The sequence below is a fragment of the Rhea pennata genome, chromosome 12, assembly GCF_028389875.1.
Source record: "Rhea pennata isolate bPtePen1 chromosome 12, bPtePen1.pri, whole genome shotgun sequence".
NCBI classification, from domain to species: Eukaryota; Metazoa; Chordata; class Aves; order Rheiformes; family Rheidae; genus Rhea; species Rhea pennata.
Window position 1 is genome coordinate 13,865,555 of NC_084674.1, and position 58,491 is coordinate 13,924,045.

The window sequence follows — 58,491 nt, forward strand, 5'->3', positions numbered from 1 at the left end:
CTGGCCAGGCGGTGCTCTGCACCCCCGGGTCCTGCTCCACCATGTGCCATGCGCCCACCCCGACGTCCGCATGAGGCAGCTGCGGAGCCCCCGGCGCCAGCCCGACGCCTTGGCCGGGCTCCCCGAGCGGCTCCGCGCGGCGGCGCCGGGGCCGGCAGCCGCCCCGGGGAGGAGCGGGCGCCTCAGCGGCTCGACCGGGGCCCGGCGTTGAACAGCCCCAGCGGGCTCACGGCCGCGCCGGCGGGGCGGCAGCGCCCGGGGTGGCCCCGGAGCAGCTCCCGGAGCCGCGGGGAAGTTTCCTGTTTGCTGGCCCGGCGGAGGCGTCGGGTCCTCAACCGCTGCCAGGCGGCCGCTTCCGGCAGAGGCTCCAGCCCGGAGCCCCCCTGCACTATCAGCTTGCCAGATGCCTTTTTCAGGATACTGTGGTAAAACCGTGCAGGGCAGGCGCTGTCATCTGGGGTTTTCGCCGGTGTCAGCCTCAAAGACAAATTGGACGAGGGGAGAGAGAGAGGGAGGAATAAGAAGGCGGGCTGCCCGCCGCCGGCCTTCGGTGGGGCCGGCCTGCGCGGCGGCGCGGCGATGGGTCCCCCAAGCGGCGGCGGCGGCGGCATGGCGGCGCGGCGATGGCGATGGCGATGGCGACGGCGGCGGCGGGCCAGGCGGCCGCCATGGCACCATGGCGGCGGCGGGCTGGTGTCGGCCCCTAGTGGCGGCGGGGGCGGCGCGGCACGTGGCGGCCGCGGGCCCCCTGCGCGCGCGCGCACGGCCCTGCCGGCCCACCCGTGCGGAGGCCGACACGGCCGCGGCGTCAGTGCCCGCCGGCCGGGCCTCGGCGAGGGGCCGCCATTGCCCGCCGGGGCGTCCTCCCCGCCGTCGCCACCGCCGCCCCCCGCCTCGGGGGCCGGCCGAGTGCGCACGCCGCGCTGCGGGCTGGCGGCGGGGAGGCCGCGTGGTGCCCGCCACAGCCGCCCTCGACGCCCGCCGCGGCGCCGCCGGACAGGCCAGCGCCCCGGCGCGCTCCCCGCCGGCGTGGGGCCCCGAGGCGGCGGCGCGGCCACCCGGCGCGGGTTCACCCAGCGGCACCACAGCCCCCAGCGCCCGGGCAGCAGCGGCCGGGGGCGCCCGGGGCGCCCCGCGTTAGCCACCCCGGAGGTCCTCCCAGGTGGCCGGTCCGTGGCCGCTAGATGGTGCTGGCAGCTGCCGTGTACTGGGAGGACTGGGAGCCGCGGCTGGGCCGCCATGGTGGGAAACGGCTTACGAAGAGCAGTGGTGGGCGCGCTTCCCTCCGCCGCCGCGGGCGAGCGGGACACGCGGCCCGTCCCCGGCGCGCCTCCGCGCGCAGAAGCCAGGCTAGGGCGCCGTGGCGGTGCCGCGGGCGCAGGCGGCGGAAGGCTGGGCGCGACCCCTCCGCGCGCGGGGCCGGGCTGCGCCCGCGGCTGCGCGCTGGTGGAGACCTGGCGCCCGCAGAGCTCATTCCTGATGGGAAGAATTTACTCCGAGTTAAGCCTGGTGGTGCTTCTTGCTTGGAGAAATAGGGGGAAAAAAAAAAGAAAAGAAGTTGTTGGTCCCTGGGGAGCAAGGGGATGCGTTAATATGAGGGGAGGAGAAAGTGTCGTTAGCTCAGAAACAGAACTAGCAATCGCCACCCGTGGAAGACAGGTGTGGGGGCTGGCCCAGGCTGGCGGTGGGGATGGACAGGAATTACAGCGCGCTGGACTATAAACCTGCAACTCTCTCGGGTCCCTGAATTAGAGCATCCAGTGGAGGATGGCTTTGACCTCCTGAGCTGGCTTTAATTCTGCAGTTTCCCTTGGAGGACTGTAACTGAGAAGTCAAAGAGGGAGAAGCTGTTCTTTTGCTTGGGGGCCCTGGGACCGAGGCCATGTCTGGGGTGTGGGTGGCAAGGAGCCATATGCCCATACAAAGAGAAGCGGCAGTGTGTCCAGAGGGCAGACAGGAGCAGGGAGCTGCCACGGAGGCTCTCCTCTGGGAACCAGCGCTGGCCCGGCAGTGCAGGGATCAGCTGTGACTCCCACCCAGCATGATCTAGGCCATGCTGAGCCAGGGACAAGAAATCATGGCTGCTTGTCTTCACCAGCCAATCTTGCATGTACGTAGTTTCCTTTTCCTTCTACTTTTCTCCTTTCTTCGTTTTGTTCCCTTTCTTGTGGAAGCAGATTTCAGCCCTTCCAACCTTTTGGTTCCAGACTCTGCACAGGAGAAACACTAATCACAGACTCCCAGCAGAGCTCAGTTTAATTACCCGTGAGATGTTAATCTGCTGGAGGGTCTCGTACTCCTTTATCAGAGCCTTCCTTTACCTTCTGCTGCTCTGCAATTCCCCTGACAGATGCCCCTCAACTCTTCACAGCCTCTCCAGGCAATTTGTTCTGAACAAGACCGCAGGTGAAATTGCTAGCTCAGAAAAGCCTCTGTGCACAGAAGCAGACAGAGAAACCCTGCTGTGCCGCAGCTCTGAGCCCTTTCTTGGAAGGCGGTCTGTTTTGGGAGGCAATGGAAAGTCATCTCCATCTGCTGGAGTCTCTGCCTGGACTTCCTCCTGCTACAACTGGAGCACACAAGTCTCAGGCTGGGCAGACCCAGCTGAAAGAAAGAGGAGACCTTGTGCTTGGATCCCTTGGTGGCAGTGTTGTCCCCTCTGCCAAAAGCTGGCTGTTGTGGTTTGGGAACCAGATGTATCCAATCCCTCATGCTTGATGAGCAGATAGGCCTGGAAGAAATAAGGGATATCCTTGGAAAGAACAGCTGGAGTTCTGGCAGATCCTGAAGCAAATCAGAAATGGTCCTAGCAAGGCCAGCCCTTCCCTGGCTAGACCTGCTGGACTGACCCTGGTGGTGGAGGCCAGCACGGTGACACCGGCTGCAGGGGTGCAGCAGCTGCAGGAGGAAAGCAGGTGCAACTTGAGCTGCATGGAGGAGAGACCAAGTTCCCTGAGGGCCCCGCTGATGGGGACCCTGTCAGGCTCCTCCCTAGGGTGTCCAGCCTCGGTGAGCACCCTGGGACATGCATCTGGAACGGGGCATTTTCTTTACTTGTTGCTCAGAATAGAGCAGGGAGACCAGCCATCTCAGTTCTTTGAAATCTCCTTGGGTGCCTTCTGGGTTTGTAAAACCCAGCCACAAGAGAGGTTTTGAAGTTAGATCCCCTCAAGTTCCCAGAGACAAGGGGAAGGATAGGAGGAGGTTGGATAGCTACCTTCCTTTCCAGCCCATCTCTGTCCAGCTGGGATCCCTCAAGCAGGCAAACAGGACAAAGATGTCCTCTCTAGCCTCCTAGTCCAAGTGCTCTGTGGGGCAAGGAGTAGCAGGGGCCATCAGAAAGAGCTGTGAAAGGATGTGGCCACTCTCCTGTGGTGTCCTGGCAAGTGCCACCTGTGTCCTTGGAGGAGCTCTCAGCAGCTGCCTGCCACCGCACACTGTCACTTGGGCACACATCTGAGGAATTTGCTGTCCACTTTTACGGCTCCCAGGTTTGCCAGTGCTGCTGGGGGGATGATTCTGTCCCTTCCAGGTCCTGACATGATCCATCCTCCTCCTTCCCCAGCACAGCCCTTCTGAGCAGACCCTTCACTAGCCATCCTCCTCTTCCACCAGCACTGAGATGGGGAAGGATCCCTTAAAAAGCTGCTGTGATGGGACAGCAAGTACTGGGAGAGACAGCTTGTCCCTGGTCTGGGAAGGGAGGAGATGGATTGTCCAGGGTGGGACATGGGTAGGGGCAAGTCAGAAACAGAAGAGGGGAAAGGACCCTAGATGCTGAGATGCAGCAGCAGCTTCTTTGCTGGAGACATTGTCAGTCATGAGCCCAGAAGCAGCCCTGCCTTGATCTCTGGGGTTTCCTGGCCTTTACTCTGTCTCTCTGGCTTAGGAATCATCCTTGTTAATTTTCTGTGGGGTTTTTGCCTCTCCCAGCGGGGGAATGCATGGGGCTGAGTTCTCAGGTGGATTTGCTCCCCATCAGCATCCTCTAGTGGATAAACAGCAATGTGAACATGCAAATAAAGCCTGGTGCCTTCAAGGCAGCCCTCTTGGGTCCAGGGGAAGCCCTTCCTGCTGGGACTTGTCCTCTCATCTCTCCTGATCTCCTGCTTGCCAGTTCCCATGACATGCTGTGCAGGTACGAGCAATCCCTGGGGCAGAGTTTAGTCACATCTGCTCTGGCATTTGGGAAGAAGGACCAGGGCTCCCACAGCAAGCCCAGGGGTGGGACAGGCAGCATGTCTGTGACATGCATGGGAAGAAGTGCCCCCAATTCTACTCTGTGGGGTGGTAGGTGAATCAGGAGACAGGAGGGAACTGAGCAGCTCTGTTCCACTCTACCTCAAGGGCATAAGAGACTGGTAACCATTTCAGGAGCTTTCAATAGCTACTGGCCTACTTAATTTAAAAACCTGCATTTCTGTTCCTAGAGAGAAATAAGGCATACAGCAGAGGAAGAGACACTGAAATGCACAGGCTGACCCCAGACTGCTTTCTAGGGGAGGCTGGGAAATGGCCAGCTGTTGGGGTGAGGAACCCACGAACCAGGGACATACATGCAATGGGGAATATTGTAGCAATCAGGGAGGCTCCAAAGGCAGGACCCCCTGGTGTTCCTCACTTGGAGGGGGTATTCACTCCCCTTTGGCAGGGACAGGCACCCTGGAGTACCCAGTTCTGCACAGCTTCCCATGCTGAGCCCTTGACAAGCACAGCCCAGGTGTTTGCCGTATTAGATAATTCTCCCAAAAAGCAAAGTAACCCTCTCTCCTGTCTAGGACTTCTCTCAGGTTGGGGGCTGCCCCCCTTTAAATCTGGCAGAGACAAGCAGCTACAGCCCTAACTGGTTCATTTGCTGCCATCAGCTGCTGTTGCTCTGGCTCTTCCCAGCTCCTGCGGACCCTGAATTCCTGGTAAGTGCTGTATTTTTTTTTTTCCTTCTTCCTTTTCTATATTATTCTCAGGAGTAATTTTGCAGGAATCCAGAAAGTGTTCCGCTTTCTAGGTCACTCTGTTGCTGTATGTTTGTGGAGGGTGTTCCTTGATGCATCTGTTGCTGCGGGCTGTAGTCACTGGTTAAAAAGGCTCAGCAGGGAGTGCTGTGTGCTTTGGGATGGAGGGTGTCTTCTTGCTGTGACTCCCCAGTAGCCTTGGGAACTGTGGGCATAGACAAGCAGGTACAGGGCTTGGAGACCCTGCTGGGGACAAAATTCACCCTGGGGAAATCACAGCATGTGTTTTTCTAGCCTATTTCATAATCCCATTGAAAAGCATGTTGTATTAATAGCTGCATCAGTGCATCCACCTAGTTCACCTGAGGTTGGGTACAGGAGTGTAGAGCCAGAGCCTGCCTGCCCGCCCTGAGGGTCTCTTGTCTGCCCCCATGACCCATGTCAAGTTTCAGAGCGAGGTGTTCCTGGGCCACTTGCCCTGGCTCGCCTTTCCCTGTTTGCAAGCTAGCTCAGCAGTGAAAGGGCTTGATTTGCACAGAGCAGGAGGCTGCAGTTACCCTGGGGAGGGTGGCAGAAAGGTGTCTGTGAGGAGAGGAGCAAAGGCTCTCTTCTTGCTCTGGCTGTTTTATCCTCAGCATCTGGAAATGGGGCAGGTCTCCTTGGGGACTAGGGGCCTTTCTTGCTAGGGCTGTCTGTATTCATCCCTCCTACTTACAGCAGCCATCTCTGCAGCCACAGCTTCCAATAACAAGCAGGATCTGAAGCTACCCAGCAGCCACAAGGTCTGAGCCATGGCGCTAATCAATCCACCCTTTGGGACGAGGAGAGGAAAACAGCAATACATTGCCCTCTCTGTAGGCTTTGATGTGGTGGGCACAAATGGCACCAAGGTACAGCTACAGCCACCTCCACAGGGCACGCGGCTGTGGGGGAAGCCAGGCAGGGTGGGGGATGCAGGAGAGGAAGTGTGATGCTGCCTTATCCCCTGCAAGGGGGAACTAGAAATTAAGGGGATCTCTCTGGGATCAGCAGTTTGATTCCTTTTACTCTCCTGGACATGCCTGCATCACCCCAAATTCAGCAAGAAACCCCCAGCTAGCCTCAGAGGCCCCCAGGATCACCCTGCATCTCGTGCATGCTTTGGTCCCGTGAATTAATGACAATTTGTTTGATTTATCTGAGGTGCTGTGCTTCTTGCCCAGGGGACTGTGCATCTACACGGTCCCACCTGGGGTGGGGAGCAGAGGGGTCTGCAGTGCCTTGGGGGCTCTGCATGATCCAGCTTTCCCTGCCCTGTCTGGGAGTGGAGCCCCCTTGGTGGCTGGGGGCTGTACTGTCCCCCCCTTGACAAGGAGCTGTGTGACTGAGAATGGCAGCAAGGCCTCCAGGCTTTTGGACAGGCAAGGACAGGGGGCCAAAGGGGCTGAGGGCAGTGGTCCTAAACCCTCAGCATCAGCCCTACTACAAGCATCTAACTGCCCAAGAGATAAGCAACGGCTTCGGAGACTTTGCAGGCTCCCAGCAATTCCGAGATCACCTCAGGCAGACTGAGAGGCCCTTGGCCAACTGCTCTCCTTGTCCCCTTGCCACTCAGGACCTGGCTTGGGCCAGTGAAGTGCAGTGCCAGGCTGGGCAGGCTGCTTGCCTGGGGCTCTGGGGCCAAGGCTCCAGCCTGGGAAAGCCCAGGGGGCAGGGAGAGGGGGCAGTGTGGGGGCGAGGCTCTAGGTAATTAGAGACGAGGAAGCAGGACTTCAAAGTGTAGGGTAGGGTGCAGTCACCGTGCAAGTGGTGAAACCATGGGGCTCTCCTTCCTTGCTTGGCCCCTGCCTGCCCATGGCCTTTTCATGAGGGTTGCAGGTATGTGCTGTTTAACTGACACCTTAAATGCTCCTGACAGCAAATACCTCCTCAGGTACCAGCACAAGAGCCCCATGTAACAGCACCTTTTGGTGCTGGGAGCTGAGGCAGATAGATATTTTTAATGAGTACCGAAAACTGGCATCCTCCTTGTTCCTGGCCCAGCAGGAAAGGAAGAGCCCGTGGGAGGGGAAAAGAAACGGAGTGTAGGTTTAGTAGGAGTGTTGTGGCTCATTGCAGAGGGAAAGGCTAGTAAAGACCATGGACTGCATGTCTGTGACCCAGGGCTCGGCTGCGTGGACCTGAGACAGAAGGACTAGCCAGGCAGGGGGCTGGATGGCATCTTGCTGCTGGTGCTGGTCTAAAGGGCTCGCAGGCAGTGCTGGGCCAGTCATGGCTTTTTAGCTCAAGCCTCGTGCAGAGCCAGTGTAGGCACCTCTGCACACCTCCACTCCCCAGCACATCCAGCTTTGGCACTCACAGACATGGAGGTGGTTTGGATGTCTCTGTGGTTAGGTGTACCCTAGCCTGATTTATAGGCAACCTCCAATTCTTTTGCTGAGTGCATTTTCTCACTATCTGCAGGTGGCAGGGGCTCACTGGGGAGCCTTAGAGAGGGCTGCATTCAACTAAATCGCCCTTCCCTGCAGGACACCATAGGGAGCCACCTCAAGCCACAGCTCAGAAGGGCATCAGCAAGAAAGGTGGAGGGATAAACAACCTCCTTGGCTCTTTTCTGTATTGGGATCTCAAACTGCCTTGGTAAACAATTAAGCCATGCAATGGCAGAAGGGAAGACACATGCTGCAGTCCCTGCAGCCAGCTCTGGAGTGGAACAGGGGCTGCTGAGCAGTCCACTGAAGCAGTGCACAGAAACAAAATCTTATGGGACTGAAATCATCAGGGAACTGTATGTGGTTGTAAACCCCTCCTCCCACTCAAAGAGGTCCTGGCAGAGTAGGGTTTCAGTAATGTTTGTCCTGAGGGGCAGAACCTGTTGAAATGGGTGCAGGGTAAGAACACAGCTGACTCAGCACCTGCTGCTCCTCCAGGGCTCTACTCAGAAGCCTCTCCTAAGCAGCAACCTGCCTTCTCCTAGTTAGCATGAGCAAACTTTGTTGCAGCAGCCAGGGCAACATCTTAATTGCTGGGAGGATGTAATGTCCCTCTAAGGCTCTGAAGCAAAGTGCAAATATATCTCTCTCCTGCTCTTCAACACAGCTGAAAAGCAGAATCAGATGGGACATAGGGGTAATCAGGTTATAGCCTATTTCTAATTGCTTCCAGTCTCCTGTATTTGCCTCCTTGCTTAAAAAGTTAGGACAGGAGGATCCACTGATTAAACTGCTATTACCTAGAAGACCCAGACTTTGGGCAGCAGCAGCCAGGGACAACGCTGAGGGGGCCAGTTTGTACTTTGTGTACTGTTTTCTGCTCCCTTGATTCCCCAGCACCCGCACACATGGCAGAGACTGGAGACGAGGATGTATTTGAGTGAACTGCATCACCTCCCCTTCAAGTAGGAGCGAGGTGTTACAGGAGCTGCAAAAGCAATGGGCCTACAGTATGATGCAAGGGAAACTCTTTATGTTGGCCTACAGGAGACATGAGTAAAGGCTGGTCCAGTTTGTGACTCCTACACAACTTCCTCTCTTTTTCTATATAAGGAAAAGACTGCAGAGAATAGCCCACCCCACCAGTGGTTGGTATTAATAGTGAGCTGCCAGAGGCCTTCAACGTGTACGGCAAATATGCTGCTAAGGCAGGCGGCATTTGTTTGCTGCTTTGGGGCTGGAATGCATGCGTATGCTGTGTCATCTGGATACGAGTGAGGGCCTGGCCGGGCAGTGTGAGAGAGGCAGGGACTGTGGTCACAGAGACCCCGGGCCAGCACAGGAGACCTTGTTTAAAGAAGATGGGGGACTGTTTCAGTAGTGCTGCCCCATGCATGAGGAAAGCAAGTGGTGTGCAAGGAGAGACAAGCAGGGAGGCACAGCCCAGGGTGTTTTTTCTCCCCACATGGGTCTATGTTCCTGTGCAACCTTTGGGACTGCGGGCTCCGCTTTCTCCCCTGCCCTGGTCAAGCGCGGCAGAGCTATCCCTGGCTGTCTGCAGTGCCTGTGCTAATGCAAGCAGGATGCCCTGTGCCCATGTAGCCCTAATGCCAGGGCCCAGGCCGGGCAAAAGGAAGGGCTCCCCAGTGCATGGCAAAACGCTGGCAGCAGGACGCGAACCAGCGGCCTCGGAGCACCACATTGCCCCTGTATGACGCAGCGCTTCAGCTGCGCACGCATCGTGCACCACCAGGGCAGCACCCCCCCCCCCCCAACCCTGACGGGGCACCGGCGGCCGGGCCTGGCGTGCTGGCGGGCACCCGTGGCCGCAGCAAGCGGCCCCGAGCCAGGTCCCCACGCAGAGCCCGGCCCGGCGAGGTCCAGCCCGCCCCGCAGGCCGAAGGCAAGCGGGAGGCATAGCAGCGGCGGACCGGTCCGGTGCCAAACCTCGTTCCCCGGGGAACAAGCACCGTCCGCGCGTTGGTTCCGGGCCCCGTTGAGACAGCCCAGGCTGGCTCCCACCCTCCCTGCTGCTGCATGATCTCTCCTGCCCGCCCGCAGCCTTGTTCCAATTCAACAGGCACTGGCGGTTTTATTCCAAAGCCCTTAGAACAAAACTGTCTTTATTCTTTACGGACATGACATTCGGATTTGCCACGAGCATGTCTGTGCTCAGACTGGCCGTTTGTAAACGTTTAGTAAGAGCATATCTACTCAGGGAAAAAGAAAAGCAGGAAACTGTTTTATAACTGGGCTATGTCTCTCCTCAAAAAACCCTGTTATCCATCCAAACAGCATTACATTATGGTCCCTTGCACAGATGTGGCTGAGCAGACAGGCTCTGTGAAAGATTCTAAAAACAAAACTTACTTTCAGACATTTCACATCATTTTTTTCCCCCAGTTTTGCTGGGAAGGAGCATTACTAGTTTTGGCTCAAAGTATGTCCACTCCCAGACCTCTCATTTCCTTTGCAACCCTCCCCCTCTCCCAGTTACTAACCCACTGAGTTACAATGCATCAAGAATATTGTCGATTTTGGTGACCAGCTCCTGGCGCTTGTTGGAATGCATCTTCTCATTCTCAATGTACGTGTCCTTCTTGAGCTTGCCCGCTACCAGCCGCTCTGCCTCAACAGAGGACTTGAGAACGAGCTCCTTGACTTGGCTGTCAAGCTTCTGAATCTCACTCACCTGACAGGAGTGAGAAACAAAGGAAATATTAGAGGATTCAAAAAAAAAAAAAATCCTTACAGTGAAGCTGGAACAGAATAGAGTAATGCTGGACCAAAAAACACTATCAGTGGCAAAAGGGAACATCTTCTGTCCCTCAGTATCACCTCCTGAGCTGCCACCTCTCTCTGTCATCATGTCATGAGGAACAGCTTGTGAATGGCTAATCAAGCAGTACAGATAAAGGTGATCTGAGAAACCAGGAGCTATATAAGCAGAAGACAGGTGCAATGACTGAACAGTGTTACTGATGGATTTCTGAAAGGCTTTCGGCTAATTTTCAACTGTGATAGCTGGAAGCTGTGTCCTTCTTGCAGTGAATGTGATGGTGTGTGAGAAATAGGAAGGCTGCTATCCACAGCAGCAGATCTGCTCCTCAAACTAACAACAGAGTAAAATGGCTGTGGGTTGAATGGACCTTGGAGATCAGAAGTGTCCCCCACTTGGGGTTAGCTGACTGCTCCAGGTAAATGTTGAAATACAATGGAAGGTGGAGAGGAGAGTGGGCATGCTCGAGTAACAGTTTCCTATGCAGTACAGCAAAATCCCCCTAAGGAGCATCGTGTTGCTAGAACTGTCAGCATCAAATTCAAGTGTACAAGAAAATAAGGTATTAGGCAGAAGATTTTTGGTTGGTGTCATTAATAGAGTCAGAACAGATAATGTGTTGAGAGTCTCCCTTTTTGCCTAAGTGTCACTGCCATGAGCTCACTGACAAGCTTCAGGACCATTACAAAAGTGCACCCATGCAGCTGGTTTAAGGAATGTTTCAGAAACAGAACAAGCAGCTGTTTACCAACAGCACTTAAAGGGCTGCATGGTCAAGAGTACAGCAAATAGGAGAAAAAAAGAACAAATGGATCATCACACCTTCTGGCAAAAAAAGAAATCACTTTTTAGACTAAAAAGATACAGGCTGCAGAAATTAAACTGCAAATTAAAGCTGACCTAGAAAACTTGATAGAGCCAAGAGAAGCAGAGCTTAAAAAAAAAAAAAAAAGGAAAAAAGAAAGAAGAAAGAGAGAGAGATTACATTTCTTACTTTATCACATAAGTCAGAGCCTTCTGTCTTCAGTTTAGACTGCAGAGAGGCTATTTCATTTGTCAGGGCCTTGTGCTCTGTCTCCAAAGACTTTTTGCCACTGTTTAGGGTGGAGATGTCCCGTGACTGCTTGTACTTATTCACTGCTTCATCAAAATGACGATAAAGCCCAAGTCTCTTGTTTACCAAAGTAAGCACTTGCTCTGTGATACAGGCAACCTTCATCCTAGCTTCAGCAGCCGGATCCTGCAAGAGGAGAGAATGGAACATCAAGACAATCACATCGTTGATCTGCTTCAAGCCACGTTTATAGTCTGGCACAAGGCTATTACAGAAAGTACTCCCTTTGCAATTAAATCAACTGACAGCAGTGAAGTGAATGATACAAGCATCTTGTTCAAGGACTGACTAGGGCAAGTGTCTTTCACCACTTGGGCTACCCTAGCAAATAGCTCAAAAAAAACCAAAACAATGCTGGAGAGGGAGAACTGCAGACAGGCTCTAGAGGCTATGCTTCTCAGGGATGGATTTTATCTAGAAGGCAAAACTCAGATTAGCCTTAGTACACTAATTCAGATCCTAGAGAGGAGTATCAATGCTCAGGTATGATAGGAACAGGGCTCCATTTAAGCATCTAGATGGATACCTAATCAGCAGGAACATTCAGTGAGGGAAAACTACAGGCCAAAAAAATCTCCAGTCATTCAATCAGTAAGCTACTAACGCTCCTAAAAGTCTCTTCATCACACAGCACCTTAGTAATGGAGAAATCCAGCCTCACATAGACGATCACAGTGAAGAACAAGATGTAGAAGGCTCCAACCACCAACAGAGGCTCCTGCAGCATCAAGATTTTGTTGAAGGTGTAATGAACCTGGAAGAGAAGATTAACACACTGAACAGTGACCCATGTTTCTATGGCAGAGAACTTCTCCCCCAGACAGCAGTGGAATTGGCCATGTGATTCAGCAGACACTTATTTTGGAAATTTGATGCAGACGTTTTGACCATGCTGATGGAAACAGGATGCCCAGCTGGTCAAGCAAACCACGCAAACAGCAGCCACACTCACCACAATATCTTGAATGTGCTGCTCCACCAGATTGCTCTTGTGTGCCACAATAACTGGGCGTCCAAAAGTGTCCAGATATGTGTAGTGAAGCTCATCCGAAGCACGATTGATTTCATAGGGGCTGTCCACATGGATATTCCTATGGATAAAATCAGACAGTCCTACATGACTCTCTCTGTATGCTGTTTGAGATGATGTTATTCAAGACTTGGTTGATCACCTGTGGCCTCTAGCACAAAACCAATTATGCAGTTTAAACAGCCCTTTAAAAGGAAACGAAGTTGTGTTCCAAGGTTTCCTCTGTACGCACAGCCAGTGGTTTTGTTTCACTGTCCTCAGGTCATTTGGGCAGGCAGGAGAATTGCCACTAACACAGCATCTTCTGCAGTAACGAGTCAGGAGCAATGACTTACTTGGCACCTTCTGGCAAGATGATCTTGACAGTCAGAGAGTCCGTGACTTGCTCATCAAAAACATGGTCTACAAACCTCATTTTCAGGGCATACTGATCACCTAAGAGAGGGTAAACCAGAGAGAGGTTATGCTTCCTGGAAAACTGAGAGGCAACCCTGAATTTCAGCTCTTAACAGAAGCAAGAACAGAATTAGGGACAGATACATCATACGGCAGGGGGCATCAGCTGACTCAAGTATATTTTAACCACATGTCTACAAAATCCTGAAGTAAGCACAGAAAAGAGATGGATTTGCATATTCTAGAAACAATAGCTAGCAAATGTTGTTGCTAAGCTGCAGCATAAGATGGCTTTGAGTCCTTTACTGTATTTCAACCACTCCTAAACATAATGGAAAAGGTTTCTTATTCCCTTCCCTGTGCCACTCACCAAGGTTGTAGAGATATTCATAGCTTGGCAGGTTATAGCCAATGATGTAATGAGTCTTCCATCCTCCAAAGAGCGGGAAGCGGGGCCGGATCTCCATCTCCACAGAATCATCCAGGACAAGGAGGTGGCTGGTGGAGATGTTTCCAATTTCATCTCGGTAATACACGTCCTGAGCAGCAGCTGGGAGAATGGTCTGCATGGGGAGAAGCAATACTCAGCACATCAGCTAGGAGTCATTTCCAGTGGAGCTGGCAAAACCAGTAACAGCTGTTGAGTATCAAGAACAGCATTCCCATGTGAGACCACAAAATGGCCAATCAGTTACACTGAGGAGTAAAACTGTGCTATTATAAGCCATCAGCCACAGAAGTGACTGCCAGTGTTCAGGTCACTTGGCCTCTAAGTGAATGGGGAAATCCAGCGCTTTCTCCAGCCCAGTTTCAAGTACCTCAGACAGCAAGGGATCTCATCAAACCCATCAGGACAGCAATTCCCTTTTCATTCCAGCCACTGCACCCAACTCCTTGAACTTGCTGCTTTGCACTCAGCAAAACAAGATTTCTATTTGTCTGTACCACCTTAGAGAATTAAAACAATCAATCCTGGAGGCTTCAAGGAGTGATAAAGGTTTCAGTTGAAATGTAAACACAAAAATCTGGATAGCAGAGGTACAGCTTTAAGTGCTTTGTGATCAAGGAATGAATGGGTGAGTTTCTAATTAATACTGTTCAATATGACAAGATTATAACAGAGACGGCAACTGGGAAAATAAGATAGTGGGGATAGAATAAAAGGCTCTTGTACAGTGGAAAGAGGGAAGCAGAGCTGCCAGCACAGGAGATTAAGAATTTTAGAGAGTCCCTGAGATTGGAGGGGTGGGAGTGTGGAGAGACACTGCACGACCTTGTCGATGCAGTCTGGCCAACAGAAACAATGAGGCAAGTAACCTCCTAGTACCTTCTGTACCTGCACAAGCTAGTCCTATCCACTATGGGTCTTCTCTGCAGATATTTCAGAGCTTTAATGTTGCCTTATTATTTGGTTATGACCACTAAAGGGAAAAAGATAACTGGGTTTTTATCTGGAGATACAAGAGCGGGAAGCCACAGTAAAAATGAACAAAAAAAAATGTCAACCTTAAAAGATTTGACAGAAGAAATCCCACTGTCTGGCTGTCTCTGGTAGTCATATCTGGAGAAGGGCCCTTTCAGCACTGCTCCTGTATGCTTTAAATCAACAGTCTCTTCAACTGCAATGTTTCCCCAGTGAGAAACCTCAATGACTCGGGTCATACTGGTGATGGTCAGGAACGGGCTGTTATTCTCATAGTGTACCTTCAGGGTGTCCTAACAAGGAGAAAAGACAATTCATTAACCACAAACTAAGGAGTAACTTTTTTCCCAATTATCTGTCTCTGTGTCCCACAGAGAACCTTTTGTGATAGGCTCTGCAGAAGGGTGAAATTGTCTGCAGGGAAGGCTTTGCTACAGACTCTTCTTTGATAGGAAAGAGTCACTCCAGCCCAGCTCACATAGAGCACCACGTACTGCATTCATAGGCAAACACCTTGCACCTCTGCAGTTTTGGTGGTGAGGGATCCTATAAATGCAGTTTTTTGACTACTGGGGCTACACCAGCAGAATCCCCCACTGCAAGTATGAACCTGCCTGAACCATGCATGAACTGGCTTGGTTTATTCTACAGACTCCAGGCTGCAGTCAGTGACTGTGTCTGTACTAGGAGCACCTTCTTGGAGAATATGTTCCCGCTTTGCATGCAGACTAATTCAGACTGAACTTGTGATCGTTCACCAAAGCCTTACACCAAAGATGCCTCCTCCCATTTTCCAGCCTTTTGAGATGCAAATCCCATGCTTACAAGATGCCTGTGCAAAAAGCAGCAAGCCACAGCCTTTTTGCACAGGTATTTACCTGGCTGTATGGCGGGATGTCCTTGAAGGGGCCATATTCAATCATGTCTTCTGTGCGGGAAGGGTTGCCCAGCTTGGTGTAGCTCTCCACATTCCTAGAGGCCAATTTGACCCGGGTTGTTTGGGTCTTGGTGAAGTATGGTGAGTAGAAATAGTGATTTCCTTCAAAGACCACAAATTGTTTCTCACTCTGGGTAATGTGGGTGGGGTATGGCTGCAGGACATGGGTGAAAACCATTTCGACAGACACACGGATCTTGGCTCCTGGTGCCAAAGTAGATGGCAGCTTCACAGAGAAGAATTTTCCGCTGGAAGGGAGAAGAGTAGGTAAGTCAAATATCAGATCTCCCCTGAGAGTAATCAAATCCAACCCCTGTGACATCCCCTCTGGATGGGAACCCTTCTGGAATTCTGTATCATGTACATGGTGCATGACTGTGCCAACGCTGTATTTGTTCCTCAGAGGCCTACAGGCCTCCTCTCCTCCTAGAGAGTATGCTTGCCCTAGACTGGGGAAGCACAACAGGGCAACAGAGGGTGAACAGTGTTCAGGTACAATTACACTCTTTGATTTGCAATGCCATCGGAGTTCCATTTTGGAAGGGAAATGGTGACACATTCCCCTCTCCAGTTAGGCATCTATCAAGCATGCTTCAGTATGGCCTTTTCATTCTTTTGTAGGTGAAAATAACGATCTGAATGGGAGGAAGCACATGCAAATGTCCAGAAGACAAATCAGTAATGTCTTAAGTACTTGTTCCCACAAAGTTTGTTCCTTCTCAGCTCAGCATCACTTTTTCACCCATAGGATACAAAACTAAGGTAAGGTCAGAAAAACAGTAGGGTTTTGGACTGGTGCACTGAAGAAAGGAGTAAGTTTTCACCACACCTACTTTTAAAGTGTGTTTTCTCCAGCTCTCATGGCTCAGAAAGCTCTCCTCTGCCCAGTCTTAAGACTAGCACACAATGTCCCAAGCTCATCAGACAAAGCATCACATGAAAGACAGCATCTTCTCTCTCTGCAGCAGGCAACAAACCTACGCTGGGCTGCAGCATTCAACATAGTGGTATTCCCCACATGAGACATAAGAGTGCTGCTGTGGGGCATGGCCAAAGAGCACTTATAATCTCTCTGTAATTACTAGAGCAGATTGTTTGAGGCACCAAAAGGGGGAATGGCACAACTGTAGCTGTAATGCACATCTTACCTGATGCCTTTTAATAACAGGGCGTTATTTAAGGCACTGAGGCAGGAAAGATCTAGGGGGGGAAGTCAGAACCCTGCAAACTGTCCCTTTCAGTAAGGGGGACTGAGCACAGCTGAACCACCTGAGGGGAGCATTTAAGAGAGACTCTCACTAACAGTCTTGGGTGGATGTGAGTGAGAAGCAGGTATGTGCTGCTTGGTTCAGTGCAGAGATCTAAAACCACTTGGACAATCTCCTAGGGAATGAGCATCTAAGGGAGAGAAATGACTTCTAATGTGGCCTCCTGGGCTGTAGGAATTGGGCTCAGTTACCTGTGTGAACTGCGCTCCTTGGCCCTGCAGCACCCCAGGGTGCAGTCTGAGCACGGTTTGGTCCTTTCAAGAACAGAGGCCTCCAGGTACGCCAGGCTGTGGTTATATTTCTGCTCCACTCTAAGGGAGATGGTGCAACACAGATGCACAAGCTCCAGGTACTGACCCTCAGAGGGTGACACTCACCTTTTACCTTTAACTTTAGTCTCTCTCACTTCCAAGGTGTTCTCCTCTTCTTCCTCACCCTTCACCTGTTCCAAAACAAACTGGTCAGCATGCTGCTGTCTGAAAGCACTAATGTGACTAGGGCAAACTCCATATATTCCCTAAAACCTCTTATGGGGATGCACCCACAGTAAGTACTAGCTGATGAAGAATTACCTGAATTTTAAATACAACTCTTTTATGATTTTTTCATTAATGCAAATTGCCACTTGGTCAATATGGGAGTAGTGATGGTTAAAGAACTCCTGATAATGCTTTCGAGCCTGCCTCAGCCTGGTTCCCAGGCCAGTGGGGCTGCTGTCGTTTGTGCTAGTGCACGTCTTGGTCAACCACCTTGACTGCTCCGGTACGTCGCCTACAGCGCCTGGGGCGTGAGGGGGCCGCGGGCAGCAAGCAAAGGGGCCGCTGCGGCAGACACCTGCGATCGGAGGAAGCCCCTCGCGTTTTAGTCCATCGGGGGATGAGCAGTAAGCCGGACCTCGGGGCCCGCTCGCCCCAAGCGGCAGCTCCGCCCGGTGCGCGGCGCGGCGCCGACGTGTCCCCACGCGCGGCGTACGGCGGGGCGCTGCGCTGACGTGTCCGTAACGGGCGCAGGCGGGCGGCGGGACCCGGGGGCGCCCCGCCGCCGCCCCCCCCCCTCCCCCAGCTCCCCGCCGCTGCGCTCACCTGCACGCCCAGGTAGGCCAGGTGGGGCTCCAGGCCGGGCTCCAGCGCCAGCAGGAAGGCGGAGGCGGCGGTGCCCCCCGCCGCATTGGCCAGCCCGATCTCGGCCGAGACCTTGGCCAGGTGCGTGCTGAGGTCCACGGTGCGCCGCACCTCCTCGGCCAGCAGGTCGGCGGCGGCGGCCCGCGCGGCCGCCAGGCACAGCAGCAGGCGGCACAGCAGCCCCGCCATGGCCGACACAGCGCGCGGGGAGGGCACAAGATGGCGGCGCCCGCGCTGCACGGGGAGGGCACAAGATGGCGGCGTCCGACGGGGGAGGCGGCGCATGATGGCGGCGCCCAGCGGTGCTTGAGGCCCCCTGCGGAGTAGGTGGCTTCGCGAGTGCCTGAGTGCAAAGGCTGCGGCCAAGGCAGCTGAGCCCTCGGAGGCAGCAGCGAGGGGCTGTGCGGCGGGCGCGACCCCCCTCCCCCAGACGCCCCAAAAGCAGGACGCAGTCCCCATCCCCTCGCCGGGATGCCGGGTTCCCAGTGCACGGCCTTGCCACTTCTGCCCCGCTCACCACACGTGGGTAGACCCGCTTCTAAAAATCACTGCGTGGCCGGGGGGGAGCAACAAATAATTTAGGGTGCTCTGTGTTTCCCTTTGGCTTCTGTGCCCTCAGAGCATCCATGCACTTTCTAGTCTTCTCCTGCCACGCACGAACCAGAAGCTTTGTTTTCTCATTTTTAGCAAAACTCCAGGAGTGGGAGCTTCAAAAGGCCAAAACTTCAGAGCCTTGTGATAATACCCTGCCGTCTGACGGCCCGAGAGAAGGCGTCCGGCACAGCCCCGCAGGACAGACGGCTGCTCGGCGGGAGGGACGAGGCAGCCGTGTGCCGAAGGCAGGCCAGGGCTGGGAGCTGCTGGCAGGAGTTTGGCCCTGAGCTAAGAAAACACCGATAATAAATATCTAAATGATGCTACAGCAGAAATGTTGCTGGCAGCCAAGGCAGGGTAACTGAGCCTGAACTAACTTAGAGGTGGAGAAAGGAAAATGTTAGTGGTTTAACACATGACAGTGGGGAGAGGGCAATTGACAGATAAAAGCACGAAACGGATGTTGTCTGCCGTGACTGCTGGAGCAGGGCTTTTGCCTGGGAGCTCTGTGGGACAACAGGCTTTTTGTGTTTGTGTAATGTGACCCAGGGCTGGACCCTTCTTAATATCTTCATGTGAGTCACCAAAGGAGCTCTCTGGATCGGGCTGAGATTGCGCTGGAAGCACTGGAAGGGGATTTCCTAAATGTTGTAGAGATGGGATCTGGAATCAAACAAACCCTCGGCAATGGCTAAAATAGGATGTTTCCCGAGCATCACCTCTTAACTAGTATTCCTCCCCTATGACCACTGTTCTCCCAATTCCTGTCGTGAAAGTTTTCTTCACAGGTGACTTCACTTTCCCTTTGATTCATTTTGGTGCTGGATGTGTGAATTTGGCAGCCAGCCCTGCCAGCGTGTCCTCGCACAAGCGGGCGTTTTCATCGCTGTGTTTTGGGCAACATCAGGGCAATCTTCCAGCAGCGCAGCAGGAGGTGGGCTCGGGGATGAGCGTCTCAGCCTCATGCTTACAGCTGGGGGAATGTTCCCGGTCCCTCTGCTCTCCAGGAAAAGCGTGTTTATCTTGGCCCCGTTCTCCAGAGAGCCGGGGCTGGGGCCGTGAGAGCTGGGTAGGCAGGTTAGGGGAGAAACTACTGCGAGTCATGCATGGCTGAACAAAACTGCTGGCTCTAATTTAAGGTTGGCCAGCAGTGCTGCAGCTGGGGACTCCCTCCGGTTTTCTGCCTGAGTTGTTTTGACCGTGGAAAGCTTCTCTGCTATAAGTGGCTGTCACTGTCCTTCCTTCAACCCCAGCCCCTGTGTCACAGGGAGTAAATGAACTCCAGACTGCGGCTCCAATAACACGCACAGCTCCAGCCTCCCCCTCTAGTCCTCCAGGCAATTTCTCCTGGCAAAGGGAGGAAAAGAAGTAAATGCACGTTTCCCTCGTGTCTGGAGATAATTGGGTTTTGCTCTTTACAGCCAAGGTTAAAGGTGGCTTTCTGATGGGTTCAGCCCAGAACCTGGATCTGAGCTCGCTGGGGAATGTGAGGCTCCAACATCCAACCTGTTCCAGGCTCTGGTGAGCTCCGAATCAGGCTGTTAGGCGCTAAGCCGTTGTTCATATCCATTTCTAATTGCAGTAATTGAGTCATTCTGAGTCTGTGCAATGTCTGCACCAAGATTTCAGCCCCAGCACATAGTCTACATTTATCTGTAGGTTGAAAAGCTGTTGCCTTTAGGATTCTTGCTTCAAGGATGAATTTGGCTCTGCAGACCCATCTCACTGCTGTCCTGCACATTATGTAGATAATTAGCCTTTCATAGAGCAGGTATAAAATGCTGTGACTGCTGTTACTTTTTGCATGGGTTCAATCAATGTGCTCACAGAAAGCATCATAAAAATGGGCCCCTGGCTGGGCTTACTGGTTATATCTGTGAATAGCTCATGCTGCGTTCGAGCAGGAAGGGAGAGGCTGGTTTTAAGCATGCGAAGTAATGTGAGGCCCTTGCCAGATGCTGCGATGTAATTGTTCCAGGCTGTAGCATGTGCACAGCTCCAGCATCTTCAGCCTCCCCAGCCTGCCCGGATCCTGCCTTCTCGCCCCAGTCCTAAGGAGCCCAGCTCGGGGTGCCTGCGTGCTGCAGAAGGGGGAGCGGGGAGGGAGCCGCCAACGTGCCAATAAAGTGCTCGGTGGGAGGCTGGCTGCATGTTCCTGCTGCTGGGGGACAGCACTGTCGAAAGGCCGGCTTGCCCTTTGCGTGAGGCTGTTTGCGTTGGTGGGGTCGGGGCTGTGCATCTGCGAGGCTGTGCCGCCCCGGCCTGCTCCCACCGGGCTGCATGGAAAGCAGGATTAAGCCTTGGCAATGCCTGTCCTGCCAAGCGATCTGTAATCTAAAGCAGCAGCATGAGACAAGAGTCCTGAGCCTCTTAGTTTTCTTTTCTTTTTATTTTTTTTCCCTCCAAATTCCCCCTTGCAGGAAATGCTCTTCAACAGCAGTAACACCCTGGGGGCTGCAGGCTGGGGAGCAGCCTGAGCGAGGTGAGCAGTGCCCCTCTGCCGTCTGCACACCAGGCACTGCCCCCGCTGCAGACAGTGTGCTGCAGAGAGAGCGTCACCCAGACAGCGTGTCACCCAGAGACCGTCACCTGTGGAAACACCATGCACCCGGGAAGGAGCCGTGCCAGCCCAGCCGTCTGCCAGGGCAGGGGGATGAGAGCAGCCCCATAAATGCCTCCAGCAGAATGGTCCATTGGCAGAACTGTACCCAAGGAAAATCCCTGTGCTCTTCTGCTTTTAGAGGGCTGATGCCAAACTTGGAGCTGTGTGATCTTTAAGAGCAATTTGTTCTCAAGGAGGAGAGGAGGGGAAGTTGTTTTCCTAAGGAGCAGGTAGGCTGTGTCCACAGGAGCACACTGAAGTCTGTAGCAGTAGGGAACACGATTGAGCTCAGTGTAAGCCTCACAGCAGCAGGCAGGTTACACTGGGAATATATAGACAGTGATGTTTTGCTTTCTGAGGAGCCCAGATGAGGGGTAGGAGATATAAAATAGGTTTGTGCATGGGCACAGTGTAAACAGTGCAAGTCATCCTGGCAACACCTTACCTTGTAGATAAGGTATCTATTTACCTTGTAGATAAAGCCTTAACACAAATCTAACCATGATCCTGAAAAACTCACAGGCATGTGGCTGTCGTGATGTTGTGACGTGGGGCGGGAAGTGCTTTGGATTTGATTGTTGTTTCACTGTTTAATGCTATGCATGTAAAACTGAGGCAGCTTTCTGGAGCTGTGAGTGGGAGGCACAGGTCACTTCTCTTCCATCATCAGTCCTGGACTACTGAGGCTTTGAAATCCTGAGCCACAAGAGCATGGGTAAGATCTGGCTGATTGACAGCAGAGTTTACTTGGCCAGGAGGATCAGACCATAAAAAAAAAAAAAAAAAAAAAAAAAAAAAAGAAAGAAAAAGAAAGAAAGAAAAGAAAAAGAAAGAAAGAAAAAAGTCGTCTTCTAGTTTCATTATTTTTACAACCTCATTTTTCAGCTAGTCAGCACATCTCGTGCTGAGCCTCTGCCAAGCAAAACAAGCCGTGATTCTTGGTTTGGGCTCGCCTGTGATTGCAATGGGAGTGGTGGGCCTGGGGGGAGGTCTGTTTTGGGTTTAACTGCTGCATTTTGTCTGCCTTGGAAGTGAGTCCTGCTGTCACACAGGGACAGTGTTAAAGGAGCACTGTCAGCTTGAGGACTGCTCCTCTGAGGTTTCCTTAAGTTGCTTTAGCAATCTGCGAGTCTCCCTTATACATTAGCATTAGTTCACTATTTAAAAAAAATCACTTATTTCTGGGTTTTAAAAAAATCTTTTTCCCCATGTTAAGACATGAGACTCAGAAAAACTACTGGAGAAAACTGACTGTGCACAGAAAATGGAGAAACTGACTGTACAAAGTGTTGTGAAGCACAGGAAAACCGCTGGAGGAAAATGTCAGTGTCCATTAGCCTTGGAACGGGGCAAGACCAATATGTTACAGGTATTGTGGCAATTGTGAGGAAAACATTGCAGGAAAAAAAGTACTTTTTACTCTGTTTCTGAAGCTTACTAGAAGTGTAATTTGAAATAATTATAGACAGGCATTGGATGACCGCAAATGGAAGAAATCTTTTACACACGTATAGTTTTACATAGAGCCTGAGGCCAGCGCAAAGTGTGGGTGCATTGCCCACACGAGAAGCCTTGCTTTGGTTTGAGTAGGTTTGGATTTTGTTACAGGATCAGAGCAGATTTTTAACAGAGGGAACTGAGCTGGTTTAATTTTGTCAGAAAACTATAGTGTGGCTGGGGCTGCTAGTTGCGTACTTCCACGTCTAGACAGGACCTGGGCGCAGTGTCCCCAGCAAACCCCGTATAAAGTATAATCTGGCCTTTCTACATTATATCCTGCCTTGAAAATGCCTTTTGCAGATGGCTGTCTGCAAACCTGGAGGAGGCATAAAGATAGGATACAAATCTTGGTTTGAAAAGACAAACGCTACCTTCTACAGAGGACGAGCAGGCAGGGAAGTCGCGCTCCTTCCAGCTCTGGAGGAGGAGGCTGAGGCTGCAGTGGGGATGTCCTGGCTGTGTTTAGGTTTGGCACTAAAACGCTGGGACAGAGGCAGCGAAGGAGCAGCCTGCGGAAACACGGGCTCCAAGGTAGGAGCGCGCCTTCGGCCCGCGCCGAGCTGCCTCATGCAGGCAAGGAGCGCGGGGTCCCGGCCGGTGTCTGTGGTGCCCGAACCGGGGGGCTGCAGTGTCCCCCCACCCCCAGAGCCCCACCCTGCAGTGTCTCTCCTGCACCCCCCCCACCTGCAGTGCCTTCACCACCCACTTCCACGCCGCAGTGACCTCCCCCCGCCGCGTCCCCCGCCGCTGCAGCGCCCCTGCGGCGCCGCGCGCGGCCGCCAGGGGGCGCCCAAGCGCCCTCCCCGCCGGGCAGCGGCGCGGCCGCGGCGCGTGGGCGGGCGGCGCGCGGCGCTGCCGCCGGCGGGGCCCGGCCGGGCCGCGGCTGTCGCCTCAGCAGCGCAGGGCAGGGCCCAGGGCGGCCTCCTCTCCCGGCAGTAAACGCGGGTGCCGAGGTGCGGTGCCCGGCTGGGTCGCGGGCGGTTCCCCCCTCCTCGCGTGGGGCCCAGCCGCCCAGGCCGCGCGCCTGCCCTCAGCGTCGGCGAAGCCCGGCAAGGAACCGCCGCAGGCCGCTCCGTCTCTGTGGAATAACGGATTTTCCCCCCTTGCGTGGAACAGCTCCTCTCTCCCAGCTTACGTGTGCGTGTACACGTCAGTCTAGGGTGGCCCGGCCCAGCACCAGAGGCAATCTGGTTGTGCCCTGCAAGAGGGTCGTGGTGATTCCCTGGGGGCCAGCAGGCTCCTGTGTGACCCAAACCAGGAGCAGTAACCCCATGTGAGCAGCAGCAGTCTGCACCGATGAATGCAGTCGCTCTTTCCTGAGAAGCACTGATGGGGGAAAAAAAGGAAACTTGAGGATAAAAGATCATTTTTTCTTCCACCTTTCTCTCCTGGCAGGTAATAGGATCTCCGTGTGCAACTCTCCTACTTGTTTACCAAGAAATGCCTGATGTCGTGTTTGCGTTGCTTTTCTCTGAGACGCAAGTATCACTTAGTGCATGGATCCAGTTAACAGAAAGGATGCCCAGCAGTGGAGCCTTTAACCCTGCACAGGCCGCCCAGGTAGCAGGTTGGAAGAGAGAAGGGCCATGCCTTAGCTGGTGCCCAGTGCCTCAGCAGGCCACCCCAGCTCTAAGGTTGGGGTGTAGCAGTTTGGCAGAGGGCAGGAGTGCAGATCAGGCAGAGTGCATGTTCCTCAGTCTGGTGTTGCTCTGATGTAGAGGGAATATTGCATTTTTCATAGTCTAATTGCTCTCAAGATTTGCTTGACTTCACTGAGGCAAACAAATCTAGAGATCCTATACATCTAAACAAAATAAAGCGTGCTGTTTTCTGTTTGCCAAAGATTCAGGCAAGGTTCTGGAACCAGTCAGAGTAATTGAAATTTTAACACCAGAACAGAGTAACTGACGTTTTAACACCCACCTATAACCATTTCAATTTTAGGCAATTGTCCTTTGCGGGGCACACCTTCAACTTGGTAGCTCAGGGATTTGCAAACACTGAGTCATAACTCGCTGGGGTCAAAAATGCAGCTGCTGAGACAGCAGGCATTGAAAAGTGTTGTCCAAGATAAAGCAAAGCAAACCTCACTGCCCACATACTCTTATCCTTCAAGGCTGAGTATTTTTGCCACCCTCTTCAAAAACACTCACTGAAAATTATACAGGCTTCTCATGGTTGCCATTGATACAGAATTTACTTCTCCTTTTAGAGCAGACAAGAGGGGATTGTGAAAATCTGTGACTCCAAAGAGCTGAAGCAGATAGATCTGAAGCCAATATGCAGCGCCCCACAGCAGCAGTACAGCTTCCCCCTGCTTGCACAGAGATGGCTGGAGTTTGAGGAGTGAATCACACTGCTTGATGTGTCCTTCCCAGAGAGGGTCTCAGAAAAGCTGCCTGGGCCTCTCTCTCCACAGATAGTCCCTGGCTCTTCCCATACAGAATCAATCTGAAGGTCTTGGAGAGTGTGCATGGAGCCAGTTGTGTTCTCACCCATGGAGAACTACCCCTCTCCAACCTGCTTTTGAAACACCTTTTGGCATTGACTCACTGCTAAAAAGGAAACAACATGCGAGTCACCTGTCCCATAAGGCATCCCACTAGCAGTGGTCACGTGGCACCAGGCTCCTGTCCCTTGATAATTTCTGGCTACAACAACAGCATGACATGTCCACCTAGCCCACAAAACCATCTGTTTGCCATGCTCACGTGGCCATGGCCACCTCATCGCATAACGCCCTGTACAGGAAGATGGCGTGACACAACCCGTGTGTCCTGCAGACTATTCCGGGCACCACTGGACATCAGCCTGTCCCTGGGCCCATGACTTCAAGCCTACTAGTGTTACGAGCTGGGAGGCCTCGGGCATCAGCCATCTGCTGTTAGGGCTTCAGAGTCTGGTAAGTAACAAACTACTTGCAGAAGCCACTGCTTTGGTAACACACTGCTCTAACAAAAACTTGATTCCAGAAGAAGGCTCAGTTCTGCAAAAGGCCAGTATATCTGTGATGTCTGTGTACATTTCACTCTGTGTTTATTTCTGTAGAATTCCTATGGTTAAAAACCTTTCAGAAGTGTCCATATTTAAAGGGACCTAGATGTGACAAAGTAACCGACTCACAGTGGCATCAGGGAAGTTACTTCATCCCCTGGATCATCTTCTCCTCTCGTGTACTGAGAACAATCATATGAAATTATCCGGCATACCTCCAACGCAGTTGTAAAAATTAATGAGCTGGCATTTAGCACTGGCTGTAAAAGTGGGAAGTTGTTGCTCTTGCTGGAGAACCTCTGGTGCTGGGGAAGCCAGTTGGGAGTCCTACAGGGGACTCAGGTGTCATGGTCACACTTTTGTGTGACAGATTAATAGGATGTAGGCACATCTCTGCCCCAAATCCAAAATCCTGACCATCAAAGCACCTCTTCACCTTGTGACACCTGAATTTTCTAAGAGCTTTGGCTTTCACCAATGCAAGTTCCAGGTAGCTATGGTGATGCCAAATGGAGAAGCACAAAGTCATGTGGTGGCCATCTGAAACCATGCCCCACAAAGATGTGGTTCTTTCTGTGGCCTGTGTTGCCATGCCACTTGTCTAAAGGGAAGTCCCCTCTGCTCGGTTTATTGTCCTGTGACCAGAATCCCTCCACGCAGGAGGCCATGATTCAAAGGCAGACCAAGGGAGGGACTTGGACCCTCATATTTCAGGGGGTGAGCTGGCCGTCTAAGAAAGGTGCTGGTATTATCTCCTCCTGGTAACAAAGGGATCAAAACTCTGCAGTGTTTTTGTGACCCTTGTTATTGAGCAGGGGGAAGCTCTGAAACCTCTTGGAGCTCTAAATCATTTCCTTTTGGTGCCCATGTATCCTGTGTCTGGTATGATGGGATGTATTTGTGTCAGGTGTTACAACACTGCAGGTAGGCCCTCAACCACTGTATGGATTCCAGACTTCAAAGTCTGTACTTATACACTTAATCAGTGATTTGTTTTTAAGATGTTCAGCTTCCAGAAGCTGTATTTTATCAATGAATACAGATGCTGGTAATCCCTTGCAATCTGTGCCATGTTCTCTGCCCATCAGCAGAAGCACTGATCAGACACCTGCCATGAGATAAAGGGATTGCAGTTGCTTCCTATGGTTGGTATCTGGTGATCAAGTCTTGTTCAGAGCCAGCTTTTTATTTTCATGTTTTGCTGCTGCTGTAACACTTAGAAATCAACTGAGGACTGCAAAGGTGAAAGCATTAGTAGATTAATGGAGCAGTATTTGTACTGCAAACAGGGATTAGAGAATGGGGCAGGCAAAAGACTACAGTTTTACTCTGGTCAGTGGAAATGCATAGGTAGTCATGCAATAGCAAAAGATTTTTAATGAACAAAATGCCAGAGGAGGCAGAGTGAACCTGCTTTAGACAAGATTAAATCAAAGCGTGACAAAGCTTGGAGTACAAAAGCAAGATATTGTATGTTTGCTGCATCTTAGTTCCTCTTTTTTATTTTAGTGAGTTAGATGATTATAATGATAATTTGAGGAAGCTGGTCTGGAAAGCCAGAGGTGGTAGAGGAAAGGATTGCAAAGCTAGTTGTGAGAGGACAGCAAGGATCACAGGACAGAGTTTTCACCAAGCAGTTATTGTCATGATGGGCTGTGCTGGGGGCACAGGAAAGGAAAGATCTAAGGGATGTGCCCAGCAAGGAGGGGGAGGGACTGAGAGCTTTGAGGATCTGAAATTTTCTGGATAAGAATCAGGGGAATGAGCATGCTTACTCCAACTTTTAATGTCACAGATGGCCAGAGGTGGTGTAGCTGTGTGTCCATAGGAAGGTGGTGAGTACATTAGGAATTCAGGCACCATTGAGAACATCAGATGTTCACATCTAATATCTAGAGTTTGCAGCTACTACATCTAAGCCTCTGTGCATGTTATCTTCATAGACCTCTCTGCAGGCCTTTCCATTAGTAACCAGCAGACGTTTTTGTGTCCATGCTATTTCTATTCAAAGTGTCTTTTTAAGGACTAGAAAGGGAGGGTCCATTTCAGTCAAAGGATACGGAAAGAGATGGTATAAGGCATAACATGTTTTATTGTCCCTAATTGGATCAGGCAGATTAGTGAATAGAGATTACTTGTCACAAAGGAAACAAGATCACAGATGGAGATATTCTTACTTCCTAATTCAGAGAGATGAGTTTGTGAAGTATGTTGGGGTTTCTACACTGGTAAATGTCTGAAGACTGGTCACTCAAAAGGAGAGAACTGATTTCTTCAAAGTGTTGTTATGATTGGCATTAGGTTTCAAATTGATCCATTTTTAAGGAATTTCATTGGGTTTTGCTATTATGAAGTAAGTGGTCAGATGAGAAACACTTTGCAGGCTACTGATACTAATTGTGCTATCTATCTGGGCTGAGCTGCTCACTGCACAATGCTCTGTTTTCTCCCAGGCCACGTGTATTCTGGTGGGAAGGGGCGCACAAGTGTATCAATATGGCCAGCCAGAAGCACAACAGCCACTACTCAGTACGTCTGTTTACCGCCTTCTTACTGTTGTCTTTTCCCTTTCATTCTGCCACTGTGAATGCAACTGTGATCTGTGCCAAAGGACAGGAGACCTACATAGATAGCAAGAACCCCTCTGCTGACCTTGGTCCTCCTGAGTGCCAAGATTCCTACTTCAAGGCAGGCAGGATCTTGCTTTGTCAGGCTGAGGATCAGGCTCATCATAAACGATTATTCCATGACACAGCTGTTGGTCGTGTTAGCAAGTGACAAAGGAGCTTGGTGCAAGGTTGCACCAAGATGTAGATCTCAGATGTAGATTTTACACTGGTGGCAGGATCGCTCTGTGGTAGAGAAGAAGGAAGAAGTTTCACCCATGGTTTTTGATTTGCTTTCACATCATGTAAAAAGAAAGGAAAAATGAAGCTTTTAGGAAAGAAAGCAGAGGAACACTGTAACTCACGTTAATATCTGCTCATAACAGCCCAGCATGTAGGGTCTCCTGCTAAGGGAAATATACAGACTGAGACAACCAAATGATCTGCCCCACCTGCTGCTAGCATGTCAGTGTACCCAGGGCCTGCAGTCCTGGGGCTGAGCTGAGAGGATGTTTTCCGTCTCCTCCAAAGAAGTCATGCACCTTTGCGAGGGTTTTCTGCATCACTTCACCAAACAAAGCTTTTTCTTTTATTAAGTCTTTATTTTAACTGATAACAGGTTCTTTTGCAGCTCTCTGCACCTAATGAAGCACCTTAAAAGCATTAGTAAACTAGATGTCATGGGCTCCTCTCTTTTGAGAGGAGTGATACAGTCCTGCAGATACAGAAGTTAGGTACAAAAGCAGTAACAAACTTGCCAGCATCACAAGAGAAGAACCCAGCAGCCCTGGCTCCCAGTTGCCTTCGCTTAGTTTGCACTTCCACCACAACTTAAACTACTCTTAAGGACCAGGGCTGTGTCCTGTCTCTCCCACACCTTGCTTCAGCTGCAGCCTGCATGACGCCAGTTTAGTGCATTAAGCTGGCAGAATTTTATCCATGCTCCTCTTGGTGTTAAGTCATCTGCAGATTTAGTGCTGAAGTGACTCAGCGCAGGGTCAGACGAGAACTGGAGCTGGCATAAGAAAGGGAGAGCCTGAACGTGTGCACTTGAACTTAGATTGGGCTGAGCTGCCCTTTGGAGCTGAGGTGGTTTCCACAGCAGTCAGGGTGGAGGCTTCCCTTGACAACAGAGACTCCAAATCGGACTCGGCCCCCCTGCACTACCATTGTTGGACTTTTCTAAAGTAGGACACCGTAAGTAACATGCTCCTTGTTCTCTGCTATGGATAGTGAGGGATTCAAAACAGGCCCAACAGATTATAAGGGTTTTAATAAATGTATTCGCTGTTCTGCCATCGTATTTCTATTGGTCTCAAACTGCTTTGCAAGTATTAATGAGTCAAATCTTGCAGCATCTTTCTGGGGTAAGCATTACTGTTTCCAGGTTACACACAGGGAAATTGTGTTACCAGTGCAGAGAAGGCAAGCAATTTGCCTAATATTATGTGGCAGATTGTTTCAGAACAGAATAAAAAGCAAAGAGGAAAGAACTCTCTCACAGAGCTAAAAGTACTGTCTGGTGTAGACTGTTCAGAAGCAATTTCTTTTTTTAATGAAGCTGTAAGTGGCTTCATTACTTTTACCTCTTTAATTAGCTCTAAAAATATTCTTTTTCCTTGGTTGCTTTAGTCTTTGTGTTCTCAAGTTCATGGGCTAACTAAAGCTAAAATAATCATCTGGCTTGGATGAAGGCAACAGAATATTCATGTGAGCACTGAATAACTTGCTGCCAACACACTGAGTAGAAAATATGAAGCGCTCTTGTACCACCAGGATGCTTATTCTCTCGTACAGTGAGGTGCTGGAGAGTTAGTTTATGTAGTCTTATTGCAGCTGCCTTCAGTGCTGATCTTGGCACTGGTTATTGCCCCATTAATCAAGCTGAATGTATTTTAAATTGTCGTATTTTAATTTACATTTTTTTTGTGCTGTAGCGACTCACTCCAGATCACAGAATAGCTGCGGTTGGCAGGGACCTCTGGTGACGCCAGGTCCATGCCTGCTCAGGCAGGGTCACCTGCCCAGGGCCATGTCCAGTTGAGTTTTGACTATCTCCAAGGACAGAGCCTTCACAACCTCTGTGCAACCTGCTCCAGCGCTCCATTGCCCTCACAGGGAAGAGGCGCTTTCTTAGGTGCAGGTGGGACTTCCCACCTTTCGGCTTGTGCCCGTGGCCTCCCGTCCTGCTGCCGGGCCCCACTGGGAAGGGTCCGTCTCTGTCCCCACCCTCTTGATGCCCTCCCACTGGTGTTTACACGCATGCGTAAGGCGAACGGCCCCAGCTCCAGGTGCCCCCGCTAGTGCTGCTGACGCCATTTGGCGACAGCCGTTACGCAGCCGCGGACACCCGCAGGCCTCGGCGGCCCAACATGGCGGCCGGCCGCCAGCCTGCCGTCACGTGACGCGCGCCGCCGCCGCCCTTCCCCCTTCCATGGGGGACGGCGGCGCGGCGGCGCGCTGACGTCACGGGCGCCGGGCGGGCCCCGTGACCGGAAGTTGTCGGGGGGAGGCGGAAGTGAAAGCGGGGAGGCGGTTGGGTCCCATTAAAGCCGAGCTGAGGCGATCGGGGGGAGGCAGCGAGTCTCGGGCGGGCGCCGCGGCCACACGCAGCACGGTGAGTCCGGCCGCGACCGGGCCGCGGGCTGCAGCCGGGCCGGGGGGTTCTCTGCGCACCGCTTTCCCTGGGGCCTAGTGGGGGGGGGGGCGGCTCCGCCCCGGTGCCGGGGGCCGCGCGGGCCCCTCCCCTCCCCTTCCCTCCCTCCTCTCCGTCGCTGCGGGCCCGGCCCCGCCGCCGGATTCCCCCTGGGGCGGGCCGCCCCGGGGCCGGCCGCCGTCGCCGTGGCGCTCGGGGGATAAAGCCGCTCCGGGCCGGGCCCAGCCGCCCTTCCCCGAACAATGGAGCCGGGGCGCTCGGCCGCCGCCCCCGCGCGGGGCTCCGCCGCGCCGCGCTGCCGGGAGCCTCCCCTCGGGGGAAGCTTCAGTCGGGCTGCCGGGGGTGTCCCGGAGGGAGAGGGGCGCCTTGCTTGTGGCATGTGGCTTTGCTAACGCTCCATCTCGAAGCGCCAAGGGGACTGGAGGCCGCTGGTGGCGAGAGGTGTCCTGAGCACCGGCCATCGGGCGAGCGCTGCACGCTGCTGCTGGCGCTGCTGTCCCGGCTGGTTGGTGGGCAGCGATTTTGAGATGAGCAAGTTGCTCTTGGAGCAGTTAATGTAACAGAACAGGCAGCTGAAAAGACTGGCAGTTATTGCGAAAGTAGCTCTCCATGTGTGTAAAGCCTGAGTCAGTTTTGAGAAGTTTGAAATAAAGTAAACGGTAAGTTATTAATCCCTGAGTCATTATAGGCTAATAAATATGGAAATATCTAATAATTGTACTTAGAACAGCTGTTCTGTCTTCTTTGTAAGTAGAGGAGTTCTTAGTAGTAGAATAGCTATATAGAAAAAGCCCTCTTAGTCTGAACTGAGGTAGCACGAGCATCTGAATGAGTAAGTCTTATCCCATACCTTCAAATTCTTTGACTCAAGTGTAGACTCCTTAATGCTGCCTTTTTCAAAACTAAAGAGATATATATATGTATGTGTGTATATATATATATGTATAGGTCTCTTATATGTAAACTGAGAACACGTGACAGAACAAAGTCTTTCCAACTGTAAGCAAGCTGATCTTTATTTGACAATTGCTAAGTTGGAGGCTTCAAAGCTTCCTGTGCTTGGTACTGGCCAGCCAGCTCTGTTCCTTACCTAACACTCTGCATTTAGTATTACTATATCAAGTAGAAACTGGGGTTGGGGAGTGAAGAGCTCTCTTTTTGGGGAGAGTGGTACATAACCACTCAAATATTGTAGTTGTGCTACAATATTTGTTGGGTTCTGACTTAAAGGCCTGCTTGTAGCTATTTTGTGTTTATGAGCCATGGTGATATTAGTAGTGCTTGATAGAAACTGCAGCTGTGCCATGTTCCCTCTGGGGCCAGGCTACCTGAGTGAATGTACTGTTTTCCTAGTAGCTGTGTTTGAGGTTAAAGTGGGTGGAGTTACTTGAATATTCCGTGTTTAAATAATTAGGGCCTCGTTGCTGTGCTTCTTCAGGAAGAACAAGTATACTTGTCTTTCTCCTTGTGACTTCCAACAGCTGACTAAACACATGACTTGTGCTAAGTGAACTAATGAGTAGACCCACCATGCCTAGCCCGAGTCTTTAGCATGCAAAGTAGCTCTAATACTGTTGCTTTCAAGTATGCTGCCCTTTATCTTCTGTGTGCTGTTATGCTAATACTCCACTTCTGGAGTACAAAAGCTGTAAGATGGGGCTAATCTGCCTCCTCAGTAAGGAAAGCTGTTTTAAAATCCTATAGCAGTCTCTTTTTCTCTTAATCGGCAAGATGAAGTATAACTGAAAAGGTCCAAAATAGTAGTTATATTAAATTTACTTCTTGCCTGTGGTGTCATTCAGTGGTCTATGTCCTCAGATGCCCTACTAATAGTTCAACATGACTCTCTAGGAATTGTATTTTAAAATGCAGAGGTGCCAGACTTAAGAGCTTAAATAACTGTATTGCAGTGGCTATACTACAGGTGTCCTTGTCCCTGCTTTCCCAAAGCCCGTGGATCAAACTCTGTGAAATAGCTTGGATGTGTTATAACATGGGTGAATTCTTAGCTGAAAGTAAAAAATGTAGCTCTGCTGTAGGCTCTCTTCAGAACTCACCTAGGGAAGATACCACTCTGCTTGGTCTACTACCTAGACTGGATAGTTAGGAACAAGAGGGCTACCAGAGCTGCAGTTTTTGCAGCGTTTTCTTAAAGCTGTTTTAAAACTCTTGTGTTGGAAGGTCATGTGAACTACCTGCCAGAGCAAATTTCTGGCAAAGCTTGTCCTTGAGGAGGCATGACAATTGCAATCAAACCATCTGTGCAAAATTATAAATAGCATTGCCTCTGACATGTATTGGATTTTATTCCGACTTCTCTGTGAAAATGAGACTTGTTTATGCAGAAGTTAGCATTTGGCTGTAAACAAAATTGCTTGTGCTTGATTAGGATGCATTTTCCTCCAGTGCTGCATCTTGAGATGGGTGCCTGGCAAGCCATGGTTTAGGAGTGAGGGCTTTGGCATAGGACAGTGCGGTAACATTGGATGTTTGCATTCTCTAAACAAGTTGCTGAGTCTTTGGGCTCACAGATGTGTGCTCATGGTCCTCCTTTCTATTACAATAGACCAGTTTCTTCAGTAACTAAAGTAGACTGGGTATTTGATAGGCAAGCGCAGAATTCTCTTGCCTTGCTTGCTGCCAGTGTCCCCTAAAGTCATCATCTCGGATTCTCAGCTGTTATAGGAACTTCTCTTAAGCTTTAATTTCTAGGGACCAGCTGGTACTAGGATCTCCTCCAATACTGTAAGGGGTTTAAAGCTTTCTGCCTTGGTGGAAGAGGGTCAAGATGAGAATGTACTGAAGTGCCGAGCTTGGCTTTAATGTCAAGCTGTGTACTTGCGCACTCGTGGCTTGTGCTGATTGTCCGAAAGCTGTCCTGCATCCTTTAGATGCTTTAGTGTTTCATTCTTACACAGCGTTGTTTTGATAATTGCTGTTTAATTGCTTGTTGAGTTGGAATTTACTTAGTGTTCCCCTGTAGCCTTCTAAAAGGATCTCTTGTAGCTACTGTATAACACTCTGCTTCCAGGTGTAGTTAAGTTGTAACATTAGACTCTAGGATTAAAAGGGTCACTTTCTGCAGTAACAGTCCAGATGCAGACTGTACAAGTCAGAAGTGGATGAGGTAAGGATAACAAATCAAATGGCAGTATTAAAAATATAATTTTGCAATTCTGCAGTTAGCTGCTCTACTGCAAAGCATATTTATCTTTAAACAGGGCTTCCAAACCAGTGCTGAAGGTCAGTGTCTCTCCCAACGCTGTTCAGAAATAGCAGGCAGTGAAGGAGCACCCCTCTATCGCATGGCTCTTCTCTGGCTTCCAGCATGCTTGTTGCTTTTGTGCTCTGTTCTGAGGGATGCAGCTCTTGAAGTCAGTGTGCTGCTGCATTTTTGTGCTCAGTTGAGATCTGCTGTGGTGATGTCATTGTTGCTGTTAGCGCTGTTCCTGCGAGACTGCTCCCTCCTTTCTAGTGCCAGCAATGTGTGCCCCATGCATGAGGGAAGCTGTGTCAACACTGCTGTTGCTAACTCATGGTCAGTGACGGGGAGGAAAGCAAGCCTGTCAAGGCCATGAATGTGTTGATTTACAACTGATCTCAAATAGCCTTGACTCTTCTTGCTAGTGAGCCTACTTAGGAAGCAGTGGCTGTTCTCAGAGCAGTGCAACTTAAGGAAGGGTGTGTTACCTTTGAGATGAGACTGAAATGTAAACTTGTAGCACAGACTTCTGTTTGTACAACTTAAAGGTACTTTATATTGAGTGATTAGCTCCCTTGCCTGTCCATAATGATTTAAAATGCTAACTTAAGATGACTAATCATCTCTAACTGCACTTGCAGGAGTTCTGAGCAGAAACAGCTTAACAAGACTGAATAATAGATCTGTGTTGTTACTGAAGAACAACAGTATTTTTCTGGAGTCTGTCATTGCTCAATGTATATTCCAACTTTGATCCACTCCAGCAATGGATATGCACTGGACAAAGTAGATAATGAAAGTGAAGGCAGGCAGCTGGAGCTTTAAATGGAGGCTACCTGGCTTGGAGTACCTGAACCTTGACTGCTGGGGCCACCAGTTCTACCTGATGAAGTTGCACTGAACCCTTGATCTCTTCTGCTGGGAGGTGGCATCCTCTTGAACTTGCTTGGTGCTTGTGTTCCCGAGTGGATTGAGTCACTCACCTTCATAGGTATCTGCTTCCCTTCAGCTTGCAGACACTGATTATGGTATCTAACTTCCAAACTGGCACAGTGATAACATTGTTTCAAGCATGAGACAGAGTTGTAACTACAATATCTGCTAGATCTGCTTCCCTCTCCAAACAAAATGCAGTTTACCAGCACTGTCTTCTGGGTCTCACTGCAAAATTCACTTCAGAGGTGTTTTTAAGCTCTCTGTAGAGCTTCATCAAGAAATTAACTGAGCTGGTAAAGTGCTGATGCAGGAGGTGTGCAAGAGGTACTGGGGTATGAAGTATGAGTCTGGAAACAAGTCTTAGGAGCAGGAATTCCTTGTTAAGTACTGCCTCAGCTGTCACTGAGCTACCTGTTACAATCCCATACTGGGACTTGGGTACTGAAATACTTGTCCTTCCTGTTTTGCAAACTTCATTAGCATAGGAACAGGTATTGAGTTTGTGTAGGATCATCAGTTCTGCTCACAGATCAGGGTTTAATTCTTAGATTGCAGTGTCTCCCTGGAGGAAGCCTCCTTTCTAGGAGGAGACTGCTTCCTGAGAACAAGACCTCCTGTGAATGGATATTCAGGAATAAGGCTTTCATCCCTAATGTCAGGACTTAGTATTTCTCTGCTCTATTTGCCTGAGGATAAGATCTCCCATATCTTCCACCACTCTCCTTGTGCTGAAGGAGAGAGAAAATACCAAGCAACCTGAAAGTGAATGTTCCTCACTCTGTCTGTGATAACTGCTTGTATGGGCCCAAATGCTTAGTTCTGATACTAATGCTGAGAGTGCGGGTGGGTAGGCTGGAGTGGTCTTCTGACCTGTAAATGTATCCTTGGAAGTCCAATCTTGTATCCTAATCTCAAGTGTAAGTTTCAGGACCTAACAGACCTTCTGAGGGCTGTCATTTGTGACTTGAAGGCCTGAGCTTTTGCTGACAGCTCCCTTCAGTCCCTTTGGTTTCCTATCTGCCTCTAGGAACTGGGGGAAACTAGCTGTGAGGAATGGGTTAAATAAACCTTGTCAGCGGTAAACAAGCCTTTAAGATCTCTGCTCCTGCTTACCCCTGGAAAGGTTATCTCACCTCCTGTTTGTGTTTATAAAACTGAAAGTGTGACAAGAATGTCTGAAACTGTAGGAAGCTGAAGACAAAACTAGAAATTAATCCAAGTACTTTAACATATTTAACAATATTTTTTCACGATCTAACGACTTTACAGTTTCTTAATGGCCTGACTAACTTGATGTTTTGAATTGGCGAGCCTTATCTTCGTCTGGACAGAGATTAAAAGCCAGCTGCCTCTTGCACTGTGCTTTTCTTATGGAAAGGAGTGAGGGAATCATGTTCAGTGGATTGACCTGATGTGAGAAGCATTCTAGACTATCTCTATTCTTATAGGAGTTGATCAGATTGCAGATTGACCATACTAGCTAGATGGCTATGTGCCAAAAAAGGCTTGTAGACAGCTGTATAAACTAGGCTGTATGGGCACTATGGCTGTGTTTCAGTTAATAGTGTAAGATTTGTCTGTCTTCCTTTGGCATTTCTCCACCAAGGAGACTGTTCTGATAGATACATGGCAGCATGGAAGCTACACTGGTATAGCTAAAATGCTTTGTGTAGGCAAGGCCTTTAGTCAAGACACATGGCTTGTTGCCGTGTCTCCCTGCAGCCAGCAGTGTGCTCAACTCTCCTCCCACATCCTGAGATTGTCTCCTCCAGGGCAGAATAGGGGAAGTTAAGCTTGCCCTGATAAAGGGGGAGGGGTATTAAAGCAAATATGCCTGTTCTTGTGGTAGCTTGAGACGTGGGGAAAATCAAAGTTGACTGGGTATTGCCTGAAGTCCTCAGAGGTTTGCAGAGGGACTGCTTCTCCCTAGTATGTAAGGGCAGGGCAATATTGATAATTAAGTATCAATGTAAGCTTCCAAACAGAAGGCAGCTGAAGATCCTCAGACACTTGTATCAGCCTTGTGGGGCTCTGTTGCTGTCTGCTACTGGAAAAAATACACCCTGTGGTACGATGGACCCCCACCTTCTGGAGGTACTCTAAACGAGGCAGACTAAGACCTTCATGACTGGAAACATTCCACTTCAGTGAAACTTTGGGGCATGACTTTTTTTAAGGGGCTGTTTTTATATACTGGGGAGACTATTACTTAAGCAGTCTCGGGATCCTGGGCTTGTTGGTGTGCAGAGTTAATTCTAAAGGGCCTTCCTGCACTACAACCTTGGGCACACCTGTGGTCTCTAAATACCTGCTGTGGATTGTTGATGGTGATCAGCTGCAGGCTGATCCATCCAGGCTAAGGGTGGCTGTCCAGCATAGCTGGGTGTATTGCTGGAGGCTGTCTTTCTGCACTCCTTCCTTGTCCCAGGGTGCTTGTTGCATGGAAGAGCCTACACATGCTGCTGTAATCCTAGGCTAAACAGTAGTCTAGGCAAAGTAATATTACTGTAGATACCAATACACAGCCTTCAGACCTTTCCCACTGCTCCTAAACACATTTCTGGACTGACTGAACATGCAGAGACATCTCCTTACTACTGTAAGCAGATGAAGTTCCTTGCTTATTTTGATCTCCACTTTCAAACTGTCTAATTGGATCAAAATCATCTCTGCTCTTGAAGTGACTGCTGTGATACTTAGACCATTAAAGATTAGTTTTGAAGCTGTAGTCCTGGACGTAGGCTTAAGTCAACCTACCCTGGACGTTTCTAGGGTAGAGTCACAACTCATTATGGCAGCTCTAGAGCCAGAAACTTGTTCAGCTTCCCATCTAGTACTTAAGTATTATGCAAGCAAAACAACTCTGATTTGGAGAAATGCTGGGAGGTGTAACAGGGCTGTGAATCAGTGAGGCTTGGACTGGAAAAGTTGGCTCGAAGAACTTGGGCTTTGAGCCTGGCTAATCATGTGTATCAGTGCCTCTTAGGAATGCCCTGCTTTCCAAATCTGGATACTCACTGCTGCAGCAGAGCTGCAGCTGGGCTGAGTCCTTGGGGAGGGCAGACCCCTTCTCATGTGGAAGTCACATGATTTAGTTGCAGTCATTGCTCCTACCAGGCACCAGTGGCAGTTCTTTAATCCCTTGTTCATACCTGGGGTGAGGCCTGCAGCTGGAGCTGGGAAGTGAGGGTGTGACTGAGGTAAGCTACAACTTCATTGTCCCTGGAAGGGGAATCTTCCTCTGTGCTGGTCTGGCACTTGTTTGGTTGCACTGTGAGCCTGTTCTGATTACAGCTGATCCAGAGCTCTTGCTATCTAGCCATGTTTATTGTTTCCCTTGGCTGCACATTGTTTCTCCCTTTAGCACAGGTGTTATCCCCTGCCCCCCCTCCCCCCCCCCAAGGCTGAGGTTGCTGATCTGTCTTGAGCATGTTATCAAGGAATATGCAGGCAGAATGTGTACAGGCCTGACACTTGCCTAATAGCTAGCTCACAGAGTAGGTTGGTTGGCTGCTAGCACCATATCACCCTGTTATGGTGTTTGCACTTAAGCAGCTGATGAGCTGAGCACCAAGCTGTATGTCTGGGCTGTGGCTGCTGCTTGCTGATTTCTGAGCTTCACTTGGTACTAGGGTAACTCCTTTTGCACTGGAGGTAGCAACTCTACCCTCAAGAGGTTGAAATTTACTGCAGACAGCTGTAGTCTTAAAAAGTTAATTCTTCCAGGATACTGAAGCATGATTTAAGATTCTGTTTTGATCTGAGCCATGTCAGTGTGCTAACAAGCATCTAAAGCTCTAGGCTGTTCTTCAGAGAAGTGAAACACTTGGCTTCTGGCTCCCAGATGAGGAGTGGAAGACAGCGGGCAGCATACCTACACCTGAACTCAAAAACATAGCAATTTGCACAAGGTATCAAAAATCAATTGGGAGATGAGGCTCCGTGAACAGAGTAATTCCACCTCACAGGACTGGGAAAGGCATCTACTAGGCAGAAGTCTGCTCTTGATGAAACTGCAGTAAGTAGCAGGCAGCCTAGCTGTTCCTTCTGAGGAAGGAATGATGAGCTGTGCTTGAGCTTTTGTCTGGGTCCCAGCAGGAGGGAATATCTTGGTTAGAACAGCAATGCAAATGTGTGGGGAGGAAGGAGGTGGAAAGCAGTTTTGAGATGCCACTGATAAAGTAGCAACTACAGTATACCCTTCTGTGAAGCTCTTGCAGGAATATCTTGCCAGCTGCTTTTTCATATGGGCTTCACTTCAATTGATTTTTCTGTGGTGGGTCAAAGAAGCCTTGAAGGACCTCTAGAGCCCACTGACGGTATGGACCACAGTAGCCCTGTGATCCTGATCTACAGGAGCCTGTTACCCTAACGAGCAACCCCTATGAGAAGAGCAGTTTCTGCAAGTTGTCTACCTGAATGGCAAGGTATTACTAACACTCCTCACAGTGGAGACAAGTCCTGCCTTGGTGCTTAAGTGTAAAGCTTTTCTAGGTAGAATTCTGTGGCTAGCTGGAGAAGCTAAACTACCAGTAGATGTGCCATGGAAACAGGAAGAGGTCCCATCCTGCTTGTGCAGCCTGTTGATGTGAGGCTCAAGCTGCTGTTAAAATGTTCAGGTGCTTCTGTATCTGTCATGAGTTTGAGAATGCTACTTAGACACTTGCTCTGGTCTTGGAGCATTCAAGTTTGATAAGGAAGATATGCAGGCTCTATAGCAGCCCCAGATATTAAGAAACAAACTAGTAATAAGTTTGCATTTGACTAAAAGATGCTAAGTTGCCTTTAATCCATGTTCCTACAAAGGCAACAGGACTTTGTCCTCTGACTAGCTCTCAGCTTTTTTCCCAACTGAAAGGGCTAGGTTTCTGCTCTGCTCATCTGCTGTTGTGGCATTTACTAGAGAATGCAGTGAGATGTGAAACAGGCTGATAAGCACAGGTCTGAAGCAGGAAGTCATGCTGAGCTGAGTGTGCTGGCACCTGTAGTGCTCTGCATTAGCACACAATTTGTTAGTTCTAAATACTTGGTCATGCAGATGTTGCTAAGCTGTTAACATTAAACTGGAAATGAAGAAACTTAGTTCAGCTCAGTTTTGAGCTCCTGTTGCAAGTGGACATTGCTGAGAACTTCCATACAAAGAGTGTCTGGACCATTTGGTCTCCACCTGTCATGGACTATCTGCCTTTCCTCAGGATGAAGCCTTGCCTGTTCAGTGTAGCTGAACTTGTTCAAGTTCATGGTCTGCATGTAGCCTCAGCTGAACTTGGCTTTGTAAATCACTGCAGGGGTCAGCATGAGCATAGGCGGCTGATATGTGCCAGTTTGACGGTATGTTTGATCCTATAAAAACAGGGTAAACATCCAATGAGCCTCTTATTTTAGGGGCTAGTAGTCTAAGCAATTATTACCTCTGGAGATGCCAAACATGCTAGGGGACGGGCTACTTCTAGGAAGGAACAAATTCAGTCTGGCTGAGGTGGTCTTGAGTCATTCTTCCAGCTTTAGCCTCCATGAAGACATACAGAACTACTGGGAGGGTGAATAAAAATAGCTCTTCAGTGTAGTACAGAGACTTAATGCATTGTAGCCTCCCCCATGCTAGTGATAACTGAGCAAAGGTAGCGTTTGTCTGAAATGCACTTAGCTGCATTTCAGGACAGAGTTTTATAGAACCTTCTGAATTGTAGCTGCTCCTCTGAACAGTCTGGTCAATGGTGAGTCCACTGCTGTGCCTGGCGTGCCCTAATGGAACATTGTTATATCCAGACTGGCTTTTTCTTGGCTGCTTTTTGCTGAACACCCTGTGATATTCTGCAGAAATGAGTGTTCTTCTTATTGGACACAGCATCCAAAACAGATCCATGGTGCTTCAAACTAAAATGTGCCTTTTCGTGGAACACCTATTCACTCTTGTGCTATCTACTGGGATAGAGGAGCGGAATTAGGGGGTTGTAAGTGCTACAGTGAGTTTAGTTCTGCCTAGTATTTGCTCACCTACTGCTTTGTGCAGCTTGCTTGTGTGGAGGGTTATAAGTTTCTGGCCAAGGATGCTGAGATTCAACAGTGCTTACACTTCTAGCCTGTGTGTAGTGGAAGGTGCGGATGGCAGACTGGTAGATACAGGAGCAGAGGGCAAGCTTCAAGCTCTTTGAGGTGATGACAGGCTCTGACCTCCTGCAAAGAAGACTAAGCTGTTCTGCTGGCACAAGCTGGAGAACTCTTGGTCAAATACTTCTTTCTAGTCTCTGTTTAGGGATACTTTGATTCTTAGTTAGGATTATAATTTGAACCTTTTAATAGCAAAGCTACAGCAGTAGAGACTGTTCCCACAGCTGTGCTAACAGGAAGTCATCCTGCTCATCAGCAGCTTTGAAAACAGTATGCTACTGCTTAGGAGCTGCTGTCTTCCACAGAGGCAAGTTTTTTTTTTTTTCTTCCTCAAGGCTGCTTTCATACTAAAACTGTCCATGAACAGCTTACTGAGGTGTTGCTATTACAAGGCCTACTTCTGGTGGGGGATAGCTAATCTGAAAGATTAGTGGGCCACTAATGCAAACTCCTGCTGTTCTTTGCTTGCATCAACCTAATTAATGTTAAAATGCCTGTACTGTCCCTTGATGCATGTGAACATCTCTAAGGAGGCCTTAACCATCCATTTCTGCTTTGAGTTAAAGCAGCTGTCTTAATATAGCATATGAAAGGACAGAGTTGTAATGTGCTCTGAAGCAACAAGGGAAGTCAAATTTGATTTGGCATGGACTTTACTTTTGTGTCTGAACAACCATGGCACCACTTAGCTTCATAGGACAGTATTTGACCCTTCCCTTTAGAGCAGCTAAGCCAGTAACACTTGCAGGCTAGATGTGAGGTGTTCTGCCTTGCTGGTCTAGAAGGCCAGCTTGACAGTAATAAGACCACTATGAGTGAACTTGCAATGCTAGGCTTAATCTCATAAGGATCAGAACACTGTTAAGAGCTTTCTTAGACGAACAGGCATTAAAAATGGAGTGGAAGGATACCTCTCCAGTATTAGAGGCAGTTGTTGCTCCTTTGGCACTAGTTGAGCTGGGAAGAGCAACGCTGCTGGCTAGTCTCTTGACAGGAGGTTTTTGACAGCTCCCAAGAAGGGTTGGCTGGGCTGTGCTAGTAGGCTGTGCTCTGAGCAGTCATGCAGGTGACCTCTCTCCAGGAGGCTTTGCACAGTGCAAAACAGAACTGACATCTTGGATCAAATTTTAAACAGGTTTTTCTTCAAGATTCCTCTAAAAGAGGAAGTGTTTGTTCAGGAATCTTCCTGGGACTGGATAGGAGCCCTGAGTGAGCTGGCTGGTTAGCACACTGCCATCTTAAGGGCTTGTGTGACTTGACTTTGCTGCTCTACAACACTCACCAGGCAAAATAAAACAAGCGAAGTTGCATTTATAGTGCAAAATAGTCTTAGACTCAAATACGACTGACCTAGTTGAGATCAAATTGGTGATTAAAATTCTTAAGTTGAGCTTTCCCTTTGCAACAGCATAGGGGAAGCTCTGAACAACCTAAATCTCACTTGTTTCACTAACTTAGCGGGTTTTTTTTTGCTGGTGTGACTAGAGAAACTCCAGATGCTAACTACTGGTGCCTGCCAGTACTCAAACCTGCTTCAACTATAGACTGGAGCTATATTCTTCTTAGTCTCCTTTAGTCAATTTTGCGCTAGCGAGAATTCCCAGGAATGAGATCTGTGTAGCTTCTCTCTATGTAGCTTAGAGCATGTATGCAAGACCCCATTTTTTGGGGGGACATAAGACAGTAATGAATCAACTTCCTCAGTATTACTTAGTGTGAGAAACAGCCTATTAGCAAATGAATAGTTGCAAATTGTTTATGACTCAAGGCAGGCAAATCTTTGAATATTGAACCTGGCCTAGAGTTTTTTGTACTTTGTTCTGCTGACACAGCAAATGGCTCGCTGTAATTGGAATTAATACAGTTCAGGTAAGCTCAGAAATACTGCAATCAATGTGACATAATGATGTAGGAAAGACAGTGGGGAAGTCTCTAACTAGATCTAAGCTCATGAGGACCAGTCAAACCTCTATTTAGCACAGATAGCTGCTTTAAAACTGGAGCTGCTGGAGAGTAGCTAAGCCATGCAGAATTTGATAAAGATCAAGTAAATAGCAAAAGTAGTGCTAGAGAGAGCAACTTGATGCTGCTTAAACTAGAGGGGTTTCCTTCTGAAAATATCTATTGCCAACTCTGCTTTAATCTAAAACTTGTTTATAAAGGCTCCAGCTCATTTGAAGCAAGTGAATGACAGCACCACGGATCCAACAGTGGTATTTCTTTGTCCTCTTTTCTGAGAAGCAATGGCAAGGGATACCTCTGAAGGGTGGGTCTGTTTCTACCTCTAAAAAAAGTTAGCAAGAAGGCTTGGTCCCTCAGCTGACTGGGTTTCAAACAGCATTGGTTGATTTAAACTTGGCAAAATAAAGGTGGAAAACTCTGGGCTGTGGTCACTTCTGGGCACCAGCAGAACTGGAGCTCATCAGGTTTCTCATGGCCCTAGCAAGAATTCTTAGTTGAAATAGTTCCTGTTATGGTATGGCTCATATCCTCTGTGTCCCATAGAATGGATGCTGTCTCACCTGATCAGTGTTCATGAGGCAGTAATAGCCCTTCATACTAATAGGGTAGCCTGTAAACTGTGACAATAAGGTTGTGTCAGGTCTGACTCATGCTTCCTTCCCATGACTCCAGGTGGCTGGCTGTTCAGCTGAGCTACTTCCAAGAAAATAGACTTGACAGAACAGTTTCCCCTCCCTTTGTCCTGGGACTTCAGGCCATGCTGAATTTGGGCCCTAAGCACCCAGTATGTCTTAGTACCGTAATGAGAGCTCTGCAGATCCTCTCCTGAGCATGAAAGCTAATGCCAGCTTGTCCAAAGCTGCCTTGAATACTAGGAAGGAATAAGCTGCAGTAGCCAATTGCAAAAGATTATTAAAAACATCCAGGGTAAAATAGAAACCCTATGTATAGGGTTCTGGCCCAGTCACTTCATCCTGAATTGTTTACCTTAAATGTTAAGGAAAATGGGTAACTCTCACCTTTGACTGAACCTGTACAGATTTTTACCAAGACAGACTGAACCTATACAGATGTTTACCAAGACAGCTATGTAGACCAAATTGCTAAGCTGTTTCAAAGCTCTGCTCACTTCTTACCCCATCTGGGCTGACTGCTACAGAAGTCTCAGGCTTGGCTGGCACGAGTGTCACTTGTGCTACATGCTCTGAAAACACAGGAGGTACAGTTTGTCTGAGGGAGCTTTCACGGGCTGTTCTCCCCGCTGCTATAGTCAGGACAAACTGGAGTACAGATTTTGGCAAGAAGAGAAACAGGACTAAATGTTGGGGTTGTTGGCAACTTCTGCTGCATATCTGGGCTAGTATAGCTGAGCTGCCAGCTGGATCCTTGAGCAATGCAGTCCAATGTAGTGTAGACTGCCTTGGAAAGGGAAGGTGGGTTTCCAGAATGACTGTCCTGTACAGGTTCTCTGGCATCTATTAACAACTATCTAAGGATAGTGTGAGCTCTCTGGATGGCCTTTTCACTCAACATGCTACGGTGGTAAGCTTTTCTGAACCATGTTTCAGAAAAGCTCCAGCTCTCTAAGTAGGCAGGTCACTAGATGCCTAGGGTAGATGTAATCTGGTAAGATATTGCTGTAAGCGCATACCATTGTCTACAATGACAGCAAGAAGGCTTCTCACCTTGTACCGTAAAAAAATTTGTAGTCTGCAGCATTCCATGATGGTGAAGTCTCAGCCTTAGAGTGTTAGATGAATTATCCTTCAGACTAAGACTTCTTGCAATCAGCCTCTGCATCTAGTAGTAGTCTCCTCTGGCTTAGAGCATGCTAACTCCTGTAGCAGTGGGATGAAGCAGGTTGCAGTTATCCACCAACTTAGGCCAAAGATGAACAAGTAGGTGTTGCATATCCCTGGAAACAGGCAATGGACCAAGCTGCTCAGAAAATACCTATAACTGTACTGTGTCAGAGCAAAGGCCTCTTTCCTAACTGTGAAGTCAAGAATAGCTTCTGAAGAGTAGGAGCTCAGTGGTAGGAGGACTGTGACTTGTTCGAGCAGAATGGGAGTTTCAGGCTAAACAAATTCCCAGAGAAGGGCTTAGCTCCTGAAGCTGTTTGTCAAGGGGCTTTTGAATTCAAGTAGCACAGCTGTAATCATCTGGATCTCCTGGCTGCAGAGAGCCTGCAGGCCTCCTTAGGGAAAACCAAGGAGTTCTGTGCAGACCAGATGAGTACCAAGCTGGGATATATTGTGATCTGATCAGGCCCTAGCACATAAGAGTAGCTAGTCCCATCCATCCCCAGAAAATGGGAGAAGGGCCTCATGGAAGGAAGTGTGCTGACCTGCAGTCATTCTCAGCTACTGAGGGCAGGGCTTCTTGCTTGCTCTGGCTGTGCTAAAGCATACCCAGAAGCATATTAAAGTCCAACTGCAGCAGAGCCTAGCTATTTCCACTGATCTGGAGGAAGCCGGAGGAGAACTGGGAATGAGTAAGTGTGGACTTCTGGACCTGAACTTGCTCTCAGTCTTGCTAATGGATGGGCCATTAGAGTATAGGCAGGTGGCTTTAAATGGCCTAAAGTGGACTGGAATAATGTTAGGGTGCAACTGTGAACAAATTAATAAGCAATAGATCAAGTGTTATGTGGTTTGCCACTGTAGGCTTACTTGTCCTTCCAAGGATGAGATGGCAGTAGTTAGCTTGAAATGCTTTCTGCAAGCAGCAGAGTCTAGTAGCAATTTGCCTTGTAAATCAGCAATTTGGCTGACCTGTGCAGTTGTGCAAGGAGTGCTTCAACCACAGCATATTCTAGGGTCTCAGTGCCCTCACAAAGCTACTAGCGAATGCTGTTACTTTCTGAAGCTGAACCTGGAAGGTGTAGGAAGTGTGGTGTTCGCTGGGAAACTACTGAAGGTCAAAGTTTGAATGGTTAGTGTTAACATACACCTCTGCTCGCATGTCACTTAGCAGCACCTAAGAGCTGGCCTGTATTGGGAGCTGAATTGCTTTATAGCTTAGCCTTCAGCAAGGCTAAAGGAGACGGCCTAGGCTAGCATGCCTATAAAGGGGACTGAAAATGAGGCCCAAAATGGGCTTGGTATTGTAAAGGACAAGGGCTTGACTCCTCTACTGGTTGGCTTTAACTGGCCACTAGTGGTCTGACACTACCTTGCCTGCGAAACAAGCAAATGCCCAGTTAGTGGCTTGCTGCAGCCTTGAATTCAGGGTCTATTTCCAGGCCCTGATTTCTTACTGAGGGTCTGCTGTCTGACACCAAACTTGCTGGCTTCTGCCTTGAGGCATGATGTGTTAACAGTATCTGATGGTATTGTTCCTCTTCCTTTTTTAGTTTAAAAGATGACTTCTAGGAAGAAAGTGTTACTGAAAGTCATCATCCTTGGAGACTCTGGGTAAGTGGAGGAGCCTTTAGGCTGCCAGTCTGTATCTGACTAGCTGGAGCAGTGCTCTAACTGATGGGGGTCTGGATGTACTGTGAGAAACTGGCAGTGTTGGGAGGAGAGGTTTTACATCCCCAGACAACTATGTTGCCTTATGGCTTTAAGAGCACTTCACTACCATCTGCTCTGAATGTGTCCCTGCAACTTAGTATCTTGAAATACTGCCACATTATTAAACGGAGCAGTCTGCTGATGAGCATCTGGTAGCAGAACTGGATGGTGTTGTTGCAAGTAGGAAGTATGATGTTAAAATAAGTATTTTAATGTTTGTTTTATTTTTTTTTTCTTCTTTAAAAAAAAAAAAAGGATTGGGGGCCACCATAAGCAATCTTAGGTCACTTAAAACTTTGCCTCTCAGTGGCATAGGTTAAACTGAGCCATCTGCTTAGCTTCTGTCTGTGGCTAGAGCCTGTCTGTTGAAGTAAGGCTGTGCCACTCCTGCCTCTTGAGTGAGGAGTCTGCTGTTCTGGGTTTGCCCTGCAGACTGTAACCTGACTCCAATGGTATCAGGCTTATTTATGCTACAGTACCCCAATGTGCTGTTGATCAGGGAGTTTCTTCACCACAGGGTGTGTGACCCTCTCGGCTGGCCCTCTGAGAAGGATCTCTACCTCTAGGCATGTAGCAGAGCACAGTATGTAGACCTATCACTGAGCTGAGGTTGCCTGTACCTCCAGCTCCCTTTGTGCTGTGGAGGTTGAAGATAAGTTCAGGGTGGCTAATTCAAACACTGTAGAAGTAGCCTACCTAGTCCTGTCTGTCTTTCTGTGCAGGGTGGGAAAGACATCACTCATGAACCAGTATGTGAACAAGAAATTCAGTAACCAATACAAGGCTACGATAGGTGCAGACTTCCTGACGAAAGAAGTCATGGTGGATGACAGGCTAGTGACAATGCAGGTAAGGAGTAACTTTACTCTCTGCTGAGAGTACGTGTCTGGCTGCCCAGGCCTGGGCCATGTGGAAGTATTTACTCCAGAGTGGTACTGGTGACAGAACACTGGCCAAAGGTTTTGCTTGCACTAAACTGTGCTTGGCCACAGCTGCTGCTGGGTTCTCTGCAAATCTGTGCATGAGCAGAGCTGAAGGAAGGTGAAGATCAGCTTGTCTGTACACAGCTAAGAGCAGCTTTGCTGTACCCAGTTTTACAAGCCAGCATTTGGTACTGTCACTAGACTATGGTAGAAAGATGCATGTCCCTGTTCAGGGACTGCAAGGGGCCCTTTAGCCAGCTCAGCTACTCATGCTGCCTGACTTGAGTGCAGTGTTAACCTGCCAGTTTGCGCATGCCTTTAGTACCTATTGCTTCCATCTCTCCGTGATGAGAGTGACTGCAGGGCAGTCATCGACAGTGTTTGGACTGTGCCGGTACCACAGTATACCGGAGTGTTGCAGGCAGGTTACTTCCTGATGCTAATCCCTAAGTCTTCCTTGCTCAAAACAAGGATATAGCCCTTCCCAAGACCAAAACCACAAATGCTTAGTGCTGCCTTTAGAAGGGCTTTTCTGGCTACTTTGTGCCTATAGAATTTTCCAAAGTACTAGGTGCTTCTTCCTTCAGGCTAGCTTTCTCTCTTGCTGGAGGCTACAGATGCCTAGGATGGGGAGTTCTAAAATGAACGCTATAACTGTGGACTGACTGTTAGAGCAGAACTGGCTTAATTGCCTGTTTTTTGTTGCAGATATGGGATACAGCAGGACAAGAACGATTTCAGTCTCTGGGAGTTGCCTTCTACAGGGGAGCAGACTGCTGCGTGCTGGTATTTGATGTTACGGCCCCTAACACATTCAAAACCCTAGACAGCTGGAGGGATGAGTTCCTCATTCAGGCCAGTCCAAGGGATCCTGAGAACTTTCCTTTTGTTGTGCTGGGAAACAAGATTGACCTAGAAAACAGACAAGTGAGTACTGGGACTTGCTAGCCTGCTCTTAAGAAATCATTGCAGTGGGAAACCTTGTAGGGACATGTGAGGGTTACCTGAGGAACCAGAGTAGGAGGTGTCAAAACATGGCTCAGCTGTTGCATGGCACTGAAGAGGAGTTCCTGCAGACTATTCTCATCTTTCTGAAGGGGGTCAAACCCCTGTACACAGCATGCTTCTCTGCAGCAGAGAGATTGCAGCATCTCTCTGGGTAGATTCAAGGAAAGGAGCTGAGACTCCTTCAAAAATGCTGAGTAATTCCTGTGGGAGTGAGTCCTTGCTCTGCAGATGCCTGAGCAGTCTGTGCCCTGCAGGCACTCATCTCACTAGGACCTAGTTCTTGCTTAGGTCTGAGTTATGTGCTGGTAGGTAGCAGTCTCCTGTGCCCTAACAGGGGTTGGCCCTGTTGGAGGGGGCCCTCTGTTTTGGCTCATTGCTAGAGACTGCAAGAAGGCTGCTCAGCCCTAGCTCTGCCTCTAGAGCTGGGACTGTTTCTGGGAGGAGGGTGAGGGGAGGAGCAGCTCTGTATGTGGGCTACAGCTTTACCAACGTTGGAGCTACTGTCTTAACTCAAGTTGGATATGAGGCGTTGGCCTGGAAAGAAAGCCTGCTTTCTGCATAGCTGCAGTTGATGATGCTACTCTCTGTTTGCTCAGGTCACCACAAAACGGGCACAAGCCTGGTGCTACAGTAAAAACAACATCCCCTACTTTGAAACCAGTGCCAAGGAGGCCATTAACGTGGAACAAGCTTTCCAGACAATTGCACGAAATGCACTTAAACAGGTAGGCAGTGGGGGGCTGGCGGGTGCCCTCTGGTGGTGCCAGTACTGCCTGCTGAGCCTGGCTAGTGCAGCCAGGGTACAGGCCAGAAGGGCTCTTGTGGAGAGCACCCTCACATGCTAGGAGTTGTCTGTAGATCCATTTTTGGGAAAGGCGCTAACTCTTCCCTTCTCTCCCACTAGGAAACCGAAGTGGAGCTTTACAATGAATTCCCCGAACCCATCAAACTAGACAAGAATGACCGAGTGAAGGCTTCTGCAGAGAGCTGCAGCTGCTGAGGGGAGAGGGAGGGGTTGAGCACAGTCCTTCACAAAACAATATCACACTTAGGCCTTCAAACACACAGCCCCTCTTCTGTGTTTAAAACGATTTAAAAATTTCCATCTCCAGCTGCCAAAATCCACCCATTTCCCATGAGCATCTGAGTCTAGCACTTTAGAGCTCATGTCCCTGCACCATCCACATCACACTTCATGGTAACAGACCTTTCTCTTAGTTTAAAATGGAAACTCTTATGTATGTTTGGAACTGAATCTAATTCCAGGTGTCCAATGGAGAGAAACTGTTTACAGGTAATCTGTGTAACAAATCACATTTTTAACTGTCTTGGTTTTTTTTTCCCCCTGTGAAGGCTGCAACTGGAAAGGCTGATTACCCATAGTTCATTGCAAGCTCAGCACTCGGTCCAACTAGGTTGAGTTTTGTATGTATCTCTGTTAATGCTTGTTACTTTTAACTAATCAGATCTTTTTACAGTATCCATGTATTATGTAATGCTTCTTTAGGAAAAATCTTATAGTACATGTTAATATATGCAACCAATTAAAAATGTATAAATTAGTGTAAAATTCCTGAATTACATGTTCAAGTACTGAAACACAGATTGTCTAGAAAGTGAGGAGGACACTTGTGAACTGCGGTGTGCTAGCAACACAAAGTCCAGATGGAGGCAGTATTTTGTACAGTAGAGACGAACGATGTGTAAGCCTTCTTGTTTTGAAGCTGAAGAGCTTCATCTTCTAGAAAAATCTGTTCAGCTTCCTTGTATCTAAATTCAGATTTGCATAACAGCAATGATATGCACACTGGATTAATGAGTTTTAAAAGATTTAAATACAGCTATGAAATGACCTCATTTGTTCACCTCCCCCACTGCTTAACTCCTAACATCCTGGAGCGAATGTGAGAAGGAGTCAGATCTGAGGTGTTCCAGTGGTTCTCTGTGTTGTGGAAGGAGTTCCTCTCCCACCTGGGTTGTGGTAGCTGTTTCTCAATGAATGACCTGGACTACAAATCTTCCCTTTCTTCTTACTGACTGCTAATCTGGATTTTTTTTTTTTTTTTTTGGTATGAAGAAACTTGGCAATCTATTCCCTTTCCTCTCCTCCTTTCCTCCTGGTATTTGTTCTTGCATTTGTAGCTTGCTTAAATGGAGCCCCTCTATCTGTTTTCCAGAGGTCTACATTCTAGTACGTAGGCTGAGCTCTTATGTAAAGAGACAAATATGATGCCAATAAACTTAACGAGAACAAACCGTCCTGTTTACTCCTGCTTTTGACTCTTTTCTTCACTAACAACTTGCTTCCTTTCCGCTGTGCGGTCATTTTAGCAAGCCAGTGCCTGCCCCAGAAGGATCCATTCCTTATTGTAGAGCCTGTGCTCTGCGTGTTTTTGAAAGTGGTGGTGAAGGCCTCGCTTGCTTGGGTGACCCCAGAGACTAACAGGGCAACTTGCACTCTCCTTCTTGAAGCTGCTTGCAGTGGCAGGAATTGTGCTGGATCTGGTCACTCCTACATTAACCTACTCATTCAGCTCTGTTCTAGGTGTGCTGAAACACTTGTGCAAGGGTGGAGGCGATAGCAGTGCTGTTCAGCTCTTGCTACCATCCTCAGGGAGGTGCTGGTGAAAAGGGCAGGCTACTGTCCTGGCCCATCCCAGCTCCTGGGGTCAGGCCAGCCTTGCAGGAGCTTGCGCAGGCTTTCTGCTCCTAGCTGAGGCTGTAGTTATGGGCTGCAGTGCTGGTTTGCCAGTTGCACAATGTCACAGATCACCTGGAGTTAGTGTTACGAAAAGGGACAGAGGCTGGCTGCTGGGTGGAGGACAGAGTTGGCACTTAGTGGGCCCCGGTAGTTGGGGGTGCAGCTCCCAGAGTGACTTGCAGCTCTTAGCAGCAATTTGCTGGAGTTCTTTCACTAAAACAAGACCTCACCTTTTACTAGCGGTTTTTGGTGAGCTTTGCTCCTGGCTTATGGTACCTTATAGTGAGTTAAGACCTTTCCTTGGTGGAGTCCAGTCAAGCCTTTAATTCCTGGATATGATGCTCTGCTCTGTCACCTCTGCTTGCTCTGCTATTCCACAGCAAACTAGGAAGCAAAGCTTAAAGAAATGAGGCCAGTTATTTGAAGAGACTTCTAACAGACTTCTGTGCTCTGTATGCTATTGTGTGGCTTCATCCTCTCAATTCCCCCACCCCCCATGACTGGGCTTTTGCTGTCCAAATCCATTTCAAACATCTAGCCTGCAACAGCACTGTATCCTGGTGGGACTGGTTTCCTATCTGCATCTTTCTGAAAGGCTCAGACCTGCTAGTCTGTAGCATCAGTCTATACTTACTTTCTGTAATTGTAGCAGGGAGAAAGCCAAGTGGAGGGAGGGGGCAGGGCAGAGGGGAGCAATAAGCATTAAAGGATGCGTTAGGGAAGGGGGATGATCCTAACTCTGCATATTCTTTCTGTTGCTTGTGCCTCAGTTCCTGGAGCTGAGACACAGGCTTTAGCATGGAGAAGAGAGGGAGAAGAGCTGGAGGGGTGTATATGTTACCCAGTGTGATAACTAAGGGTCATCAAATAGACCTGGCAGCTACACAAAACAAGAGGAGAGTGTTCTACATGATGTAGTTGAGCTGTGGAGCTCCTTGCCACAGGATGTTATGGATTTTAAAGGGGTGAGGGAGGGAGAATTAAATGCTGCCATCTACAAAAAAAAAAAAAAAAAAAAAAAAAAAAAAAAAAAAAGCCCAGTATTTTGGAGGTGGGAATATGCGCACACAGGTGCACAATAGAGGTGTTTTGTGGTCTTAAAAGCACTGTTAGGTAGCCTTGATCTACCTGTTGCAGGAGGCAAGCAATTTGGGATTTTGTGTTACAAGTTTTCCTAGCTGTTGTACTCCAAGAAGCTGATGCTGTCAGAGACAGCTGGGGCTGGTGTTCTTGCGTGATTCACTTGCATCACCACTGTGATTTGAAGCAGCCCTGGACTGAAGAAGCTGGCCGGACTGATAGTCCCTGCAGGCTATAGTGTGCTTAGGGTAAACCATTTGTCTGCTCAAGAACACTCCTAAGGTACCAACAATGCTTCATGGCTTTTACTTCTGCGCTGACCTTTTTACCTGATGAGTTACAGATGCAATGATGTGTGCTATGGTGACTTGTTGCTGGACAAACCACAGAGGCAAATCTAGCCCTGGAAGAAGCTGGGGCGTCTGGCTGATCCCCCGAGACAGCCTGGCACGCGGGAGGCAGAGGACTGGTTCTGTTGTTTGCCCAGGTCCTGGCTGGACTGGAGGGAGAGGCCTGAAGAGCGTGGCCAGCTGGTGGAAGGGGAGGGGAATCGGCGCAGACCCGTCCATGAGGAGGGGTGCTTATTGTGAGACATGGTTTATTTTAAATTTGCTTTGAAATGAATTCGATTTTCATTCAAACTTCTGAAGGAAGTCTGATTTCTTTTTTTTTTTTTTTTTCAACTCCTCTTTCAATTCCCTGTCCCCCATCCCTTCCCATTTCCAACAAGGGTAGCAGGGAGGAGGGAGAAGGGGGCTATCTCACTATGGAAGCATCTCTTCTGCTTTCCTGGTACTGGGGAAGTGCATGGGAAGATCTACCTCTTCCACAGCAGCTCTCCTGCCCCAGAAAGACTTCAAGCATTAACTACTGCCCTTGAGAGCGTGAACTGGGCAGAAGTGCCACGATCTCGGGCAATGCTACTTGTCACTCCTATTCCAAGGAGCGTAACACCAAAAGCTAGAATGGGCGCCCTCGGCTTGCGGCGCGGCGTTGCTGGGGCTCTCGGCGGGGCAGCCAGGTGCGCGGCTTTGCTGCAGAGCTGCGTGCAGCTGCACAGGAGAGCCGTTGGCGCGAGCTCCTGAAGCCACCTGGGTTTGGCAGGACGTGGGTGCAGATAGGAAATGGGGGGGGGGGTGCACAACCCCGTCTGCGTGGTGGGGGTGACCTCAGCAGGGAGGCAGCGCACAAGAAGTGAAGAACTCTCGAGCCGTGGGAAGCGGTGGCAGGGGAGCCGGAGCGAGCGGCAGGCGCCCCTCGGGCACGAGGAAGCGGGGAGCTGCCCCTGTTCACACCTGGCCTGCTCCTGAGCTGGTGTGCACACGCACGTGCAAGCAAAATTTGGGAAAGGCATGTGCAGAAACACAAACAGTGCTCCCAGCTGCCTAGGTGCACGAAAACAACTGGATTTTATGTGGGTTTCATGCACACATTTACCCAAGGATAAAATTAATTTTCATGTATGCATATAAAAATGCTCATTTCGAGAGAGCAGGGAAGCATAAGCACACTGGCAAGCGTGTGTGCACTGTGTGTGTGTGTGCACGCACATGCACACGTGCTCACACACTCCTCAACTCTGCAGTGAAGAACACGAGTTAGTTTTGCTCCAGGTTGCCATTGGTTTGCAGCGCTGGCTATACCTGTGCACACACGTGTGTGTTTGCAGGTGTGCCAGTGTGCACATGGACCATGCGTGTGCATGTGCATGCAGAGAGGGAGACAGAGCCACAGAGAAACCGCTCACACTTGCACACACACACAGACCTATTGCCAGGTTTACTTTATTTGTATAGTAGTATATAATGTTTGTGTGTGTGTTTGCTTGCTCTCTATATATGTGTTATCTATGCAGAGAGAACAAGATGATCTCATGCACTCCATGGAATACATTTTATATATTCATATACTTACATACGTGTCTATTTTCTATCCTTCTCTCCCTGTATAGCCATATATATACAAACATATATAGAGATCACACACACATGCCACAAATAATTCATTTAAATATTTCTATATGTAAACCTTGTCTGCGTGTACATTTTCTAACTCTTTCTCTCTTTATATATATATATATATATATGCACATATATACATGTTTATATATATGTATATTTAGAGAGACTGAATAGACATACAGACACCCCCACATTTATATATATTTTATATATGCTTATATTTATGTATATGTATTACATAGAGAGGAAAAGAATACACAGACACCTCCACATATATTTTTATATATACTTAATATATTTATGTATGTAGTGTGTGTGTGTATATATATATATATTTATATATATATATATAGAGAGAGAGAGTAGACAGGTATCTCCACATATATTTAAATATTTAGATTTACAGACATAATATTTGTGTGTACTATATAGAAAGAACAAGTGTATATGCACGCACACACACACACACACACACACACACACACACACACACACACCCCTTCCATCATTCTCTCTCTCTCTCTCTCTCTGTGCATATATAACATATAGAGAGAGCTCATGCGTATGCATGGCTAGCCACCCACATTATTTAAGTGTTTATAAATGTACAGCATTTTTTTCCATTTCTGAGATGTCCATGCATAAGTGTGTGTATGCATGTGCACCCACGCGCACACACACACACACACACACACACACAGATACCACCTCATAAATCATGTTTATATATTTATATCCTTGTGTGTGTGAGCTCATCTCTGTGCGTGTGAGATGTGAGTTCTGTGCACGCACATGTACAGAGCAGGGGGAAATACCCCCACTCACACCCGCACCACCCTCGGTCCCCACGGGTGTAGAGTGCGTGTGCGTGTGCGTGTGCGTGTGTGTGTGTGTGTGTGTGCGTGTGTGCGTGCGCACGCATGCACGTGTGCCTGTGCGTGTGTGCGTATGTGTGTGCACGCATATGTATGTGTGTGTATATATATATGAGACATTTATAATCATATGTACAAACACTCCACATTAATTATAAATTTATATCCTTAGATGTGTGCGTTTCCTTTCATTTACTGTATAATTTTACGCATATACACACACAAACACATACTTCTATACAGAGGAAAAAAGAGGGGGGAGACTCATGTGCACACAGCCACACACAAGGATATCTGTCCACATATATTTTATTTATTTCTATATTATCAAAAATTTATGGTTCTGTGCATTTCCTACCCCCCCCCCCTTTTCACTTGCTCTTTAGATACATCAGGTAGATATGAGAGGGAGAAGAAGAGCGCTCACTCCATGCTCGCGTGTGCACACACGCACACATACACACACGCACAAACACCCCCCCCACACACACACCCCCTCTCCCGCGCAGGGTACCTCCTCAGGCCCCTACCCCTGTGCGCCTGTGCACTGCCTTGCTCACGGCCCCTCTGCCTGCTCCTGTTGCTGCCACTCTCTTGTGCTGCTCTGAACAGAGCTTTGATCTTCCAGGCAACCCTGAAGTCCACAGATCCATTGGCCCTGCTGGGATGCACCCACGGGCACTGGGGGAGCTGGCGGCGCGTACACGCGCACACACACACACACACACACACACACACACACACACACACACACACACACGAGCAGCTCATCTCACACACACACACACACACACACCACACACACACACACACACACACACACACACACACACACACACACACACACACACACACACACACACACGAGCAGCTCATGCTGGATGTCATCTCCAAGCACAGGGAGGAAAAGAAGGTTCTACCTCCATCCCTGGAAAGGTGATGGAACAGCTCATTCATGAAATCATCTCCAAGCGTACGGAGGAAAAGAAGGTGGTCAGGAGTAGCCAGCATGGATTCACCAAGGGGAAATCCTGCTTAACCAATATCTGAGAGCCTTCTCTGATGGAATGACTGGCTGGGTAGATGAGGGGAGAGCAGTGGACATTGTGTACCTTGACTTCAGCAAGGCTTTTGACACTGTTTCCCAGAACATCCTCCTAGGTAAACTCAAGAAGCAAGCACTAGGCAAGTGGACAGTGAGGTGGCTTGAGAACTGGCTGAAAGGCAGAGCTCAGAGGATTGGCATCGGTGGCGTGGAGTCTAGCTGGAGGCCTGTGAGTAGTGGTGTCCCCCAGGGCTCAGTACTGGGTCCCATCCTGTTCAACTTCTTCATCAATGACCTGGATAAGGGGGCAGAGTGCCTCCTCAGCAAGTCTGCTGATGATACCAAGGTGGGAGGAGTGGCTGACACACCTGAGGGTTGTGCTGCCATTCAGAGAGACCTGGACAGGCTGGAGAGCTGGGCAGAGAGGAACCTCATGAGGCTCAACAAGGGCAAGTGCAGGGTCCTGCACCTAGGGAGGAATAACCCTTGGCACCAGGACAAGCTGGGGGCTGACCTGCTGGAGAGCAGCTCTGCAGAGAAGGACCTGGGAGTGCTGGGGGATGACAAGTTGACCATGAGCCAGCAATATGTGCCCTTGTGGCCAGGAAGGCCAATGGTCTCCTGAGTGGCATTAGGAAGAGTGTAGCCAGCAGGTGGAGGGAGGTGATCCTGCCCCTCTCCTCAGCCCTGGGGAGACCTCATCTCAAGTACTGTGTCCAGTTCTGGGCTTCCCAGTATAGGAGAGACATGGAGCTACTGGAGAGAGTCCAGCTTAGGGCTATGAGGATAAGCAGAGGGCTGGAGCATCTGCCCTATGAGGAATGGCTGCGAGAGAAGCCTGGGGGGGGGGGGGGGTCGGCTCAATGATGTGTACAAGTACCTGAAGGGAGGGTGTCAGGGGGATGGGGACAAACTCTTTTCAGTTGCCCCATGTGACAGGACAAGAGGCAATGGGCAGAAACTGAAGCACAGGAAGTTCCACCTGAACGTGAGGGGGAATTTCTTCACTGTGAGAGTGACGGAGCACTGGCACAGGTTGCCCAGAGAGGTTGTGGCGTCTCCTTCCCTGGAGATCTTCAAAAAAAACAAAAACTCTGCCTGGGCACGATCCTGTGCAACATGCTCTAGGTGACCCTGCTGGGACTCTCCATAGGGCCCTGCCAACCTCAACCATGCTGTGAGTCTGTGTGCACGTTGGTGTTTTTAATTTACATATCTGCAATATATAATAAACCATATTACATGTATAATTATCAATACGTGCACCTCCCATACAAGGTTTTCTTTAGCTATAGGTTTCTACCTGTTTATAGAACTAGTGCTACACATGTACATACCTATCTGGCTGCACACACGTACCCTGGGTGTGCAAACACACACCACTGATGGAGCTTGTTCTGGCCACAGCTGTCCAACTCGTGTGGTATAGCTCAGCCATCTATAAATAAACATATGCAGAGAGAGAAAGATTGTGTGTGTGAAAGCGAGAGCGAGGTATTTACAGCTAATCATACATACCAACACTCCACATTCATTTTATTTAAATTTATATCCTTAGATCTGTGCATTTTCCGTCATTCTCGCTTTGTGTATAGTTTTATGCATATACGCGCGCGCGCGCACACACACACACACACACACACACACACACACACACTACAGAGAAAAAAAGAGAGGGAAAAGAAGTGAGATGGAGGGGAGAGAGAGAGAGAGAGAGAGACTCTTGCATGTGTACATGCACACACACGTGCGCATGTGTGTGCACACACATGCACATGTGCGTGTACACACACACACACACACACACACAGTAGCCCCATGTGTATTTTGTTTTTGTGTATCTAAGAGCAAGAGTGTGCATGTGTCAGAGTGCCAACACAGCTACCCTGATACCCCCGTCAGGTATTTTAATATATTAATATATATTAATATATTATTATATATTTAATATATACATGTATGCATGTGAGGAGGGTGGATGTATTTTTCTACCCACCCCCCCCCCCCCGGCTGATACATATAGATATTTAAAAAAATATATAGAAAGAGCAAGAGCATGCACTTGCGCTCGCTTGCTCGCTCTCTCGCTCTCTCACACACACTCTGACACCCTCCGTGCGTGTGTGTGTGCACACAAGTACGTGTGTGTGTGTGTGTGTGTGTGTGTGTGTGTGTGTGTGTGTGTGTGTGTGTGTGTGTGTGTGTGTGTATATGCATGCATGCATATGCGTGTGCTGTAGTGCCCCGGTGCAGCCGCCTGCCCTGGCGGGTGGTGGACGGGGCACACATGCACACAGCCCCCCCCCCCCCCCCCCCCCCCCCCGCAACAGCTGAGCGACACGTTCCTGTCTCCGCATAACAACTCCCTTAGAAAGGTATAGCTGTGTGCACACGTGTGTGCGTCTGGCCAGTCACCAGCGACCTGGCTGAAGGGGCAGCTGGCCCCACGCTGGGAGGAGCAGCTGGTGCCCCAGAGGGCTGGGTGCCGTCGGGCCGGGACAGGCTGCGGAGCCGGGCAGAGAGGAGCCGCGCGGGGGGCGGCAAAGGCACGTGCAGGGTCCTGCACTAGGGCGCAACGGCCCCCTGCACCAGTACAGGCTGGGGCTGACCTGCTGGAGAGCAGCTCTGCAGAGAGGGACCTGGGAGTGCTGGGGGATGACACACTGACCGTGAGCCAGCAAGGTGCCCTTGTGGCCAAGAAGGCCAATGGGCTCCTGGGGTGCATTAAGAGTGTTGCCAGCAGGTCGAGGGAGTTGATCCTGCCCCTCTCCTCAGCCCTGGGGAGGCCT

At 49.5% G+C, this 58,491-nt stretch overlaps 2 protein-coding genes and 1 long non-coding RNA gene across 5 annotated transcripts; 2 read left to right on the plus strand and 1 right to left on the minus strand.

The window, feature by feature from the left end:
* Positions 1-9,453: 9,453 nt before the first annotated feature.
* On the minus strand, positions 9,454-17,641 carry RPN1 (ribophorin I). The gene is made up of 10 exons (XM_062585634.1): positions 17,393-17,641; positions 16,688-16,752; positions 14,984-15,290; positions 14,189-14,398; positions 13,053-13,245; positions 12,622-12,721; positions 12,209-12,347; positions 11,891-12,010; positions 11,137-11,382; positions 9,454-10,055 (listed from the first exon to the last, which is right to left on the minus strand). Exons 1-10 carry the CDS (start codon positions 17,618-17,620, stop codon positions 9,873-9,875), a joined length of 1,791 nt encoding a protein of 596 aa, XP_062441618.1. The 5' UTR covers positions 17,621-17,641; the 3' UTR covers positions 9,454-9,872.
* Positions 17,304-21,388, plus strand: LOC134145760 (uncharacterized). 2 transcript variants are annotated; one of them, XR_009959677.1, is made up of 3 exons: positions 17,304-17,512; positions 18,119-18,813; positions 20,446-21,388. It is a non-coding gene; the product is annotated as an uncharacterized LOC134145760 (long non-coding RNA). The 2 variants fall into 2 exon arrangements; XR_009959678.1 differs by having other exon boundaries at positions 17,304-17,404.
* An 8,850-nt stretch (positions 21,389-30,238) lies between these two features.
* Positions 30,239-52,462, plus strand: RAB7A (RAB7A, member RAS oncogene family). Of its 2 annotated transcripts, none has more exons than XM_062585513.1 (6): positions 30,239-30,344; positions 45,950-46,010; positions 46,832-46,958; positions 47,741-47,959; positions 48,637-48,765; positions 48,945-52,462. In XM_062585513.1, the coding sequence occupies exons 2-6, from the start codon at positions 45,958-45,960 to the stop codon at positions 49,038-49,040; spliced, it is 624 nt and encodes a 207-aa protein (XP_062441497.1). In that variant the 5' UTR covers positions 30,239-30,344; positions 45,950-45,957; the 3' UTR covers positions 49,041-52,462. The 2 variants fall into 2 exon arrangements, with proteins under 2 accessions (XP_062441497.1, XP_062441498.1); XM_062585514.1 differs by lacking the exon at positions 30,239-30,344 and adding an exon at positions 31,000-31,042.
* Positions 52,463-58,491: the final 6,029 nt, after the last annotated feature.

Coding starts and splice junctions, on each gene's coding strand:
- RPN1 (XM_062585634.1), bottom strand. CDS start 17,620: ATGGCGGGGCTGCTGTGCCGCCTGCTGCTGTGCCTGGCGGCCGCGCGG. Junction 15,291..16,687: donor ACTAAAGTTAAAGGTAAAAG/GTGAGTGTCACC, acceptor TCTCCCTTCCAG/CGGAAAATTCTTCTCTGTGA. Junction 14,399..14,983: donor ACATCCCGCCATACAGCCAG/GTAAATACCTGT, acceptor TCTCCTTGTTAG/GACACCCTGAAGGTACACTA.
- RAB7A (XM_062585513.1), top strand. CDS start 45,958: ATGACTTCTAGGAAGAAAGTGTTACTGAAAGTCATCATCCTTGGAGAC. Junction 46,959..47,740: donor ACAGGCTAGTGACAATGCAG/GTAAGGAGTAAC, acceptor TTTTTGTTGCAG/ATATGGGATACAGCAGGACA. Junction 47,960..48,636: donor TTGACCTAGAAAACAGACAA/GTGAGTACTGGG, acceptor CTGTTTGCTCAG/GTCACCACAAAACGGGCACA.